Genomic DNA, 66872 nt, shown 5'->3' with positions numbered 1-66872 from the left:
AAAACAGAATAGAAAATAGAGTATATCACAAGCAAACAGGGTAAATATTACTGAAGTAAAAAATGTTTGAGAAACAATACTGTAACCAGGGTTTCTCACATTTAGTACTGTTGACATTTTGCTTGGATAATTCTTTACTGTGGAGAGCTGTCCTCCTCTTTATAGGAAGTGTAGCAGTGACTCTACGCATTAGATGCCAGAAGCACATCCCACCTGTATTATGACAACTCAGAATACCTCCAGACCTTAACAAATGTTCTCAGTTGAGAACTATTGCTCTAACCCATCATGCTTAATGTCACAAGAAAGCTTTTTCACAAGCTGTTCCCCCTTTACTGAAAGGTGCTGCCCCTTTACTGAGAGGTGCTCCTTGGGGTGCCTGGGTGGCTCAGCCGGTCTGACTTCAGCTCATGTCATGACCTCACCGTTTGTGAGTTCAAGCCCTGAATTGGGCTCTGCACTTGGGATTCTTCTTGGGATTCTCTCTCTCTCTCTCTCTCTCTCTCTCTCTCTCTCTCTCTCTTTCCTTCTCTCTCACTCTGTCCCTCTCCCCTCTCAAAATAAATCAACTTTTTAAAAAATTGAAAAGAAAAGAAAGGTGCTCCTCTCCTTTTTCCTCCCCTTCCCCTCCCCCTTCTCCACTCCCCTACTTCCTCTCCTCTCTCCTCCTGGTAACTCTCAGCTCAATTGCACCCTCTTGGGAAAGTCTTTCCTGAGTCACCTGGGTAGGTCTCATCCTTCTATTACATGTTCTCATTAAATCATGTGCTATATTTCAAGCACTTATCAATTTATACTTTTCTATTTACTTCTGTGATTATTTGATTAATATCTGCCTCACTTGTAAGGCTGTTAGTTCCATGAAGTCAAGTATCATGTCTGATTCTACCATAATACAACATTAAATATTTATTCAGTATTTGCTATGTATTGGTTCTGTACAAGGTGCTGGGTGCACCCTGGGCAGCGAAAAAGGCAAAATCCCTGCCCTCGAGAGCTTGACAGTCTTGTTGGGGAGACCTAAACTACAGAAACACTCCAACCCTTTTTTTTTTTTTTTTTTAGTTTCAAGTTTTTTTTTTTTTAAATTCCAGTTAGTTAACATATAGTGTAATACTAGTTTCAGGAGTAGGATTTAGTGATTCATCACTTACATATAACACCACCAACATTGTGCTCATCACCAACATTTAAATACAAATTTAAAATGGAAATTGCTAAAATATAGATGTATTTTGTGTTGGGAAGCTTGAGTTGTCAGGAAAAGGAAGCGCTGAGGATGTGAGTGTGAATTGGAAGTTCCAGAAGGACACAGCTATGGGACAGCAGGGAAAGAACATTCCACGAACGGGGCGCCTGGGTGGCTCAGTCGGTTGAGCGTCCGACTTCGACTCAAGTCACGATCTTGCGGTCCGTGAGCTCGAGCCCCGCGTCAGGCTCTGGGCTGATGGCTGGGAGCCTGGAGCCTGTTTCCGATTCTGTGTCTCCCTCTCTCTCTGCCCCTCCCCCATTCATGCTCTGTCTTTCTCTGTCTCAAAAATAAATAAAAGTTAAAAAAATAAAATAAATAAATAAAAAGAACATTCCACAAACAAGTATCATTTACTTAAAGGTCTTATAGCCTATTCCTACTGTGTTTTTAAAAGTCACTCTACTGTGAAGAGAATGTATCAGAGGAAATTAAAGGGACAAAAAAGGGGATGTCACTTAGGAAGTCATTCAGTGCAGGTAGGAGACCACTGATGTCGTGGACTAGGGTTGTAGCAGAAATGAAGCATATAAAATATAAGTACTTATGAGTACCTAGCACTCCAGTTGTCAGATTTGACATACTGGGCACTTAGTAAATATTTGCTGATTTAATATCTATTGAGTGAATTCATTCAACATTTACTAACAAATACATCAAAGCTTTACGAAATTAACACAACTGTCATTTTTGTCATCGTATCTGCCTATTAAAGTTCAGTTCAAATTCTGTATTGTCTGTAAATGATTTCCCTATATTCTCAAATTAATTTCTGTTTTCACAGCTATATTCTTATGGAAAATTCATTCTAGCTCCATTGAGCATTTGTCATTGTTTGCCTTAGAAAAGATATTTATGTGTTCATTTACCCACCTATGTTATGGGTGCAGTGAATGCTGATAATTATTTTTTTATCATTTTAATTCTGATAAATAGATATACATAGAAGATATTGAATAATGTTGGTTGAATGGAGTGAGCCCCATGAAAATATTACTTGGGAAAAATTGAGTCTTTTAAGCTTTTGCTTTGATAACTCTTTCAGTCAGAAATTATCTCCCAATGGACAGGAAATTATTTACACTTTTTATTTGAAGTTAAATTTATTCTGAAAAAGTAGTGTTTTAAAACATGTCTCAATCACAGACATCCCAAAAGCAGGTTTCATTAATACAAACAGTTTTTGATGGTTTGTTTTGCCATGGGACCTTAGGGAACACACATATTTTCATTTCACTGTGATGATTAGCTAGGAACGGAATTGCTAGGTCATAGGGTAAGGTATGTTTAGCTCTGTAAGAGTTAAACTACTTAGTCTTTTCCCAAAGATATTTACCATCTTATATTCTCATCAACCATGTATGAAAGTTCCTGTTTCTCTTCTTCCTTGTCATCTTTCAATATGCCAATCATTTTTAATTTCAGCCACTTTACTGGGTATAAACGGTATCTCATTTAAGTTTTAATTTGAAGTTTCCTAATGACGAATGATGTTGAATACTTTGTTATATTGTTCCTGGGCATTCATTTATCTTCCTCTTTGATGTGTCCGTTTGGGCCCTTTGCCAAATTAAAAAAAATATTTTCCAGTTTTATTGAGATATAGTTGACATATAATATTGTCTAAGTTTAAAGTATACAGTGTGATGATTTGATACATATATATGTTGCACAATGATTACCACAATAAGGTTAGCTCACACATCCATCATCTCACACAATTATACTTCTGTTGCTCTGGTGGTGGGGACAATATTTAAGATCCAAAGTTTACCGTATTGTTCACTATAGTCACCATGCTATCCATTAGATCTCCAGAACTTACTCATCTTATAACTGAAAGTTTGTATCCTCAGACCAACATCTCCGCATTTCTTTATGCTCCCCAGGCCCTAGTAACCACAAATATAGTCTCTATTTCTATGACTTTGGCTCTTTTAGATTCCACACATAGATGATATCATACAGTATTTGTCTTTCTCTTTCTGATTTTTCAATTAGCATAATGCCTTCAAAGTTCATCCATATTTTGCAAATGGCAGGATTTCCTTCCTTCTATGGCTGAATATTATTCTATTTTGTATGTATTCCACAAATTCTTTATTCATTCATCCATCAGTGGACACTTCTGTTGTTTCAATGTCTTGTCTATTATAAATAATGCTGCAATAAACACAGAAGTGCAGGTATCTCTTAAGGTAGTGATTTCATTTCCTTTAGATACAAATTCAAAGGTATGACTGCTGGATCATAGGGAGTTCTAATTATTTGAGGAACTTCCATACTGTTTTCCACAGTGGGGTACCAATTCACATTCCCACCAGTAGTGCACAAGGGCTCCTTTTTCTCACATTCCTCGCTAACACTTACCTCTTGTCTTTTTTCATAATAGCCATTCTAACAAGTGAAGTGATACGAACCCTGTAGTTTTGATGTGCATTTTCCTGATGATTAGCAATATTGATCACCTTTTCATGTACTTTTTGACAATTTGTACGTTTTCTTTAAAATGATGTCAATATAAGATCTTTGCCTGTTTTAAAAACCAGTTTCTTTTTTAAATCAGATTTTGTTCTATTGAATTATATCAATTGTACGGTGTTAGGTTGTACTAATATCTTAGTATCATTTATTTTTCCATGCAGAAGCTTTGTAGTTTGAGGTGGTCCCATTTGTATATTTTCACTTTTGTGGTTTTGGTGTCATAGCCATGAAATCATTGCCACAACCATTGTAAAGGTGTTTTTCCCCCCTATATTTCCTTTTAGGTATTTTATGGTTTCAAGTATTATATTTAAGTCCTTAATCTATTTAGAGTTAGTTTTTGTGGGTGGTTTAAGATAGGAGTCCAATTTCATTCTTTTCCATGTGGATATCCCTTCATCAACTATTTTAAAAATTGTGTTGTGTGCCTTTTTATTATTGAATTGTAGATATTCTTCATATTACAGACATATGTGTTTGCTAAATATATAAGTTATAACTATGTTCCCCCAGGACGTGATTTGCCTCTTTATTTTCTTAATGGTAATTTTTAATAAAAAGAAGTTTTTAGTTTTGATAAAGCCCAATTTCACAGGTTTTTTCTTTTATAGTTAATGTCTTCTGTGACCTGGCTAAGAAATCTTTGCTGACTCCAATTCATAAAGATATTATTCTGTTTACTTCCAGAAGCTTTATGATTCTAGCTTTTATATTTAAGTCTATGATTTACCTGAAATTATTTTCTGTATGTGATGTATTGTAGGGATATCAGTTGATTTTTTCTTTATAGACACCCAAATTTCCCTAAAATTTTTGCTGAAAAGACTTTTTCCCTATTTAATTGCTGTGATGTTTTTGTAAAATGTTAATTGACTATATATAGATGAGTGAATTTCTGGACTCCAGATTCTATTATTTTGATCTATTTGCCTATTCTTAAGTCAGTGCCACATTGACCTGATTACTGTGGCTTTATGTTAGGTGTTCAAGTCAAGTAAGTGTAATTCACTTAATTTTGTTCTTCTTTTAAAAAAAAATAATGTTTGTTTATTTTTGAGAGAAAGAGAGAGAAAAACAGAGACAGAGACAGAGTGTGCGCAGGGGAGGGGCAGAAAGAGAGGGAGACAGAGAATCTGAAGCAGGCTCTAGACTCTGAGCTACCAGCCCAGAGCCCAATGTAGGGCTCGAACTCATGAACCACAAGGTCATGACCTGAGCTGAAGTCAGACGCTTAACTGACTGAACCGCCCAGGTGCCCCATCTTTGTTCTTCTTTTTAAAAATTGCTTTGGCACTGGGTGTTGTATGGAAACCAATTTGACAATAAATTTCATATTAAAAAAAGAAAAGATAGGAGGGCAATGCTGCCTCATCCTGGCAGACGTGGGAAGTGCACCCACTGCTCCACATTCGAGGAAGATGAGAAGGCCCCGGGAGAGCCACTCAGGTCCAACAAGCCTTCAGGGAAGTCACAGCACCAAGTCATGAGTACTGAGTTCACCGACATTGATGGAGTCAAGGAAATAGAAGACTCCGTCACACCACCACCAAAGCTTCCGCCTTCAGGACTTTATAATCTAACGGAGTAGGAGGGAGGATCGAGACTGGTAGTTTTGGGCCCTCACCATGCATCAGAATCACTGGGCTCCCCTGCCAGAGATGCTGATTCCATTACTGTGGATGAGACTCAGCCATTAGTACTTGTTTAAAGATTCTGGGTGTTTCTAATGCGAAGCCAGGCCTCAGATCCATTGAACCAGACAAATGCAACCAGAATAAGAGAACATGATACTCACGCCTAAGAAAGTGTCACTGCATGGCTGCCGCAAGATGCTAGACTGGTCAGGGCGGCTGGAACAGCTGGGGTTTACATTCCAGGAGAGCTTTTGTGAGGCCAGGGGGCAAAACCTGGTTAGAGGAGCTCTGAGGGTGTCCAGAAGGGGCAAATGAGTCGTGTGCCGGGGAAAGAAGAGACACAGCTGGGAGTCAAAGCGCAGTGCTGGTGGTTACCCTGAGACCTCTCATTTGCAGTTGTTACAAGCTGACTAAAAAGATGACTATGACAGAGAAAGACAAATACCATATGATTTCACTCATATGTGGAATTTAGCAAACACAACAGATGAACATAGAGGAAGGGAAGGAAAAATAAGATAGAAAGCAGAGAGGGAGGCAAACCATAAGAGACTCTTAAATACAGAGAACAGCTGAGGGTGGCTGGAGAGGGGATTGGTTGGGGTGGAATAAATGGGTGATGGGCAATAAGGAGGGCAGTGTTGGCATGAGCGCTGGGTGTTGTATGTAAGTGATGAATCATTAAATTCTACTCCTGAAACCTCTACACTGTATGTTAAGTGACTTGTATTTAAATAAAATTTTAAAAGTAAAATAAATAAATAAATAAATAAATAAATAAATAAAATAAAAATAAAAATTGCTTTGGCTATTCTAGGTCATTTGCATTTTTGTGCACATTTTAGAATTTGCTGGGCAATAGCTAAAACACATTCTTGCAAGGATTTTGAATGAGATTGTGTTAAATCTTTAGATTAATTCAGGGAGAATAAACATCTTAATGATATTGAGTCTTCCAATCCCTGAGCATGATGTATCTTATCATTTATTTAGGTCTGCTTTAATTTTTTTCAGCAATGCTAGTTTTCATTGAATCAGTCTCATATATTTTTAAGTTTATGACTAAGCATTTTTATAGTATTGTTCATAAAATTTCCTGGGTTTTTTTTTTTTTTGAAGTTTTTATTTTAATTCCAGTTAGTTAACATACAAGATTATATTAGATTCAGGTGTGCAATATAGTGATTTAACAATTCTGTACATCACCCAGCACTCATCACAAGTTCATCCCTTAATCCCCATCATCTATTTAACCCATCGCCCCACCTGCCTCCCCTCTGGTAACCATTAGTTTGTTCTCTAAAGTTAAGAGTCTGTTTCTAGGTTTGGATCTCATTTTTCCCCCTTTGCTCATTTGTTTTGTTTCTTAAATTACACATATAAGAGAGGTGTCATATGGTTTTTGTCTTTCTTTGACTTATTTTGCTTACCATTGTACTCTCTAGCTATATCCATGTTGTCACAAATGGCAAGATTTCATTCTTTTTATTTTTTTTATGGCTGAATAATATTCCATTGTGTGTGTATGTATATATACACACACACACATATGTGTGGGTATATATATACATATATATGTATATATATATACATATATATGTATATATATGTGTGTGTATATATATATACATATATATACATATATATGTGTGTGTATATATATATACATATATATATATATATATATATATATATATATATGTATATATATAACCTCTTCTTTATCCATTCATCAATCGATAGACACTTGGGCTATTTCCAAATCTTGGTTATTGTAAATAATGCTGCTATAAACATAGGGGTGGATGTATCCCTTTGAATTAGTGGTTTTTTTTATTTTGGGGGTTAATACCCAGTAGTGCGATTGCTGGATCGTAGGGTAGTTCTATTTTTAACTTTTTGAGGAAACTCCATACTGTTTTCCACAGTTCCTGTACCAATTTGCATTTCACCAACAGTGCAAGAGAGTTGCTTTTCTCCATATCCTTGCCACATCTGCTGTTTCTTGTGTGGTTGATTGTAGCCATTCTGATAGGTATGAGGTGATAGCTCATTGTAGTTTTGATTAGCATTCCCCTGATGGTAAGTGATGTTGAACATCTTTTCATGTGTTTGTTGGTCATCTGCATGTCTTGTTTGGATAAATGTCTGTTCATTTCTTCTGCCCATTTTTAATTAAATTACTGGTTTTTTGAGTGTTGAGTTGTTTATATATTTTGGATACTAACACTTCATCAGATATGTCATTTGCAATATCTTCTCCCATTCAGGAAGTTACCTTTTAGTTTTATTGATTGTTTCCTTTGCTGTGCAGAAGCTTTTTATTTTGATGTAGTCCCAATAGTTTATTTTTGCTTTTGTTTCCCTTGCCTCAGGAGACATGTCTAGAAAAAAGTTGCTACAGCCAATATCAAAGAAGTTAGTGCCTGTGCTCTCTTCCAGGATTTTCATGGTTTTTGGTCTCAGAATTTAGGTCTTTCATCCATTTTGAATTTGTTTTTGTGTATGGTGTAAGAAAATAGCCCCGTTTCTTTCTTTTGCATGTTGCTGTCCAGTTTTCCCAACACCATTTGTTGAAGAGACCGTCTTTTTCCAATTGGATATTCTTTCCTGCTTTGTCAAAAATTAATTGACTATATAATTGACTATATAAATTGACTATATAAATTAATTGACTATGAAATGACTATAAAATTCATTTCTGAATTTTTTATTCTATTCCATTGATACATGTGTCTATTTATGTGCCATTTCCATGCTGTTTTTATAATCACAGCTTTGTAATATAACTTGAAATCTGGAATTGTGGTGCTTCTGGCTTTGCTTTTCTCATTCAAGATTGCTTTGGTTATTATTTTTTCTGTGTGATTCAATACAAATTTAAAAATTGTTCTAGTTCTGTGAAAAATGTTGTGGGTAATTTGATAAGAATTGTATTAAATGTGTAGATCACTTTAGGTAGTATAGACATTTTAATAACATTTTTTCTTCCAATCCATGAGCATGGAATGTCTTTCCATTTCTTTGTATTGTTTTGAATTTCTTTCATTAGTATGTTATAATTTTCAGAGTATAGGTCTTTCGCTTCTTTGGTTAGGTTTGCTCCTAGGTATCTTATTATTTTTGTGAAATTGTAAATAGGATGGTTTTAATTTCTCTTCTTGCTGTTTCATTATTGCTGTATAGAAATGCAACATATTTATGTACATTGATTTTGCATCCTGCGCCTTTACTGAATTTGTTTATCAGTTATAGCAGGTTTTTTGGTGGAGTGTTCCAGGTTTTCTACACATAGTATTATGTCAACTGCAAATAGTGAAAGTTTTGCTTCTTCCTTACTGATTGGGATGCCTTTTATTTCTTTTTGTTGTCTCATTGCATAGGACTTCCAATATCATGTTAACAAAAGTGGTGAGAGAATGGGGACATACTTGTCTTAATCTCGACCTTAAGGGAAAGCTCTCAGTTTTCCCCCAGTTGAGGATGATATTAGCTCTGAAGTTTTTACTCAAAGCTAGCCTGTTGAGAGTTTTTTTCATGAATGGATGTTTCTTAGTATCTTTTTTAAAATTTATCTCTAAGATATGTAGTGATGTTCTTTCTTTCATTCCTCATATGATAATTCATATGATAATTTATGTTTTCATTTTCTCTCTCCCCTAATCATTCTAATTAGAGGTTAATTAGTTACGTGAATCTTTGTGCAGAATCAACTTTTGTGTTCATTGATTGTTGTCTGTTTATTTTTAATTTCATTTATCTATGCAAGTTCTTTAGTATTTCCATTATTGTTCTTACTTTGAGTTTAATTTTGGAAAAGCCTTATTTAAATTTTTTTCTCTCACCCGTCCCCCATTATATGAGAGCCTGTTTGAAGACAAGGGCAATATCTAATGCCTAACATATAAAACCTCCAATATCTGTTAAATCAAATTTGTGGGAAGCAGAAATGAAAAGGTTCCAGTTCTCTGGCATGTCACTTGGCTAACAGTTGTATTAGTTATCTTTTGTGAATGATAAATTATCACAAAGGTTCTTATCTGACAGACAAGGGGGAAAATATAAAATAATGATTAAAAATAAAAATCCATTCTAAAATGCTAAAGGAGGGATCCCTGAGTGGCTTAGTTGATTAAGCATCTGAATCTTCATTTCGGCTCAGGTCATGATCACACTGTTCATGAGTTCGGGCCCCACACTGGGCTCTGCACTGACAGCATGGAATCTGCTTGGGATTCTCTCTCTCTCTCTCTCTCTCTCTCTCCCTTCACCCTCCCACTAGCACTCCTTCTCTCTCTCAAAATAAATAAACTTTAAAAAAATAAAATGCTAAAGGAATGTAGAAAGAGAAGAGATATGAACTGGAGTAGATTAAATGCAAGTGTGGATTTTAGATAAAGACCTTCTCTGAGCTTAGTTCCTCACCTGAAAATATGGTAACACTACCACTGAAGAGTTTGCATGAAATAATGAAATAACAAATGTAAAACACCCGTAACAATGTCTAGCATATATTAGTGGTTCAATAAATGGCATTAAAACTTTTTTAATGTTTATTTCTTTTTGAGAGAGAGAGAGAGAGTATGAACAAGGGAGGGACGGAGAGGGAGACAGAGGATCCAGAGTGGGCTCTGTCCTGACAGCAGACAGCCTCACATGGAACTCGAACCCACAAACCATGAGATCATGACCTGAACCGAAGTCCGATGCTTAACCAACTGAGCCACCCAGGTGCACTTAAATTGCATTTCTAAGAGTGTTAATATCCTTATTTGTAAAATATGCTCTCAGAGGAGGGTTGTTGAATGTATGAAAAGAGATACATAAATAATGTGCTTACCACAGGGCTAAGCTATATCTTTTAATACAGACCCAGAATATAAACTTGAAGTGTCTGTAGAACCTATAAATCATGTTATGGTTATGGAAGATGGAAAGAAATCTATAGACAACTCAATGGAGTTCTTTTAATTTTTGCTTAAAATCTACATCTTGCTTCTCTAATGGACGACTTTTTTTTCCCAAAAAGCCTAGCTGTGAGCCAGTGTTATATTAAAAGAAAATGGAAAAGAAAGACAAGATGGAACACATGAAACAGCTTTTACCCATCATATTCAGCAAGGTGAAAGCTAGTGATTAGAGAGATCTCTGGAATTTTAAATTCTTTGATCTCGGTGAGCACCAAAAGAGGGGATCAGATAGTTTAAGTCTCTTAGGAATTTTGTATATTAAATCAACAAATGGTTCCCTAACATAATTAATATTTGTAAAGCACTCACATTTCCATTACATCGAGGGTTAGAGTTCATCATGATTTTCTTAGATTGTGATGCCTATCCATAACCATGATTATTACCAAAGAAAGATCTCATATTCAAAAGAAACATCCTCATACTTTTCATTTCTGGTCACACATTATTGGCCAGAAAAGTCATGTCTGTGGGTCAATCAAATGAGCAGCAGTGATATCTACTACAAATTGAAAAATCAATTTTGAATAGAATAAAAAAATAAGTATTAATTATATGGTTCCCTCGTGCTCTTTACATAAGGGCCATAAAAGAAATTTCAACTTTAGATTGTAGGTTAGTTAATATAAATTCATTCAATACTTATATTTTCCTAACTATATGACAGTGCTTCAAAGTGTTTCGTACATATTTACTCATTTATTCCGCAACATAATCTAAGGAGGTTGATATTATGACCCCTACTCTACAGAGAGGGAAGTTAAGTTATGGAGAGGTCATTAAGCTGTTTGCCTAATGTCACACAACTGCAATCACACCCAGACAATCATCCCTAGAATCCATACACAGCTTCTCAGAGCAGGCCTTTAACAACTATTTTAAAAAAAAATTTATGGCAATATACTTATTTGCATAGTTCAGTAAGAATTTGTTCTCTATGCAGTAGGCACAATGGAAACATTGGTTATATTCCCAAGGGCTTTGACTGGAATTTAGTATTTCCTCAGATCCTGCACCTGGTAGGAAGTGACCTTCTTTACTCACCTGGTAAGAATCCTGGGAGTGTTGTAAGCGAGGTATCAGGCTGATATTTCCAGGGGACTTTATTGGCCACATAAAGTCAATTTTAGTATTTTAAGCTGTCTGGTCACATCTGAGTCTATGCATGTGTCTCTCAAATAGAACAACTATTTTTTTAAAAAACTGTATGTCAGGCTTTGAGCTGGGTATTCCACAATTGTCTTCAATTCTCATGAGATGTATGTGTCAGAAAGTAGCCATTAGGTAGGAAGGTCACTGCTGGACTTGAAAAAATTCTTTACAACGGAGCAAAATGTTTCAATGCTGCACACATTAAAAGCATTCTATTCATTTCATATTTTTTGCCGCATTTCTACACAGAATCCTCACATGTAAGTAACTTCTGTTGCTCGGTGTTTGACCTTTGTCCAATAAAGTTTGAGTCAAAACCTCAAGAAGGTATTATTTTCCTCCTTTGAGAAGAGGGAAATGTTAAATTTGCATGGCTGCATGGGACAAAAAGAATGAAAATATACAAATCATTAATATGTATTTAATTCTCATAGCTTATTTTTTCTATCTTTTGTACCTTCATACTAATAGTAAATGAGAATTAATTAGTTAGAAAGACAAAATGGGAAATCATAAGTAATTTCTTATCCTCTGAAAATATTTTAACTTCCCCAATTGTGTTTTTTCAAGAACCAAATTCTACATCAGATGCCATCTGCTTACTGGATGATTTGATCATCTATGTTAGGAGATGGCAAGTATAGCTTATGACTGGATTCTGACTTGCTATCTATTTTTATAAATAAAGTTTTATTGGAGCACAGTCACACCGCTTCATCTATGTATTGTCTATGTTGTTTTGGCCTTACAATGGCAGAGTTCAGTTACTGTGACAAAGATGGTTTGGCCTAGAAATCCGAAATTATTTACTATGTGACCCTTTGCAGGAAAAACTTTTTATTTTTTTTCCCAACCTCTGGTCTATGAAGACAGTACCAGTTGCTGAGCTGCTGATAAGAAGCAAGGTATTTTGAATGTTCTTTATCCTATTGTCAATATTTCATCTTACCTTGCAAATTATTAGTTATATTTGCTCAGAGAAGGACCAACTAAAAATAGAGTGAACAGAGCTCCTAGTCCCAGGAGGTGAGCAAAGCCCACATCCATGATATAATTGGCCATCAAATGACGACCATCAATATAAACCTTACTATTAATCATTTCTGTTTTATGGTGCTATGTCAGACACCAGTCCTATTTCTACTTATTCTTGCTTTATAGTAGTTCCCAATTTAAGATATAAAATGTTGAGACAGAACTCTATCCTATAATCTAATGAAATTAGTACTTAAACTGCTACTAACAAAAGAAGAAATCAGAATTCCTTTGCAGCTAGACATTTTGTTATCCTACTTGCCCTGAAAATTTTGATGGAAGTTACAAATAGTAAAACTTTAAGAAAGAGAATTGTAATTAAACTTGCTTACCAGGAAGTTGTGTCAAAGAGTTTGCTTTAAAAGACATCCTCTTTAGGGACACCTGGGTGGCTCAGTCCCTTAAGTAACTGACTCTTAATTTTGGCTCAGGTTATGATTTCATGAGATCAAGTTCCCCATCCATCTCTGTGCTGACACCATGGAGCCTGCTTGGGATTCTGTCTCTGTCTCTCTCTGCCCCTCCCTTGCTCATCTACACTCTCAATTGCCTCTCTCTCACTCTCTCTCTTTCTCACAAATAAATAAGTAAACATTAAAAATAATAAATAAAAGGCATCCTGTTTATTTTTGGGTGAAGGAAAGGGGTGAATAATTTTAGACATTCTTTTCTTAATAGCAAAAACCAAGCCTAATTAAGGAGACAAAACATTGGTTTGTAGAAGCAAACAGAATTAATGCCTAATGTTATCTTATTTTTTTTTTACTCCGAGTTCAACATACCAGCTGGCTTGAACTGTGGGTGACATACATAATTAAAACTGAAAAAAAAAAAAGACTGGAGGATCTTACTTATCTGGCTTTCTATTCCTTTTTATGTTGCCCAAATCACAACCCTGCCATCATCTCTGCATAATAAATCAAGCAGAAATTCCTGCTGATATGATGAATATTTTATTTTTTTAGTTTTGACCATTGCTTTATCTTCTGCAAGTATAATGGTAAATTAATGAAGTAAGTCCCTAAAAATAGTACATCCTATTAAATAATTAGATCATGATGAAGAGAAGAAAATTCAGTATCTAAAGTTGATGTACTTTCATTTTAGGTATTTCGACTGAACTGATCAATATCCAATTAAGTCAATAATGTCAAACAACTAGATTTTTTTTCTAATTTTTTATTATGAAAAATTTCAAACAGGCAGAAAAACTAAAAAACTAAATTCCATCATCAAGATTCAGCAATAGGTAATGGCCATATTTGCAGTTGTCTGCTTCTAGTATTTCTAAATCTAGAATAGTCTCCTAGCAATTAATTTATTTAGGTATTTAAATTACATTGACTTTTTAAAAAGACCAAGTCAGTTTTTTTACAGAATGTCCCACATTTTGAATATATCAGTTTGTTTCCTTGGTGTTTTTGTTTGTCTGTTTGTGTTTATTTTTGTTTTTGTTTTCAGAGAGAGAAAGAGAGCACATGAGAGAATCTTAAGTAGGCCCCACACCCAGCTTATAAGATTGTGACCTGAGTTCATATCAAGAGTTGGATGCTTCACCAACTGAGCCACCCAGACACCCTACTTTTTGGTGTTTTTATTGTTTTTCTCTATCCTCTATTTCTGGAAAGCTGGAAGATGCATCTAAAGACCATACTCACAGTAAATGTTTTTGAAGACGGTATTTTACAGGTAATGGTGTGTACTTTGCATCATATCAAGAGGCACATGATGTCAGGTTATCTTAATATTGGTGATGCTAAGTTTGATCACTTAGTAGATTTAATGGCCAGTAGACCTCTGGCACACTTCTAAATTTTCCTTAGGACAACAAGGAAATTACAAGAGAAGTTAGAAAATCTTTGGGAGTAAATATAAAGAAAAAAACTCCATTTTGAAATTTGTGGGATATACTTAAAGCTTTGCTTATATTTTTCTAAGGCTTATATAAATAAAATGGAAGAGTACACAATCAATGATCTAAACTTCCATTATAAGATTCTAACAATGGAGAACAAATAAAAATTTAAGCAAGCAAATTAATAAAGATAAGAACAAACAAATAAAAAAAGAACAGAAAAAATAGAGATCAATAAAATTCAAAGCTGATTCTTTGAAATGGCAAAAAAAAAAGAAAAAAGTGATAAACTAAGGAGATGGATCATAAAAAGAGAGAGAGAATAAAAAAACAAAAATGACCACTATCAGGAATAAAATAAGAAACATCACTATTGATCTGACAGTCATTAAAATGATAATAAGGAAATATGATGAACAACTTTATTCCAATAAACTTGGGAACATAAATGAATCAGACAAATTCCTTGATGGTGTAAATTACAAAACTGACTCACAGAGAAACAAACACCTGAATAGTTCTACATTTACTAAATAAATTGAATTCATTACTTAAAAGCTCTCCCAAAAGAAAACTCCAGCCCCCGGTGACTTCCTAGGAGAATTCTATTGAATATTTAAGAAAGAAATAATAACACCAATCATACATAAATTCTTTCAGAAAATAGAGAAGGATGCAATAATTTCTCAAACACTTTATGAGTCCAGCATTAGCCTGTTACCACATTCAGACACAGACATCACAAAAAAACAAAGCTAAAGACCAATATCCTTCATAAAACTAGATGCAAATCCTTAACCAGATTAGAAAACTAAATCAAGCAATACAAAAAAATAGATAATACGTAACCACTAAGTGGTATTATCCCAAGATCATAAGGTTAGTCTAACATTCTAAACTCAATTAATGTAATTCCCCCATATAAAGAGAATAAAGGAGAAAAGCATATGATCATCTCAATAGATATAGTAAAAAAAAAAAATTTACGAAATGCATCATCCACTAATTCTTAAAAGCTTTTGGCCAAATGTGAATATTAGGGAAAGAGAAGGAAACATTCAGCTAATTTCATACGTAGTAGTGAAAGACTAAATAATCTTCTGCTCTAAGACTGGGAACAAGGCAAGAATCTCTGCCACATTTATTTTATTCTACATTATGGTGGAAGTCTTAGCCTGTGCAATAAAGCAAGGAAAATAAATACACACAGATATGCAGTACACACACACACGCAGGAAAGGAGGACATAAAACTGCTTTTATTTTGTGGATATCATCATGAAGTACATAGAAATTCCTAAGGACACTACAGAAATGAAAAAAAGCTACTTTAACTAGTGAGTGAATATAACAGTATCACATGATAACATAAGACTAGTACCACCAAAATCAGTTGTTTCTAGATACTAGTAATGAAGATATAATAGCATTAAAAACACATAAAATGTTTAGAGATAATTTTAACAACATGTACAATATCTTTACAATAGAAACTGAAAAATTGCTGAATGAAGTTAAAGAGGACATATATAATTGGGGAACCATACAAAGTTCACGAATTGGAACACTGAATATTGTTAAGGTATTGATTCTCTCTAAATTTATTTATAAATTTAACACAACCCTAATTAAAATTCCAATAGACATTTTTATTTAAAAAAAAAATTTTTTTTAACGTTTATTTATTTTTGAGACAGAGAGAGACAGAGCATGAATGGGGGAGGGTCAGAGAGAGGGAGACACAGAATTGAAACAGGCTCCGGGCTCTGAGCTGTCAGCACAGGGGCCCGATGCGGGGCTCGAACTCACAGACCGCGAGATCGTGACCTGAGCCGAAGTCGGCGCTGAACCGACTGAGCCACCCAGGCGCCCCCCAATAGACATTTTTAAAGAAATTGTTAAACTGATTATACAATTTATATGCCAATACAAAAGATATAGAATATAGAATTTTGAAAAAGAAAAATGCATTGGGAGGATTTATACAACATGACTTCAAACAGTAAACAAGGTAGTATGATATTGGCATCCATATAGACATTTAGATCAATGTTATGGAATTGGGAGTTGAGAAATAGATGTATGATTATATGGTAAATTAGTTTTTGACAAATTACCAAGATAATTTGATGACATAAAAATTGTCTTTTCAATAAATGGTGTTGGGATAACTGGTATCAATATGGGAAAAAGGGGGGCTTTGGCATTTTCCTGATACCATACACAAAATTTGATTCAAAATGGATTATGGAACTAAATACAAAGTTTTGGGTTTTTTTTAATTTATTTTGGGAGAGGGAGAGAGCATGCAGGCATGCACACACACACACACACACACACACACACACACCAAGCGGGAGAGGGGCAGAGGTCCACACTGTCAGCACAGAACCTGACAGTGGTGGACTCGATCTCACCAACTGTGAGACCATAACCTTAGCTGAAATTAAGAGTTCCGATGCTCAACTGACTGAGCCACTCAGGAGCCCCAACACAAAGGTTTTAAAACTTAAAACTTCTACAAAAAATACATACAAGAAAAATCTTTGTGGTCTTGGGTAAGGCAAAAGTAGTGTAGATAGGACATAAAATATATGAGTCACAAAAGAAAAATACATTTGTAACTAAATTTTACCAAAATTAAAAACTTTTGCTTGTCCAAAAATGCCATTAGGAAAATTAAATGGCAAGTCACAGATGGTGAGAAAATGTTTGCAAAATGTACATGTTACAAATGACTTGGATTCAGAATATACAAAGAAGTCTTACAACTCAATAGTATGAAGACAACCAAGTAAAAAACGTGCAGATGCTTTGCAGATGAACAAGTCCAGGAAAAGTTGTTCAACATCATCGGTCACTAAGGAAATGCAGATTAAAACCACTACTACACACACCCACGAGAAAAACAAAAATTAAAAACAAGTGTTGGCAAAGATGTGAAACAAATGGAAACCTCATGAACCACACGTAGGAGTGTTAAATGACAGTTAGAAGAATGGCAGTGATTCAGAAGGGGATGGCTCCATGAAAGGGGGCGGGGCGATGTGGAACCAAGCCATGGCCAATCCAGAGTTGCAAGTGCGAAAAAAACGTTGTTGTTGCTCTCCACTGAGGTTCTGAGATGATCTGTTATACAACATAACTTTACAAAGGTTGATGAATAGATTTGTATTTTGACTTACATAAGGTGCTTTATTTCTTCTTCCTTTTCTCTATGCAAAAGACTTTTTGTTGCTGAATTTATTGATATTTTCCGTTACTGCTTCATAATTTGAATCATGATTGGAAAGGCTTTCCCATTTTCCAACTGTCCTGTGACAATTTACTGTAAAAGCTAGCTTTTCCCCAGTAATTTAAAATGCCACGTTTATAAATATCCATATATACTTGCTCTATTTTTGTACTTTCCATTCACTTTCATTGTTTTGTCTGTCTATTCTTGGACATGATATCACACTGTTTAAATATAATGACTTTACAATAGTGTGATTCAATATACTTTTCATTGCTCTTCTTTTTCAACATTTTCTTGACTCTTTGCTTCTGTATTTCAAGACTCAAGTTTTCTAGCTTTACAAAAAATATTAGCATTTTTATTGTGTTCATGTTTTATATGTCATTTCCTACATTAACTCAAATAATATTGACTTGTTAGGAATTGAATCACCCAATCCAAACATATAGTGCCTTTCTATCTGTTCAAGTTTATTTTTGCACCTTGCACTAGTGTTTTATTATTTTCCATGTATAGATTTTATCTGTTATTTTATTTGTTTCCTCCTACTTTTTTTGTTGTGGGATCTTTTCTTCCACAAATTTTTCTAACTAACAATTTTTACACATAGGACATATTAATTTTACATGTTATTTCTAGATACTGACACATCATAGAATTATATTACTATTTATAATCCTATTTTCATTGATCCTTTAAAGCACACTACCATAATTCGTTTATTATATTTATTTATATATTTATATTATTTTGTATATATTTATATTATACACATTTTATTTTATATATTAATTTTATACATATTTATATTATATATTTATATATTAAGATATGTTTTTATCTTTTATAATTATTATGCTTCTAATTTTTATTAATCACATTGGATAATATTTCTAACACAAGAGTATAGAGTAATGTAGACGATAACCATCCTTCCATTATTTCTGTCTCAGTGAGAATTTATTGAGTGTTTCCTTATACATAAATGTTACATTTTGGTTTGAGGTATAGAAACATCAACACTCAGAGACAGACATGCACCTACACACAACATAATCATTTCAGGATGAATTCATTAAATCTTATTTCAGAAAGTTTATTTTAATTATTTTCTTATTTTTTTATTTTTATTTATTCTGAGAGAAAGAGAGTGAGAGCAAGCGAGAAGGGGCAGAGAGAGAGGGAGAGAGAGAATCCCAAGCAGGCTCCACACCACTAGAGTGGAGCCCAACGTGGGACTGAAACCCAGGAACTGTGAGACCATGTCTTAAGCAGAAATCAAGAGTCTGAAAGTTAACCAACTGAGCTACCAAGCACCCCAGTTTTTTTTTAATTTTAGAGAGAGAGAGCACACAAGCAAGGAAGAGCAGCAGACAGAGAGAGAGAGAATCTCAAGAGCCTGACATGGGGCTTAATTCCACAACACTGGGAACATGATGTTAGCCAAAATTAAGAGCCAGATGCTCAGTTGAATGAGTCACCTAGGCACCCCTGTTTCTTGTTTTGTTTTGTTTTGTTTTTAAGTTAGAATTGATGTTGAATTTTCACATACCTCTTAAGCATCTAGGGAGATGTATGATAATTTTTCCTTAAATGTATTAATGTATTTAATGACAATTAAGGCTTTTTATAATGTTGTACGATTTTTGCATCATTATAATAAACCCCACTTGGTCAGGATACATTATATTTTAATGTACTGTTTTATTTCATTTGCCAATATTTTATTTTAGATTTTTGCATTATCTGTAGTTTTCATTGTTTGAGTTTTCAGCTTTAGGTTCAACGTTGTATTCACCTCCTAAAAATACTTTGAGTATTTTCCTCCTTTGGCATCCCCTATATGAGGTTGTTAATTGCTTGCCTGCCTTACTGGTATGTTTTTTTGGGAGAGTATGTACAGAGAAATTAGAATTTGCTAATGGCCATTATATAATGGAAACCTGGAATATTTATCTTATCATGCAACCAGTGCATACTTACTGAGGAAATCTTACAAAGTACAAATGAGCAAATATATATATATGCTATATATATATATATATATATATATATATAGCATATATATAACAATTAGCGTTGTTATTTTAGTATATATATATATATATATACTAAATATATATATATACTAAATATATATATATAGTATATATAGTATATATAGTATAGCATTAGCTATATATATATATTGAATATTGTTATATTGTTATATACAATATTGTTATATTGTTATATTGTTAAAATTGTTATTTTAGTATATATATATATATATACACACTATATATATATAGTGTGTATATATATAGTGTGTATATATATATACTATATATATATAGTGTGTATATATATATATACACTATATATATATATACTATATATATATTGTGTATATATATATATATATATATACACACTATATATATATATACTATATATATATATAGTGTGTATATATACTATATATATAGTGTATATATATACTATATATATATACTAAAATAACAATGCTAATTGAAGCACCAGTCTTTTACTACTTTGAACAATCTTTTCACCAGATGATTTAAAAAATTTAATAGTGACCAAAATTAGAAAAAAAGAAAAAGATCTTATATATCTTTTCATTCAGTAAGATGTTGGTCTGAGAACCTTAGCTTTCAAGTTGTTACTACATTTTATTTCATTTGTATTGAAAATATTTGAAGTACTTGATATACATAACTATTCTGATAAGCTAATGACTCTATAATGTTGAAAGAGTAAAAGGTTGCTCTTTAAAAATAGTAAATATCTCATTTTAATATAAAGAGGTAGGATCATAATTTAATTCTAGTTTATAAACAACCAAAAATTGACTAATATGAAGTCTACCATTTTGAGGGCAGAATAAAATTTGAGTACTTATTTTAATCTCTCACTTAAAAAGCTTATTTGTGCACTTACTGAACTTATACCCTAGGTAATAATGTTTCAGAGTCTTCCTTGTGATTAGATCTGACTGCCAAATTCAGGTACTCTTACATGGATACTTGATATATATATATATTTTTAAGACAATAAAAAGTATAGAAGAAAAGATGTGTTTTCTGTTTGTTTGCTGTTTAATTTTCCTCTATTTCTCCTTTTTAAACATTTCCTGGGTTACTAGAACACTTTTTAAGGATTCCTTATTTTTATTTACAGTATTTTATTTTTAACGGTGGTTGTCCCGGGTATAACATTATGCATATGCGAGTTACCACAGTCTGATGTTATCAACATTCTACCCCTTTGAGTGAAGTTTAAAACTTTACTTCCATTTATGTCCTTTTACCATCTCCACTTTTTTCTTTATCACTTTTTTTTTAAGTATAGTTGACACACAATGTTACATTAGTTTCAAGTGTACAACTTAGTGATTTGGTAAGTTTTTACATTATGCTGCGCTCACCACAAGTGTAGCTACCATCTGTCACCATACATCACTGTTACAATATCCTTAACTGTATTCCTTATGCTGCGCTTTTTATTCCCATGATTTATTCCTTCCATAACTGGAAGCCTGTATCTTCCACTCCCCTTCACCCACTTTGCCCAATCCTCCAACCCCCTCTTCTCTGGCAACCATCAGTTTGTTCTCTGTATATATAGTTCTGGTTCTGTCTTTTGTTTGTTTATTCCTTTTTTAGATTCCATTTATGAGTGGAATCATATGTGTTTGTCTTTCTGCATTCTGACTTATTTCGCTTAGCATAATGCCTGCTGGGTCCATACATGTTGTCTCAAATGGCACTATTTCCCTCCTCACCTTTTAAACACAATTGTCCTTAGTATTTACTCCACATACTTTAAGTACCACATTACATAGTGTTATAATTTTTGCTTTAATCATCAAAAATGATAAAAGAATCTCATGAGAAATAGGATTGCCTATTGTGTTTACCCATTTTTACCCCTTCTGATGTTACTGCCTTCTAAAGTTCAAAGCCTTCAGTTATCATTTCTTCTCTGTTTAGAAGACATTCCATAGTCACTCTTCAACAGATTTGCTAACAATAAATTGTCTCAGTTTTCCTTCTTTTCAGAATGTTTTTATTCCCCCTTCATCTTTGAAGGATATTTTCATCAAATTGGAATCCACCAATGAATTATTTTTTTCCAGTACTTGAAAAATGTTGTGTCACTTTCTTCTGGCCTCTGTGGTTTTAGATGAGAAATGGGCTTTTCATTTGATTTGGTGTTTTCCCATAAGTAATAACATGCCATTTCTGTCTGGCTGCCTTGAGGACTTTTTCTTTGTCTTTAGTTTTCAGAGATCTAGTTACAATGTATCTTGGCTTGGATTTCTTTGTTTTTTTTGTTGTTGTTCATTTGTTTGTTTTTTTTTTTGTTTTGTTTTGTTTTGTTTTCTATCTGAGTTTTGCTAGGCTTCTTGAATCTGTACATTTCTGTGGGTTATGGTCCCACAGGTCCCCAAGACTGTTTTCAGTCTACTTGCTCACTGTTCATGTTGGATAAATCCTATTGGTTTGTTTTCAGGTTCACTGATTCTATTCTCTGTCATTCCCATTCAACTACTAAGTACATTCAGTAAGTTGTCCAGTTTCACTCATTGTATTTTTCAGTTCTATAATTTCCATTTGGTTCTTTTAAAAAGTAGTTTCTATTTTTTTGCTGAGATTTTCTATTTTTGTTTGTTTGTTTGTGTCAAGAGAAGTTGTAACTATTCATTGAAACATTTTTATGATGGTTGTTTTACAGTATTTGTCACATTGTCCCAATATCTGATTCATCTTGGTGCTGGTGTCTGTTTGTTGCTTTTCTAATTCATGTCATAATTTTCCTGGTTCTGGATCCGATGCATAATTGAAAAAAAAATTTAATGTTTATTTATTTTTGAGAGAGAGAGAGAGACAGAGCGCAAGCAGTAAGAGAGACACAGAAGCAGACTCCAGGCTCTGAGCTGCCACCACAGAGCCTGACGTGGGGCTTGAACCCACAAACAGTGAGCTCCTGATCTGAGCCAAAGTCAGATGCTTAACTAACTGAGCCATCCAGGTGCCTCATGCATAATTTTTGATTCTAGTCTAGACATTTTGGAAATTATATTAGGGGACTCAGGCTCCTATTTAATCATCTTTTTGTGTGTGTGCAAGCCATGCCTCTATTAAACTGCACCTAAAGATCTGGGTGGTTGTGTTTGTTCAGCTTCTTGAAGGACCTGGTCCACTTCACCTTGGCAACAGTGGCATGACTCACACTGCTCTGTTGCCTGCAGGCACTACACCAGTTGGAAACTCAGCTCCACACTGGATTCCTCTGACACCAGAGGCATTCCAATTTTTCCTGCAATGTACTACTGCCTCTTCCGCCTCTTTGATGCCAGGTGTTAGGGGTGCTCAGCTCCATGTTTGGCCCTGCTTATACCAGGGGCGGGGACCTGTGGAGTTAGCGGACTGTCAGTTGCCCTGCCTTATATTACTTCACTCCACCACCCCAGTGCTAAGTGGGTGTGGAGGTTCAGCTCCCCACTTATTCTTGTTGCCTCCAGGGCTGGGGTGAAAGTTGAGCACTTATCAGCTCCAACTAGTACCCATTGTTTAGTGTTTCCTGATAATAGGTGGATGTGGGTGCTCAGCTTCCCTAAGACCCCACCACCCCAGTGGGGAAATTGGAGCACTGCCCACTTCCACTGGGCAGGAGATCAAAGGTCAGCTCCCTTCTCTCTGTACATCAATCGATGGGGGAATCCAAGTGCTATCTGATTTTGCCTGGGTAGGGACAGGGGTAGATCAAAATTCCACTCCAGGACTGAACTGCATGGGTACAAGGCAGTTGTACCCCTTGGTGTTTGACTAGAGTAAGGTGGGTATTTCCAAGGTTTTCTAACTTGAGGCCCCACATCTTCTGGTCCCTCGGCTTGGGATGAGTGCACTCTTGTTGAAGGTTTTCTTTTCTTTTTTGTGTGTTTTGCCTTGTCTTTTTTGTTTGTTTGTTTGGTTTTTGGTCTGTGCCTATTGGAGGCCTCTGCACTGCCCTCTCTGGGACCTGTGAGGATATGTCAGGCAATAAGGAGACTAGGAAATTCACTGGCATGTTATTCTCAGGTCTTGAGGTCTCTTTGCAACCAGACTTCCTTCCACCTTTCAGAGAATTCCTATGCTTGCTTGTTGTGTTATGTTCAGGGTTGTTTAGTTGTGAAGGGAGGGGTCTGGGAAGGATGGGCTACTCCACCTTGGCAGAACCAGACCTCCCTATCATAAAAGGATTGGAAATTTGTAAAACCACAATCAGCCCTTTATTATTTTTCATTTCAAATGTTGCACACAAATCTGGTCAGGAATTCATTTGGCTGCCCAACCCTCCTTGTCAAATCAGACCCTACAAGATCAAGGGCAGACCAGGTTTAAGTCATCATTAATCTGTTAAAAGAAAGTGAGGGGAGAAACCTCTTCCCTGAGTAACTAAAGCAGACTTTTTTTAATATGTCTTTGGATGATAAATGATAAGTGAGAATATTTGATCTAGGGACAAGTGTAATATTTCCTCTGGATTTATATCTACCATTTAGCACCACCAACTTCAGTTCATGAACACATCTAATGATAAATATCCCTTTTAGGTTAATTTTTCTATATCTAAAATAGTGGCCCAGTGGGAAGTGATGACCAATCCATTCCCCCAATGGCTTCAGGTAGGGAAATTACTGAGTTCATCATCAATCTTCCCCTTCAGTCCTCTAGGGAAGATTATCTTTGTAGAACATAGTAAAGCTAAATAAATTTAAAAGATTATCAAAGAGAGATTATAAATCTAAGCAGAAGTTCTCAATTCTGGGCACTCACTGGGGAATTAGAAAAAATAATACTAAAGGGTTTTCACTGCCCCGATCAATTAAATAAGAATATCTTGAATGGGGCCTCGTCATTAGTATTTTTTTAAAGTTGTCCAGGTGATTCTAATGTGCAGCCAAGACCAAAAATAACTCATCTAGGCAGGTGGTGTTTTCTTTGACAAGGGAATTTATCTGTTATAACAAATTGCATCCACCATACAAGATAAAAGCTCACACTGGAATAGATGTTCTGGTGATATGAGCTCCTCCCAATTTTGCGAGTGGCTTATTTTGCTACCAGAAAGTCCTTTCAAACCAGGACGAAGAATGGGCAATGCTCTAAAAATATTTTTTCCCAACAGATAAAGAATCAAATGCTATAATTCTGGAGAGATGGACACTCTGAAGTTAAGATCTCTCATACAGAAATTGTGTTCACCACCATCAAGTTCAGCACATTAGATTCCTTAACTTTGGGACCCACAACATTCTGGCGTATATAACAAACTTTGCCTTTCAAGAAGTACTTGCAAGTGACCCAATGCAAGTGAGCTTGTCAGGCATAAATCATTGAAATTGTTGGATTTACTGTGCAGTGAGCATTCCCTGAACCCACTTTTCCCGATGGAGAGCTCATCTTCGACCTGGCAAATCAATCTCATTTTGTCTCTTGAGAACATTTATAAGCAAGAGTCTGCATTTTTGAAACTCCAGGGCTTCTGGGATGGTTACCTATACTGATGAGTTAGTCACGGCCAGAAAATGATGGGACTTTTACCCAGGGGAGTTGTGTTGGCTGAGGGGCATGACAGTAAGAATATGCAATTCCTCAATCTGGGAGAGGATAAGGGAAGCTGGTTACAGGCTCACAGTTTATATAATACTGTGTTGGGGCTTTCATAGCAAAAAGCAAGCCTCTGTATTGGTGAACCTTGCAAGGAGACATGATAGAAGTTTCTGGATGAGTTAACTATTGTTATTAGGGTGTAGGCATCAAAGGCTGGTTAAATCACCCTTCAAGGAATGAAACTTCTGTGGGTCATTAAATTATTCTCCCTTAGGGGCATAGACAGAGGATTGGAGAATACCAGCCATAATGTTTTCCTAAGAAAGGTAAGCCTGTTGACTGGATAAAATGGATCTCTCCTCAAGTTTTGTTAGTCTGTTTCCATGAGCAGCCTATCATGGGCTCTGACAAATTAAGAGGGTTCCACAACTGATCTCATTTACGAAATTCTACTAGGATTTCTCTCTGTGCAAGTTCTCCTTAATTCTTTTTTTTTTTTTAATGTTTATTAATTTTTTGAGAGACAGAGAGAGAGCACGAGTGGGGGATGGGCAGAGAGAGAGAGAGGGAGACAAAGAATCTAAAGCACGCTCCAGGATCCAAGCTGTCAGCACAAATCCCGATACAGGGCTCCAACTCAGAGACCACAAGATCATGACCTGAGCCGAAGTCAGCAGCTTAACCGACTGAGCTACCCAGGTGCCCCAATTCTTAATACTGCTGATACACATGCAGCAATTGGCCCTGGTGGCCAGGTATTTTTGAGAATACCATGTTTCTCTTGATTTAGGATTTAAGATTTGAGATTTACTATTTAAATAAGTCATTTTTCTTAGCTTAAAAAATGGTGGGAAATCTCAACGGTGACACAGAATTAGCCAACCTAACTTCTAGAAACTTTACAGGTAAACTTAGCAACGAGTTGGCATCCACATATGTAATCTAGTTGCTTAAATCGAGTTGTGTGTGAAGGAGCAGGCAGAAGATTCCTTAGAAGCCACGCCATCCTTAGATTTCAGAGAAGGGCTGATAGTTCACCTAATGTTCTAGAGACAGAGTTGGTTCAGTTAAAAATTTATTAAATGTCTACTACATGATAACATATAGAGAAATGCATAAAATATGGTCTCTGTCCTTTAGAAGCTTACAACTTATCACAATCTTTTTATTTTCAGCCAAAACTGAGCACAAAAAGTGCCTCCAGTTTCAGAAAGTGTTAGACAAAAGTTTAACTTCTGTTTTAATAACTCACCAATGATTACATACCTAACTCCCTAAGGTCCTTCATTCTATCCTTAAATATAATTATTGCAGGTTGACTCACTTGTATGTCATTGTATATATTTGCTATTAAAGCTTTTCTATGTAAAGAACCCTATAAAGTTTCAAATTGTATGATGATGACTCACTAGACAAGTGCATAATTATAATTGGTGGCTCTTTAAGTCTTAGCAGGCAGCCAACAACATTTTCAATATTTATTGGCCTCATCTTACATGTCTGTGTCCAAAAGGAGTAAGAGACTCATTGCCTAAATCTATGAGGAGCTGTATAACACAAGCGGCATATAAAGCTTGTTGCATGATTACTAGATCTCCAAAAATATCAAATAAGAGTAAAATGAAAATAAAAGTTCATGATGGGTACATATAATGCTTGAAAATATTTGATTCATTTTCACTTAATGACAGTTGAAAATTTCTCTAAAATGAAGATGATTGCCTCAATGTATATTAGATGTTAAAACAAATTTAGAAGAAAGAAATTCCATTTAAATTTCATAAGCAAATAACTAGTAAAGGAATGTCAGCTGCATTACATTACTATGTCCCATATTGGCTAACTAAATTATGTGCTCATTAGTTTATTGAGTTAATAAATGAGAGGCTTAAAAATGTACACGCTCTTACAAGTGAAATATTTTCACAGAGCCAAAGGAAGCTTGACTAATTTGAGTTAGATTTAAATCCTTTGTCTTCTGTAATGATTAATACCATGAGACAATAAAAGAACAATCAGCTTCTAATTCTGACTTGGCCAGTGACTCACCAAGAGAACTTGGGAAATTCTCTTTGCCTGTGGGTCTGAATCTCCTTGTCTGTAAAAGGACAAGACAAAACTGATTCTTGGTGCTGTACCTAGTCTCGTGGTTCTGTGCTACCAGACAAAGATTCTAAGGGATCTTATATTTATAACTTAATATTATATGTGATAAAATTGCCTCGTGTTATTAAAACATAGTCTTATAAGATCAAGGTTATTTAGGGACTGAAATATATCCTAGGCTGAGAAACACTCTGGGGCTAAGGCCCATGATATAGCTGCAGTAATTAAATTGCTGAGCTCTTGGAGGAGAATGGGGCTGATGATATATTATCATGAGATATGATAATGTAAGTGAAAATGCTTTGTAAACTATTTGGGGCTATATAAATGTCAGGTATTAGGCATTATTATTTTCTCCATTTATTGAGGGACCAACTTACAGAACTTGCTTCAACAAGGGCATGTAATAAGTCAGGGATATTTTGGAAGAAAATACATTTTGTATTCTGACATTCCTTCCGTGCCTTCATCCCGCCAATATTTATGGAGCTGCTTCTGCTTCTAAAGTGCCAGTGATGGAATTAAAGAGGTGTCCAAGACTATTACTATCCTCAACAAGTTTGCAATGTAGTAAATATGTATGAAACAACATCATCTATTTTTCTTTAGTGATTTTATGTGTAGAACACATTTTTCCTGACTAGGTTTTAAGTTCTTTGAAGCCCCAAACTAGACTTCTTTTTTTCTTAATTTTTAAAATCTATATCCAAGTTAGTTAGCATATTGTGCAATAATGATTTTAGGAGTAGAACCCAGTGATTCATCCCCTACATATAACACCCAGTGCTCATCCCAACAAGTGTCCTCCTTAATGCCTCTTGCCCATTTAGCCCATCCCCCCCACCCACAACCCCTCCAGCAACTCTCAGCTTGTTCGCTGTATTTAAGAGTCTCTTATGTTTTGTCCCTCTCCTTGTTTTTATATTATTTTTGATTCCCTTCCCTTATGTTCATCTGTTTTATCTTAAATTCTATATGAGTGAGTTCATATGATATTTGTCTTTCTCTCACTGACTTATTTCACTTAGCATAATACACTCAAATTCCATCCACATTATTGCAAATGGCAAGATTTCATTCTTTTTGATTGCTGAGTAATACTCTATTGTATATACATACCACATCTTCTTTATCCATTCATCTGTCAGTGGATATTTGGGCTCCTTCCATACTTTGGCTATTATTGATAGTTTTGCTATAAACATTGAGGTGTATGTACCCCTTTGAAACAGCACACCTGTATCCTTTGGATAAATACCTAATAGTGCAATTTCTCAGTCAGAAGGTAGTTCTATTTTTAATTTTTTGAGGAACCTCCATACTGTTTTCCAGAGTGGCTGCACCAGTTTGCATTCCCACCAGCAGTGCAAATGGGTTCCTCTTTCTCCACATCCTCGCCAACATCTGTCCTTACCTGAGTTGTCAATTTTAGCCATTCTGACTGGTGTGAGGTAGAATCTCATTGTGATTTTAATTTGTATTTCTCTGATGAGTAACGTTGAGCATTTTTTCATGTGTCTGTTAGCCATCTGGATGTCTTCTTTGGAATAGTGTCTGTTCATGTCTTTTGCCCATTTCTTCACTGGATTATTTTTGGGGGTGTTGAGTTTGATAAATTCTTTATAGATTTTGGATACTAGCCCTTTATCTGTATGTCACTTGCAAATATTTTCTCCCATTTAGTTGGTTGCCTTTTAGTTTTGCTGATTGCTTCCTTCACCATGCACAAACTTTTTATCTTGATGATACCCCAAGAGTTTGTTTTTGCTTTTGTTTCCTTTACCTTCAGAGACATGTTGAGTAAGAAGTTGCTGCAGCTGAGGTCAAAGAGGTTTTTACCTGCTTTCTCCTCTAAGATTTTGATGGCTACTTGTCTTACATTTAGGTCTTTCATCCATTTTGAGTTTATATTTGTGTATGGCATAAGAAAGTGGTCCAGGTTCATTCTTTTGCATGTCACTGTCCAGTTTTCCCAACACCATTTGCTGAAGAGACTGTCTTTATTCCACTGGATATTCTGCCCTGCTTTGTCAAAGATTAGTTGTGGGCCATACGTTTGTGGCCATATGTTTGTGCATCCATTTCTGGGTTCTCTATTCTGTTCCATTGATCTAAGTGTCTGTTGTTGTGACAATACCATACTGTCTTGATTACAGCTTTGTAATACATCTTGAAGTCCGCAATTGTGATGCCTTCAGCCTTGGTTTTCTTTTTCATGATTGCTTTGGCTATTCAAGGGCTTTTCCGGTTCCATACAAATTTTAGGATTGTTTGTTCTAGCTGGTGTTATTTTGATAGGGATTTCACTGAATATATAGATTGCTTTCAGTAGTATTGACATTTTAACGTTTGTTCTTCCAATCCATGAACATAGAATATTTTTCCATTTTTTTGTGTGTGTCTTCTTCAATTTCTTTCATAAGCCTTCTATAGTTTTCAGTGTATAGATTTTTCACCTCTTTGGTTAAGTTTATTCGTAGGTATTTTATGTGTTTTGGTGCAATTGTAAATGGGATTGATTCCTTGACTTCTCTTCCTGTTAATTCATTATTGGTGTACAGAAACGCAACCAATTTCTGAAAATTGATTTTATATCCTGCAACTTTGCTGAATTTATGGATCAGTTCTAGCAGTTCTTTGGTGGAATCTTTTGGGTTTTCCACATAGAGTATCATGTTGTCTGAGAAGAGTGAACGTTTGACTTCCTCCCTGCCGACATGGATGCATTTCATTTCTTTGTGTTGTCTGATTGCTGAGCCTAGGACTTCCATCACTATGTTGAGTAACAGTGATGAGAGTCAACATCCTTGTGTTCCTGACCTTAGGGGGAAAGATCTGTTTTCAATTTCCCCATTGAGGATGATATTAGCAGTGGGTCTTTCATATAATGGCTTTTATGATTTTGAGGTATAATCCTTCTATCCCAACTTTCTTGAGGTTTTTTATCAAGAAACGATGCTGTATTTTGTCAAATGCTTTCTCTGCTTCTATTGAGAGGATCATGTAACCACACATCTTTTCTTTTATTAATGTGCTGTATCACATTGATTGATTTGTGGATATTTAACCAGTCCTACATCCCAAGTATAAATCCCACTTGATCGTGGTGAATAATTCTTTTAATGTATTGTTGGATCCTATTGGTTAGTATCTTGTTGAGAATTTTTGAATCCATGTTCGTCAGGAAAATTGGTCTGTAGTTCTCCTTTTCAGTGTAATCTTTGTCTAGTTTTGGAATCAAGGCAATTCTGGCAACTTTTATTTCTTTTGTCCTCCTTCACTATGTTCAATGGACTATTTGATCCTAAAACTATTCTTTGATGGAAAAACTAAAAACAACCTCTGTGATAGGATTTAGACCCTCTAAAGGACAAAACAAATGTATATTATTACCATTAATTTATGTTTGAAACGTTCTCTAGTACAACTCAAAAAGACATCTAGACAATTAGGATTCCACAGTTTTAGAAATAATACTGGATCAATAATAGCTTAAAATAGTAATGCAAAAATAACAACCAACTTTATGGAGGACTAATAATGTGCCAGACATGGTTATGTGTTTATATTCATTATCTTATTTACTTTTCACAATAATCCTATTAAGTTGGAACTTACTATCATTCCTATTATATAGATGAACAGACTAAAGTTTGGAGATAACCAAAATCACACAGATAGTGAGTAGCAGAACCAGAAAATGAATCCATGTGGTATAGCTGACAACACCTGAAAGGGGAAACCATAGCTGGGAGCTTAATCTATCTGATTTACTGCATTAAAATTATCTAGAATTTTAGATCATTCTAGACCAGTGCTTTTTTACGGAGGACAATTCTACCACCTAGGAAATATTTGACAACATCTGGAAACACCTGTGGATGTCACAACTGCAGGAGTTCTATAGAGGCCAGAGACACTGCTTAATATCCTCTACTATAAAGAGCCCCCCACAACAAAGAATGATCCAGTCCAGGGGCACCTGGGTGGTTCATTGGGTTAAACGTCCACCTTCAGCTCAGGTCATGATCTCACGGTTCATGGGTTCGAGCCTCACACCAGGCTCTGTGCTGACAGCTCAGAGCCTGGAGCCTGCTTCAGATTCTGTGTCTCCCTCTCTTTCTCTGCCCCTCCCCCACTCATGCTCTGTCATTCTCTCTCAAAACTAAATAAACATTAAAAAAAAAAGAATGCTCCAGTACAAAAAATTCTGATCTATACCTGTCTTTATTATTATTATTATTAAGGTATTATTAACATACAACATTATATTAGTTTCAGGTGTACAACATAATAATTTGATATTTGTGTACGCTGTGAAATGATCACCATACTAAATCTGGTTACCATAGTTACCATCCACAGTGACTTCCTTCTAATGGCTCAGACAGTCATGAACAAACATGATCTGAAAGGCCAACACAAGAGTTCAAGTAAATGTGAGGATGCAGTTCATGATCTCAGAGTTTTAAGGGATGGCAATACAGTGTGGGGTAATTTTTTCCCAGAAGGTAAGAACAGAATTCTTATTTGAAATTTATTACTTTTTGGTTGAATTTGGAATTTGTAAAGGTTTGGTTTAAAGTTCATTTCCTCCCCGTGACAACCTTCGACACTTCTTGTTAATTTAGAACAATGTCCTGTAGTTTTTTTTTTTAATATAAAATATAGCTGAAGTCTTTCCTACATTTGAGACTCTTTCCATCTAACAGTTATATGGCTTTATCTATGAGTGGCTAAGATAAATAGCTATAGCAATTTCATGGTACTTAAAGTCACATTTCTTGATAATCTCTGGATTTTCAGGGACCATTAGAGATCCCTGTGTGAATCTTGGAATAATGAAAAGTACATTCAAGCAAATACTTTAGGTACTCTGCCATTGCTGCATTGATTTAGAAACACATTTTTAAGTCAATTTTTTTTTTTGCAATTTTAACATGTAATAAAATGAGCCTTAACAAAAATGTCCTTTGCAATCTAAAGGCTTAGGTTGAGAACAGCAGGCCAAATTGAGAATTAATTACCATTTTGAAGTCACAGTACTATATTTCTTAATCCTAAATTGTACTTCAAATAAGGATTGGTTTTTACACCATAGGAAAACAACTTTTCCCTCTTCTCATGCTTTTTGAGATGAGAAAATATGGATGGTGTACATTTAGAGGATAAGATTCAATAATACAATCATTAAATGTTTTTGATGAAGCCATAATAATATCCTACTACAGAATCCATGTTCTCTAAGTCATCTTTAATACTTTGAGAAAACAATTATTACTGAATAAGAAAGATAGAAAACCAACCAATACTGAACACATTAGTAAAATTTATGTATTCACAAAACTGATAATACACATTTATTTCCAAAAATCCTTAAAGCACAGGTAATAATGGAGCCAGTCAGCAATTTGCCACTTGCAATTAATCACTCTCTTCATATTCACAACATTCAATTTTTCTTGCTATTTGAGAGAGTAATGATTAATTGATAAAAGTTTAACAAGTGCACTAATAGCAGGTGCTCTTAATTGCAAAGTCGTCGCAATGATTCTTCCCAAACCTACTTTATGCTAATTTGTACAGCATTAGTCATAACACTTTATAATTTTACTTTTAAAACAACTTTTCTTTTAGTCACCCTAATTTAATTAAGAATTTTAACTAGTTACATGTATCAAGAACACCAATGAATTTTAAATTTGTGAGTTTGATTACCATAAGAGATTAACAAGAAGCCTCATAAAAATGCACGGCTGCCAATTAGAAGCATCAACACTGTGTAAATTAGAATTTGTTAATTGCTTTAGCAAATGTAAATTCCATTTTTTGAAATTTTATGAACTGAAAAATTGATTATATTTTTGTGAGCCTTCAGAAATATCTTATTAGTGATGATATTTGTTTCAGTAGTTCCCAAGATTATACTTTTATTTTAGTCACAAATATTTCTATTCCATTTATTTCACAAATATCTGAAGATAGCATTCATTTTTCATCCACACGTGTTTGCCCCTTACCATCCACACTATTAAATGAATACTTAAGTACACATTTTTCTTTCATCTGTCTTTCCTCTCAGCAAGACAGATAAAATATGCATTCTAGGAAAGGTTTGTTATTTTGTACTTTCAATATTAAAGTGCATGTAATTAATTTAGTTTCCTTAAACACTATGTGTTTATGACAAAACCTACAGATGCTTTTACAAAGATGAATATTGAAACAGCATTTCAGGTATGCAGATTAATACCGTTTGCCTCTAGGAAATAAACTCAGCAATTTTGCATTTTAGCATTATATGAGAAGCAAAAGCTATATTTCAGTATGCATTGTGGAATGGGGAGGTCTCAGCAACGTAAGATCAAAATCTGTTTTCGGCAACATCTGAGCACTGACTTCCAACTTGCTCCCGTGCTCAGCTGCTGTCTAGAAACTGAGGGCTGTATTTAGGACAGGCCTAAAATATTCTTATGGCTGAGTTGACATAGTGTAAGTGAGGAGCTGGGGAAATAAGGCATTGGATTAGATTTTTCTGTGAACCGAGTAGGTAACGTGACTTATTTGATAGTAGCCGTTGACACCCTCCCTCTCCCTCCTAACTTTTCGGGCCCCTCCCAGAACTGTTTTGGAAAATCACAATGCCTGATCATCTCTCCTAAAGGCTCCAAATTGACCAGATAATTATTTGGCCGTCCAAAACCTCTTGCATTAATGCATTATCCAAAATTAGTGTAATTAGATTACTCTAGCCATGATTAGCTCCCAAGGGGATAAGGCACAGGTTAAGACCACAGGGGAAAGGGATCCTGAACTTAGTGCCTTCCCCTTTGATCAGTGGGGGTAGGAAGGGACTTGACATTTACAGAGAACATGCTTCATGTGTATAGCTCCATATCTTGTCATCCTTAAGCAGGAACTGAGACCCAGACAACTAGACATGGGAATAAGTCGCAGCAGGAAAGCTGCGGGCCTGGGAGGGGCTGCTGCAGGAACTCAGGGTTAAAAGAGATGTAGTCTCTAGAATCAGGTGGCTTGTGAGGTAGCAGAGCAGCCCCTGACTACCAAGGAATCAGCCTGATCCCTTCCTCTTTGTTACACTCACCCCTCCCCAACACGCTTTTCCTGTTACACTAGTTTAAAAGAAGAAAAATTGGAAACAACCTCAATTTCCAAAAAAACAAAGACTGTTTAATAAATTCAGGTGTTAGTGGCATATTATGCAGCTATTAAGATAATAATGAAGATGTATATGTAAGAACTGACATGGAAATATGTTCACAATTTATTAATTCATTGGTTCACCAAGTATGTGGCATACCTATTGTACATCAGGTTTAGAGCTGAGTGCTTCAGTGGTGAACGAAAGAGATCTGTCCTCAGGCAGCCTGCTTTCTAGTGAGAGATTCAGAAAATCAAAAAGTAACTAAACAAATATATCATGTAGCCTCAGGTGTGATAATTGCTAGGAAGAAGTATAAAGCAAGGGAAGGAAAAGGGTGGGTGGCAATGACATCTGACTGGATAAAGGGTTAAGACTGTGGACTAAGAACATTCCCAGGAGACAGAAAGTCAGTGTAAAAGCTCTGAATTGGAAGTCTGAAGGCCAGACCCATGGGTGGAAAGATCAAGGCTGAAAAGGAAGAAAAATAAGAGGTGGGTCAGAGAATGGAGAGAAAAAACTGCACTGATGGCTATAAACCGGAGGTGCCCTAGTGCCTTCACTGAGCTATCCTTCCCAAGGATGGTTCCCTGAAGGACACATCCTCCTGGAGCTTCCCAGAATGGTGTGCTCTACATATGCTAATACCCAGGGTGTCAAACGCATTGTTTCACATCCAATGGAGAGCATACAAGTCTGCCGGCACCTAAAAATGTTTAATTAAAAATAATACACTATGCGGGGCTAGTCAGTCACTTATGTGGGCTCTGTGTCGCCTTTGGGGCTTGAAGTTTTTAACTTCTGTTTTAAATCCAGTCCGTGAGCGTTCCAGGACCGGTCATGGTGGGGAAATTGGGAAAACATACATTGTTGTTCACAAGAAACTCCCTGAGGGGGAGACTTTCTCTGGGGACACATCAGTGTTCCAATTCATCACCCTTTTCCCTCTTTGTTAGGGGTACCCTAGGCACAGAAGCCCTCTAAGTTTTACCACTTTGAACCACCTCCCATCACGTGGTATTGGTAACCTTTAAGGTCTGCTCCTCATCTGTATAGGGATTCTAATCCTTGATTCTTCAGTTGGAATATTTTTGGGAAATCCTGGGAAAAACCATTCCTCTTGAAGCCGCAACTTCTTAGGCTATTAATAAGGACAATAATATTTATTTTTCCCACAGGGTGGCAGGATGGTTGATTAATAAATGCTTAAAGGGTGTTTTGACGATTACAAGTGTCAGCTATTATTGTGATTATTGTTAGCTGATCCTACAATCCAGAATTAGAATGAGCATCAGGTTACGGCTGACCCTTTCATCTTCGGTGCATACGTTCTATCCACTGGAGGAATTAAATTTAAACCCAGCATAATTAATTAATGTTTATGAAGCATGTTGTGAGTCTCAACAGCTCAACTCTCCAAGTGCAGTTATGAGAAACACCATAGCTTTGGTTTGAACCTTGTAACGATATTACATTCTGATTGGCTTCATTTACATTACAGATTGAGTACTCAGGGTCTCATTTCTGTATTCTGTGCAGTGCCCAGTAGCCTGCAGGCATATCATAGCTCTCCAATAAAAGCAGTAATAAAGTTGTAATCTCCTTTCCTTTTCTCTTGATTTGCCTCCATATTTTAAAAAAGTAGCCTAGAGAGGAAGAAAGATGCTCTCTTTGTTTTGGCAAAAGATAATTCAAAATCTTTGCTAATGAGAATATGGAATCTTCTTTCTCCTGCTTACCAATCAGGAAAATAAAAACTATTTACTCTAGGAAGTCTGGTTGTATCACTCTTAAATCATTTCTAGTTCACTAAGTGCTTTGAATAATGGAGAAGCTAGAGGACCCCTAATTTAATTTTGTCTCCTGTGTTTCTTTCGTATCTTTGAGCTCTCTGGCATTTAGGAGAATAGGGCAGAAGAGAGAGCTAAGGATGATTTTTTTTTTAAAGAAAGCTATTAAAAGCTTTTACAAGAGACTTGAGCTTTAATAAAACCTCTCTGTATGCAGGAAGGCTAAATCTCCAGGGATTTGGAAAGAGGCAACCTCAAAGTTAAACATTTGAAGAGCAAACTAAATTCATGACGTTAACATCACTTCCTTTCTTCTCTCTCCCTTATCCTCCTTATAATAGATCCAACATTGGTTCAGCACATTCTTTCACCCCAAATCCCCAATAGATCACAGTATCAAATTCTAACAGCACATATTTGCCCAAAATTTTAGTTATAAAATATTATATTACATATGTGTTAGTTTTCTATTGCTGCCATAATAAATTACCATAAATGTAGTGACTTAAAACAGCAGCTATCTATTGTTTCACAGTTCTGTAGGTCAAAAGTACAGGCGCAGGTTGGATTAGCTGTTCTCTGATGCGGGTTTCACAAGGTTAAAACCAAGGTGTCTGTAGGGCTGTTGTCCTTCCTCAAAGCTCTGGAGATGTATTCTTCTCCAAGCTCATTCATATTGTTGGCAGAGTTCATGCCTATGTGGTTGTAGGACTGTGGTCCCCATTTCTTTATGGCTATTGGCCACGGGTTATTCTCAATTTTTACAAGCTCCCCACGTTCCTTCACTCATGGCTTCTTTTCTCCATCTGCAAAGCCAGCAATGGTGGATCAAGTCTTCTTCAAGCTTTGAAACTTTCTGATCCCTCCTTTCTGCCTACCCCTCTGCTTCTCAGTTAAGAATATTCTCCTCTTGTGGTTAGATTAGACCCAGTTGAATAATCCAAACTCTCACCATATCAAGGTCTATAACTTCCAGTATGTCTGCAAAGTCTCTTTTGCCATGTAATATAACATAGTCACAGGTTCTAGGGATTAAGGCATAGGCATTGGTGGGGGGAGTCATTTTCCTGCCTGCTAGTCTATGGAATTATCATACTAGACAAGGAGATGAAAAATTTTATGGAGGAAAAACTTCAGGATCTCAGTAGCATATGTGATTTAACTCAGGTCACAGAGCAAATAAATGGCAGAGTTCAAGGGTAATGACTAAAATCCTTGTCTTACTTGCTATTTTTATAATTTGATTTTGATAAGAACTTAAAGGGTGCTTAGTAAGTGTCAGGTTCTCTACTAAGCCTGGGAACACAGGGATGAAAGATGAAATTTCTGCATTCAGGAGGTTCACAATTTTGTGGCCTACACTGACAAATATGCAAGAAATTTTAAATACGGTTTGTGAAGGCTTGATAAAGAATCCAGAAGGAATAGAATTTCAGGGAGGGAATGAGTGGGCATTAGGAAAGACTTCCCAAATGAGGTGATCTTTGAAAAGGCTCTTCAAGAACAAATAGGAGATCATCAGATATCCAGGGTATAGTGGGCATAGCACGTGCAAAGTCTTGGTGGCATGAAAGTATAGGATTCCTTCAAGAACCGGAAAATGGGATAAAGGGTACAGGTGGAGAAGAATTAACAGAGAAGCCGTTAAGAGTTGGTACAGCTAATAGTGTAAAGCTTTTTAAACATATATACTCACTCCTCCCTGCGCTGATTAGGGTCAGTTGTAGTATTTGAGCCAGGTGTGACATTATCCAATGAACATTCTAGAAAAGTACAAAATGAGGAGATTCAACTAAATGAGGGCTGAGCTTATGAATAACAATGACTATCATATTCAAGGCACTTGCTAGGGTTACAAAAATACAAATTATATGCTTTGGCTTTACAGATTATTTCGCCTTATGTCAGAACTCTTTTGGCTGCAAGAAGCAGAAAGCCAGTTCAAACTAACTTCGGCCAAGGAAGCAGAATTATTGATTCATATGACTGCAAATCATGAGGATATATGACTTCAAGCAGAGCTGGATCCAGGAGCTCAAATGATGTCATCGAGGGTCTCACTTCATCTCTGACTTCTGACCTCCTCTTTTGCAATCATTTCAGAGAGCTTTCCTTCTTGTTGCACCAAAAATGGCCAGCAGCAATTTTAGATTTACATTGACTTTACAGCTAACAATCCTAGAAAAAAGGGCATTTCCTTTCTCCTAGCATCCAGATGTTTCTGAAAAACAACTCTGATTGGCCTGGTTTACACATGCCCATCCATGGACCAATCACTCTGTTCACAGAGATGGAGTATTCTAAATAGCTTCCCTGACTTATACACCCACCTCTGTAAGGGAAACGTGGAGCCAACCTCATGCGATGGAATTGGAGTATTTTTTTTAATAGAGTAATGACAGACACTGAAAAAGAGAGTGAGAGGTGAATATTCTGGGTCTCCACTACACCAGTGCATACACATCGCCCGTGGGTTTTGTTAAAATGCAGATTGTGATTCGATAATGCTAGGGTGAAATTCTGCATTTTTAACAAGCTCCCAGGTGATGCTAATGCTGCCGATCCACGCACCAGGTTTGGAGTAGCGAGACACTGCTACCTATGGAGGGAACCAAGCAGAGCTTGCAGAAAGATAACCATAATAATAAAAAATGCAAATGGAAATTCGAGATGATGACAGAAGAGATGTGAAAAGAGGCAGTATTAAACAAACTGTAAAGGCGATAGTCACTATAGGAATTCAGAGAAGAGAGAATGTCCCGAAGCTAGGTCACCGGTACTCAAACTGTGGTCTGCAGTTTGACTCGGAACTTTTTCAAGAGGTCCGTGAGGTCAAAACTGTTTCAATAATAATGCTAAGATGGTATTTGACTCCCCCCACCCTCGACCCTCCCCCGGTCTACATGTAGTGATGGTGCAAAAGCAACGATCAAACAGCTGGCACCTTAGCATGCGTCAGGGCAGGGGCATCAAAGGGTACGGTGGCTGTAGAGGTCATATGCACCATGACCAGCCTTCACCGGGGAAAAAGAAAGGCAGAGAAAATGCCAGCTTTACTTAAGAATGCCCTTGATGAAGCGACAGAAATTATTAGTTTTATTAAATCCGAACTCTGGATTTTATTAAATCTTTTTAATATTCTATGTGGTGAAGAGGGAAGTGTGTGTGAAACATTTCTGCTGCATCCCAGAGCATAATGGTTGTCAGGAAGGAAACCCCTTGTGTGATTGTTACAAACTGAACTGACAAACTGTAATTATTCTGACTTGAGTATTTGAACATTTTCTTACGAATAAACAGGTGAGCCTCCTACTTCCAGGAAAACAAATGACAGCATTCATTCTTAATGATAAAATTGGCGCTCTCAAGATAAAATTAGAATTTCAGAAAATGTTTATCTGTTACCATGAGCTTCAAAGTATTTCAATTCTGAAAGGCTTTTCTGGTAAGATTGATGGTATATGAATTAATAACTGTGTTTTTTGACATTGCTGTGTCATCATTTGGATTGTTTACATAATTCAGCGAGTCAAATTTTCCAAATGACGATGCATAATGTTACAAAATTATGCATGGGTAAAAAAAAAACATTGAAAGTACAAGACAGATATATAGATATAATTACAATGAGTGCAAAAAACTCACTGATATTGTTTCCGATTCCATATTGCAACTAACCTTTAAGAAACTACCACTTTCCAGGTTTGAGTATATTATCAAAAAAGAATATACAAAATTGTCTAAGAAGGCTGTTAAAACACTCTTCCTTTCCAAAATATCTGTGGGGGCCAGATTATCTTCACATACTTCAGCCAAAACATGTATTGTAGCAGATAAATGCAGTAGGTGATAGGAGAACTCAGCCATATTGTCTGAAATCAGACATTAGAGGGATTTGCAAATAATGCCATGCTTGTCACTAATGGTTTTACTTATTCATTTTTGACTTTGGCAAATGTAGTTATTTTTTCATAAAAAGGTGTCATTTATTTTAGCATCCATTTGTTTTAATGTTATTTTTAATGGCATGAACAGAAATATTTACATTTTTCTCTTTTTAAATGTTCCAATTCTATAAATAATTGTTTATATAATCCACATAAACAAAAGCTCTTTGGGGTTCTTCATAGTTTTTCAGAATGTAAAGTGGTTCTGAGACCAAAAAGTTTAAGAACTACCAGACAAAGCTTATCAGAAAAGCTTGAAGTTGGCTAGGTTTTTACTGCTATTTAATCATGGAGTATATTATAATAGAGCAAACACATGGCTTCTTACTCTTAGCATAATCTTGTGTTTTTAATGGGGTCTAGTTAATCTTTTGAGTATGATATCTAGAATAGAACCTATGCCTTTAGAATCTTTCAGACAAAAACAAAAACAATTCATCATCCCCTAACAAATACCAAAAATACCTAGAGTTGGTCTTATTTAAATGCTCCTGAATAGAATAGGGCTAAATATTTCCCCGTTTATTTAAAATATGATTTTTCAAAATAAAATTTAGAGACCAAGTCTCTCCCATTTCTGAAATACATACTATTTGGGCAGAGTTTCCTTTTGTTCTAGTTTTTTATTGCTTTTTGGGATGTCAAACATAGTTAAATAGTTGTTTGGAGTTAGAAGTTCTATTTGTTGGCACTTGGCTTTCTCTTCTAATGCTACTACAGGTTGGATCACTGGAGAGTTGGTTGATAGATATATTCAAACCAAGGTTACCACCTCAGTCTGAGGTGATGAAGCTCCTTATATGCATAGCTATAGCCCTTCTACCTAAAAATAAAACGTTAGAAAATTCAAACTTCCCCACAACTGGATTTGTACCACTGATTTATATTCCAAGTGTTTTTCTAGGTGCCTTACAAATATTGACACCTTTAAATCTCATAACAATCTTCTGAAGGACCGATGAAATTGAAGATCATGGTTCAAAGTCACATAGCTACTGAGTGGTAGGGAGCCTGGGGCCACCTGGCTGAAGAGATTTTTAAATGTTTATTTATTTTGAGCAAGAGAGAGCATGAGCAGAGAGAGAGGGACAGTGAGAATCCCCAACAGTCTCCATGCTATCAGCGTAAAGCCTGATGTGGGGCTCAAACCCACACACCATGAGATCATGACCCGAGCCAAAATCAAGAGTTGGACGTAACTGACTGAGCCATCCAGGTGCCCCAAATTGGGGATAAATTTTAAAATAACTTTTCTAATCAAGGGTTCCTTAATTTTTGTGGGAATAATTTTAATTAGGATTTGTTTGTGATTTGGACACATACCCTATACTTATAAGAATTCCAAGAAGAGATTCAGGAGAGGCTGAAGCTACAGGAAATAGAAGTTAAAATGATGTAGAGTTGGCAGAAATCTGTCATGTTCCTCAAAGTCTGCCAACAAAATTACCACCAAAGGCAGAAATATGCAAACCTGGTTCTCTGTTACTAGTGACAAATGACTTTAACTTTTGTACTTTATCTTGTAAATGCTCTTGAATTTTGCATAATATAATACTTTGCTTTAGTATAGTAATCATTTTTTTAAAAAGACTTCTCATTGAATAAAAGTGATTCTCCAAGAAAATCCAGTGCTACAGTTCTTTGTGTCTTGAAGAGGTCCCTACTACACAGTCCCAATCTTAGAAAAGCCTTGCTCTGTAGAATACTTTTGGAAGACCATGGAGGATTATCTCTTTTTGGTATCTCCTCTTCGTGCACTATTGCTCAGGGACCCTATACTAGCACTAATACGTTGCATAGCTCCAAATAAATTGATAGCAAGAGGGAACCAGGAGGCAACTCCATAAGCCAGTTAGGTTTGGCAAAGGCCCCTTTCACTGCTTCTTTTATTTATTTTTTTAATTTTTAATGTTTATTTATTTATTTATTTTGAGAGAGAGAGAGGAATAGAGAGAAAGCAGTGGAAGAGCAAAGAGAGAGGGAGACAGGATCCCAAGCAGGCTCCGTGCTGACAGATGCGGGGCTGGAACCCATGAACTGTGAGATAATAACCTGAGAAGAAATCAAGAGTCCCACAGATGCTTAACTGACTGAGCCACCCAGGCACCCCTCTCCTTTTAACTCACACCCATGGTTATAGAGTCAAATGTCTAAAGGGACTAGGCAGGCAGCAAGAAGGAGTGAAAGAAGCAAGGTATGAGTGGTATAGGAGATGGTGGGGACTTGGGCACACTGCACATGGACTATATTTTTTTTTTGTTTACTTATTTTTGAAAGAGAGAGAGCACAAGCAGAGAGGGGCAGAGAGAGAGAGGGAGACAGGATCTGAAGCAGGTTCTGTGCTGACAGCAGAGAGCCCGATGTAGGGCTCAAACTCACAAACCATGAGATCATGACCTATGTCAAAGTCAGATGCTGAACCGACTGAGCCACGCAGGCACCCCATGCACATGGACTATTGAATGTGAACTGCACTATATACCCTCCGCTCAGGAAGACTGGGTGCCAGGTTTCTCTGGTATTCTGATTATTTTTTTTAACTAGAGGAATAAGGGATTTCTATTATTATATAAAATATTTTTCTTAATTTTGGTAAACAATTCAATTTTATAAAATACATGACCAGCCAAAAGAGTTTCAGACCTCTGGCCTCTGATGTACATTCCTCCAGAAAATGAAGGAACATTTATGTTGTCGAGTTATGCCTTTGGTTGGTAGATGGATACTCTGGCTATGTGTGTCAGGAAAGGTGTGAGAAGAGAAACTTCTGTCCTCTGATCATAAAGTTTTTGTTTCTGTCTACTTACAAGTCCCAAGAGGGAGAATGAAGATGACTCTCCTTAAACAGGATAATATCATCTTTATGGTGTTGCCATCTGGGGAATACACGTTTCTTTTGTTCTCTCTTTAGTGTAAAAGGGGAACAACTATTTCCCATTCTCTGAAAATTCTTTTTGTATTTTGACATAGTTATGAAGGCTGTCCCTGCTCACATTCTTGCTCTCCTCAGACAAAATAGCCCCAAATCCTCTAATATTTCCTCAAGGATTTTTCTTTTTACATTTTAATTATCTTCATTATAGACCTCTGGACTCTCTCCAAGTTTCTTGTATCTTGCTTATAATGTGGTCACACTGGAACAACTTGTTCTCATAAAAGCTCAGCCAACGCTAAATACAGATAGAAGATTATTTGCAATTACTCATGTCATGTCTTTGTGTTATTTTCAAGCAGGATTGTATTTCTGACTGATACCTTAAAACTTGTAATCAATCTTGCTACAAGCTTCATATAATTTCTGCTATTTTTGTGCATAGCCAGGCCTTTTGTATTCTTATGCCATAATTTGTGACATTCACTTCATTATAATTCACCCTGTGCAATTTCCTTTATGTTTATTTTTTTTTCTCTGTATCTGGAATGCCAGAACTTTCATGCCAATATCTAAATAATGCCCAATACACAATAGGTGCTTAAGATAAATTTGCTGAGTGAAATAACTCAAATATGATTTAGGGAATATGTCCCACAAAAAAATTTTATTGAATCAAGTAGAAGCTCCTGGTATATTTTTCCAAAATACTAAAGCTTTAAATTCTATTTAGAGAAAGATTTGTGTCTAAGTCTTGGCTTTTGCTTCTTATTAGCTGTTTGATTTGAATAAGTTATTTAAATTCCTAAGCCTTTGTTTCTAAGTTATTGTAACATTTATATGAGATATTGCATGTAAAATGCTTGGATGCATTCTTGGTACATAATGAATCCCCCTCTCCCACCCCCCACCAACCCAAGATGCTAGGTTAAGAAGAAAAATGTAACAACCAAAACAAGGAGCACAATACCTGAATAAAAGAAGGGGGAGTTATTTTTTATCTCAATTCTCTTCTGAAAAGTCTAATGCTGGAAATTATTTCTGGGCCCTAAAAATTCGTGGTCATGGTATCCCCTCTTGATACTTCACTTTCTCATCTTTCTGCTTGAAGTAAATGCATGGCGTAAATGTTTAGTCCCAGTAAAATACTCCCTACACAATGTTAGCATTTAAAATCATCAGTATCATTAGTTTCATCTTTTTCCTATATCTTCATGAGATCAAAATCTAAATGGAAAATAGAGCCCATTGGTGCAAAAAATAAATGTACAACTGCTATTGAAATGCTTTAAGGAAGGAACACCTGGGTGACTCAGTCAGCTAAGACTCTGACTTAACCTACTGAGCCACTGAGGGGCCCCTCTCCTTTTAATTTACACCCATGGTTATACAGTCAAACTTCTAAAGGGACTAGATCATAGTCTCACAGTTCATGGGTTCGAGACCCACGTTGGGCTCTGTGCTGACAGCTCGGAGCCTGGAGTCTGCTTCAGATTCTGTGTCTCCCCCTCTCTCTCCCCCTTCCCCGCTCACACACTCTTTCTCAAAAATAAACAAAAATTTTAAAAAACGCTTTAAGGAAGAATATCTGCACATACAAAGAAGGATGGTCCCTTTTCAAGGAAAGAAGCAGGCTTTATCCAGACTGTGCTAAGGAGGAGGTGCTGGGCAAGTGTTTCCTGAGTGATGGTGGCAGTGATGGCGGTAGTGATGGAGGCATGCGCACCATCTCATGTCACAGAGAAAAGGGCTTGGCCACCACAGAAACAACAGAGTATTAGGTATTCCAGTGAGTATCAGGCTGTGGCGAAGCCTTAGGAATGACAGGAAAAGTAAAAGGAAATGACAGTTAGGAAGTGATTCACAGCAACATGAAAATAACAAACTGGCAGACTTCACGGATGCTAAAATTCACAATTCTAAAATGGTCACCAATTTAACTCCTGAAGTGTGTGTCTCAGCAGAAATCGCAGAGTAAAGTGAAGATTTACAGTTTCTTTAGCAGGAGGTGAGTTGCTCAGGAGCAAAACTTTTATAAGGCTTATTAATTGTCATCAAATGATAGTATTTAGGGATGGCGTCTGTTAGCACCAGTTACTATAAGGTGATAACTCACATAAAGTTTATATTAGGCTTAGGATTCATTAGAATAATTTTTGAAATCCAGATGACCCTGCAGCAATTTTCATTTTCAGCCACGATAGTAGATCATTTCCTACTCAGAACTACCTCAAAATGATAATGTGTCCCAAGGACACACTGAACTTCATTTCCATACCTTTCCAGTTTTACCTTTTCTGGGAAAAGGTCACTGACAATGAGATAAATACAATCAGAAGGCTTTATAGTCATCACTATTCTGTTAGACTTATTGATTAGAATAAGTCAATTAAATAATTAAAAATTATTGGATTCAATTTTTTCATATTGAGAAACACAGCACACTTGAATTTATAATATACTTGTGCCAATTTGTTGTGTGTATTGGCTTGGGATGAATAAATATGAAGGTTCCTGGAAAAATAGTGAAACTGACAGGTCTAGGAATGAAGTGATAGAATTTTGTATTGGTTTTAGCATTTGTTAGGCAAAAGCTCTGAGCCTCATTCTTCCCTTCAGTGAAATGGGAATGATTTCACAGTGATGTCACAGTGTTGTTTATTAGGATGATGATGATAAAGAAGGTCACAAAAATCCACAGGGCTGAATGGACACACATAAAGTTCTACCGCTATTGCCATAGCCACTAATTCTACCTCTGCTACTACGCCTGCTGTTACCACAGCCAGCACCTCCACTAACAGCACTACTCTTCTGTTGGGTTTGCTTCAGGCAGCTACTTCTCATCCTGGGTTTGAATAGGATTAAAATACAGATAAACAGTGGGGCCTGGGTGGCTCAGTGGGTTAAGTGGCTGACTTCAGCTCAGGTCATGATCTCTCAGTCCATGAGTTTGAGCCTGCGTCGGGCTCTGTGCTGATAGCTCGGAGCCTGGAGCCAGCTTCTGTTTCTGCGTCTCCCTCTCTCTCTGCCCCTCCCCTATTCGCACTGTCTCTCTCTACCTTTCAAAAATGAATAAATATTAAAAAAAATTTAAATACAGGTAAACCATATCTATACATTCTTCCAGCTTCCGACTCCTATATCATTAAAAATAATGAAAGATTATAGGAAACATAGTAATATGCTTTTATATGTGTATTTTTAATAAAACTGATGCATTTCATTATTTAAATTGTCGAAAAATAATACAGAACTGTAATGTATGAAGTATGTGAACAAAGGGGAGAATGACGGTCAGTCTTCTATTATTCCCCCACCCCATCTCACCCCCGGCCCATGCATTCTCCAAAGATTACAGGGTCTGAATTTTCTCAGTCTCCTGCTCTCAAGGTTAGACGTTTTAGGAATAGAATAAATACATTTTGAATGTAAACTGTTTGATGCTATGCAAGTTTATATATAAATAAGTTAGCAGGTAAAGACCTTCAAATATTTTGCCGTCCAGTGCAGAGACAAAACTAACCTGGAATCATGCCATTGAACAGATTTGGAGTGTGTGTTAGACACAGAGCAGAGGACTGGCTACACTGACAAGTATGAATTCTCGGCTCTCCTTTTTGCTGGCTGTTGCTCTCTTCCATCTACATTGACTGTTATATTAGCCCTCGTTTTATTTTTAACAGATTTTCAGATTATCTTACAGTGACTTTAACCTTTCTAATTTATTTCTTCTGGAATGTGTTTGTTATTCCATATATAACAACATATTGTTGTTATTACAACAATCCAATGGATCTGAATCCTGCTGTAGTGTTCCTGCAGGGAATTCCATCCATCTTAAATGGAATGGCTGGAGATCTGAGAGGCTAGATAAGGCAGACAGGGATGTAAATTGGGCCTTCCAAAGATTGTCCAAGATTAAAATCAAGTGGCTGCATTGTGGTAAAATCTGGTTGTTGATACTGGTAGGACTAAGGCTACGTATATGTATAGCCTGCATAGGCAGGAGTCATAAAAGGGTAATGCATCAAGAAGACATAAAAAATATATTTTCATTTCAAATGACAGCTTAAGCATTTCTCCATGTAAATTTAAATGACTATGATAATCATAGATGTACCATTTACCTTGTATTGTTGTGCCTTGTATTGTTTCCAATGTTGTATTACAAATAATGGCTACAGAGGGTGCAAAAAGGCATCTTAATATTTGTGTTATTTCATGAGAATAGAGTCCCTGGGGTAAAAGTTCAAGTCAAAGAATATGAAAATTGTAATGACACATATACAGTAGTGTCTAACTGCCAGACTCACAACAATTTAACTTACTACATTGATGCTTGAGATGGCCCATCTCATTCCTTCCTCCACCTCCCTTCTTACTCTTCAATCTCAGTTTGATAAATATCTAAAATGTATAAAGAACTCATGCAAATCAACAGCAAAGAATCCAAACAATGTGATTAAAAAAATGGGCAGAGGAACTGAATAGACATTTTCCAAAGAAGACACAAATGGCAGGTAAATGAAATGAGGTTCAATATCACTAACCATCAGGGAAATTCAAATCAAAACCACAATAATATATCAAGCCACACCTGTTAGAATGATTATCAAAAGGACAAGAGATTACAAGTGTTGGTTGAGATGTGATGGAAATGTAAATTGGTACAGTCACTATGGAAAACCAGATGATCCAGTAATCCAACTTCTTGGGCATATATTCAAAGGAAATGAAAACAGGGTATCAAAAAAGATATCTGGACTCCCATGTTCATTACAAACTTATTCAAAATAGCTAAGATATGGAAATGACACAAGCGTTTGTCAGTGGATGGATAGATAAAATTTGTGGTGTATCTATACAATAGAATAAAATTCAGACATGAGAAAGAACATCCTACCATTTGCCACAACATGGATAGAGTTTGAAGCATTATATTAAGTGAAATAAGTCAGAGAAAGACTGATACTGTATGACATCACTTATATGTAGATTCTAAAAATGCCGTAGAAACAGAGACTAGAATGGTGGTTACCAGGGGCTGGAGGATTGGGGAAAAGTGGAGATGTTGGGCAGAAGATACAAACTCCAGTTCTAAGGTGAGTAAGTTCTGGGGATCTCATGTAAGGCATGGTTAAGAAAGTTAATAGTACTGTACTATGTACTTGAAAGTGGTTAAAAGATTAGATCTTAAATGTTCTCATTACAAAAAAGGAATGGCAATTATGTAATGTGATGCAGGTGTTAGCTAACCCTATGGTGGTAATCATTTTGAAACGTGTATCAATAACCTTAATACCTTAAACTTACACAATATTATATGTCAATTATATCTCAATAAAGCTAGGAAAAGTATTTCTATCCTTTTGTGAATTGTTGATTAGTGTGGAAAATATCCAAACCTTAATAATTTGACTCAATCCACTCAATAATTATCTCAATCCACTATCAGACTTGTAGTAATATTGCTTTCAGTTTTATACTTTGCTTTTTAATATGAATTATGTTATCTTTAATTTATAGAATAAAAATTATTTTATGAAGTCAAATTAATGACCATTTCCTTTATTTCCTTTAAATAAGGCAATTAATCACAGGTAATAATGCAAGGTCCTTTAAATAACTTGAAGCTACCATTACCATCATCATGACCACCGCCACCATTTTAGTTTGGAGAGTACAGAGTGGAAAGTGAAACTCTACCTCAATCCTTCTCCCTCATCCAAACCCAAAGCAGAGGTAATAGCCAGCAGTTTTATGTAGATCCTTCAAAGCTCTTCTTTTACATAAATTTAAATCTCTGTTGTTCTCAGCCTTCTCATCCTTTTGGTCATTGAGCTCAGTAGAGGCAACTTTAAAAATACATTTGGAATTCTCTATTTTTTGTTTCCTTTCATTTTGTTTTCTAGTCTCGCAAATTCCACTCTGTCTTCCCAACAACCCATTGTATTCACAGTGGTCCAAAATGATCATTTTAAGTTGTACTTTCCTTTAAAACCATTGAGTGGCTTTCCATTACAATTAGGTATAAATAAGCATCTTTTGCTAGCTTATTAACGCAGGGTTTGGCTATTGTCTGTCTCTGCAGCCTCCTTCATTGACTCTTGTGCTAACCAACACTATTTTTATTTTTCAGACCCTTGAAGCTCTTTTCCAACTCAGAACACACATTGTTCCCTCTCCTTAAGGTTTTTTCCTTCCCCACTTCCCTTGCCTAGCTAACTCCTCATCTTTCATGTTAAATATCACTTCTTCTGATGTGTCTTCCCTCAGTTTCCCCAATATACATAGTATTTCTCTTTTGGCACTTATAATTTTTCACTGTAATATTGATATAAATTGTTAATAACCACTTGTGTAATTATTTACTTAATATTTATCTCCCTCAGGGGTGCCTGAGTGACTCAGTGGGTTAAATGTCTCACTCTTGATTTCTGCCCAGGTCATGATCCCAGGGTAGTGGGATCAAGCCCTGCCTCGTAGGGCTCTGTGCTGAGTGTGGAACTTACTTAAGATTCTCTCTCCCTCTCCCTTTGCTCCTCCTCCATTTGCATGCATGCATGTGCACACACTCTGTCTCTCAAAAAAAAAAAAAAGTGTCTCCCCCAATAGACCATAAGTTCCATGAGAGAACGTGTCTGTCTTACTCACTTATTGAGAGGGGAATATTATCTAGGAGAGAACACCAGGGAGACTTCTAAAATGCTGAAAGCATTTCATATTTTGATTTGGGTGGTGGTTATGTGATTGCACATGCTTATTTTTACATGTGCACAAGTGAATAAATTTGTAAAAACTCTTAAGTTTTATAAAGTTTCTCATGTATATATGTTATTCCTAATATTTATATTTTTCTTCCATTTAAAAGTTTAATAAATTAAATCAAAGATATGCACTTTGAAAGTTTCTCATAGTACATATCAGATTGTCCTTCAAAAGCTGCAGCAATTTACATTTCCACTAACAGTATATGAGGGCACTCTTTTATCCCCATGTCCTCATCAATGCTTTTTCCATCAATATGACAAGTCAAAGACAATATCTCACGGATGTTCAAATTTGTTTCCTTCATTATTGGCGAAATTGAGCTAACCCATCTGGGATTTATTTAAATACATAAGAATTAATTTTTTTTTCCTATCCAGTGTTTCCAGCACCATTTAGTGAATAGTCATTCTTCTCCTCTTTAAATGTTATGCCATTAATATTTATCATATTTTTGTGATGTCAATGACCTTGATAATATAATAAATTCTTGTGTACCGGAGGATCTGTTTCTGAAATATCTGTTCTCTCTATTCATTTGTCTCCATATTGTTGCACCAGCACCATGCTGATTAAATTAACATAACTTTTTAAAAACCTCATTAATCTTCTTTTTCAAATGTAAAAAGAATCCAGATACTTCAAATGATATCTAAAATGGTTTTATCGGAGGGCGTCTGGGTGGCTCAGTCAGATGGCTCAAGTTATGGTCCCAGGGTCGTGGGATTGAGCCCTGCTTCAGATTCTGCACTGAGCCATGGAGCCTGCAGGGGAATCTCTCTCTATTCCTCTGCCCCTCTCCCCTTGCTTGCGCTCTCTCTATTTCTCTCTCAAAAAATAATATTAAATTAAAAAATCAGAAATCAGTTTTAAAAAATACCAAGGTTTTGTTCTGCAATTCACCTTGAGTGGGGTTCCTCAGGGAAACAGACATCAAGATGGAGCTTTGCGTGCACCTAGTTTAATTGGGAGTGCTCTGGGAATAATGCGTGGGAGAGACTGGGTGAGGGGTGCAATGGAGAAGCTGAGCTGCCACGAAGTTCCAACACAGGCTTCAGTTGATCCCTGAGGGAGCTAAGTGCTGAGATGATACTGCCAAACTGACCAGGATTGAAACAAAAGTGCTATATGAACCAGTAAATGGTTACAGGCTGCCTCCAAGGAAGAAGTATAGTGGTCAAGGCCAAGGATAGTTCCTGGAAAAGAACTCAGCTAGGAGCTGACAGTACCACAGTACAGGCTGTGTACCACAGCATCCACTACACAATTTTTATAATACCACTTCCTCTTTCAGGAAAGTGATTAGCTTTTCCTTGTATTCAATTATTTTATATTTTAAATAATGCACCCAGGCTAAAAATACAAAAACAAACAACTGGAAAAACACAGTCACTTTTCTGTGCAGTAACTGGTAGTCAAAAAATAAACTCAGTAGCCTGAAATAATGAGTCAAATCAACAAGTGAACTTAAACAGTGGCCATCTCTTACCCAACATTAGCTAGAAGAATACTGTGGTTCTTACAACAAAGCACAACAAAACAAAAGCTAATCCTTCCCTTTGCTTCACTTTGGTTTTTCCAAACTCTTCATCCTCCTTGAGCTCCAAGTCAACTTCAAGACCTTCTCTCATTCTTCCTGCTCACATTCTGCATCTTTTGACGCAGCTGACCACCAACACCTGGCATTTGTCCGTCCAGTTGTCTACTGAGCACCTCTTTCATGTCCGTGTATCTTTTGTCCCCAAACCTCATCCCTCCCTGAGTCTCTTGCCATCTCCAACTCTGGTCTCATAACCATCTTTCAGTTTGTGGTCAGGACCTAGCACGTCTACGTGTTAGGTAAGTCTGAACCTGCCTCTTCTTTTTATTCTCAATGCTATGGACAGAGTTCACATCAACACCATTTGTTACGTGGACTGGTGTTGTAGACTTCTAACTGAATTCTGAGTTTCCAATCATTCCTATTTATAACCAATTATGTTACTAACAAACAGTCATCACCACCTGTGCTCAAACACTTTGAAGACGTATCTATCCCTCATAGAATGAAAGTTAAGTGTATTTAACATGAAATGCAATGCTCTGTGTACTTTCGGCCTCACCTGACGTTTTGTTCTATAGCTTTGTTGGGCCACTTGCATTCTCCTTCTTGTTTGTACTGCTTCCCTATGTTTCCTTTCTCTATCTATAAATGTAATTCTTTTCCTGTCCCCCCTAAAGACACTGTATTTATCTTCATGATTCAGCTCAAATGCTACCTCAGTGAAGTATTCTTGAATTTCTATGGCAGAAATTAATTGTGCATCCTTTTATTTCCCATAGTGCTTTGTTTTATACCACTCTTACAACATGTATCTTGTTCTTACATATTTAGATGTTAGTGTGTTCCCCTGACTGGATTGGGTTTTAGAAGGCAGAAGCTGCTTATGTTGTTCTTCTTTGTATTCTTCACAAAGCCTAGCTAATACGAGTCTTCACTGAGCAAAATGTATGGTTGTGGAATATAATTCTGGCATTTAAAAAAATAAGGAGACAATTCTCTCATTCACTTGATTCACAATTGGCCAGTATGGTACTCGCCAATATGGTAGCTACTAGCAGCATGTAGCTATTTAAATTTAAGTGGATTCAAGTGAAATGAAATGAAAAATTCGATTCCTCACTCACATTAGTCACATTTTACAACCTTTATAGCCACATGTGACTAAGGGCTACCATACTGGACCACACAGATATGGAATATTTCTACCATCACAGAAAGTTCTGTTGGGCAGTATAGTACTCTACCACATTTGCACCAGAATGCTTTCAGCTACAAGTCATACAATACCCAACTTGTCTTAATTTGGGTACCTCAAAAATAGACCCTGAGACAAGGTCTTATGCACATAAAATTTATTTAAAAGGTGATCCCAGGGGCACCTGGGTGGCTCAGTCGGCTAAGCGTCCGACTTCGGCTCAGGTCACGATCTCACTGTCCGTGGGTTCGAGCCCCGCGTCAGGCTCTGTGCTGACGGCTCAGAGCCTGCAGCCTATTTCAGATTCTGTGTCTCCCTCTCTCTGACCCTCCCCCGTTCATGCTCTGTCTCTCTCTGTCTCAAAAATAAATAAACGTTAAAAAAAAAATTTTAAAAAAAATAAAAAAATAAAAGATGATCCCAAGGTCAAGGAAAGCAATTTGAGGGGAGAAAAAGTGAGCAAAAGAATGGAAATAAGCCAGCAAAGATTGTGTTACTAAGTGGGTTTCTACTTTGGACTATTGGGACTCTGCTGGACTCCTCTGAGAAATGGTGTAGAATGCATTTCAGAAATGCCCCACCAGACTGTGGAGTGGCTTGATCCCCAACTCCATTAAATCCCATTCTCTGTTGATTGAGGGGGTTAGAAAGCAGCGGCTAAAACTTATCCTCTCCCATCTCATCATTGCACCTTCAGGAAGAGAAGAGGTGTAGGAATTTGAGATAGAAAAACATCAGAGTGTTGACAACTAGCTGTTATAGCAACAGATCATTTCAGGTGGGCAGAAGGGATGGGTTGGGGAATCAACAGATTCTGCTACACATTTAAATGGAGCTTAAGCAATGACTACAATTGATTATCCTGCATAAGAATGTCTGGAAAAGGGAAAAATGAATGTTTGTGAATTCAGTGGTTTCATGGATAAGGAGCTATGGGTTGGTGGCCTTACAATAACCTTGATTTTTCTCCTGCCATCATCTCTAGTTCTCTGTAGCAGGTTCAAACTTCACAACTTCAGAAACAAGCTTCCCACAGACAGGATAGGGGTTAAACCTGGACTTGGGAGTTTTCTAAAAGCTTTTTTAATGTTTTTTTACTTTTGAGAGAAGAGAGAAACAGAGGTGCGAATGTGGGAGGGGCAGAGAGAGAGGGAAACACAGAATCCAAAGCAGGCTCCAGGCTCTGAGCTGGAGCACAGAGCACAGAGCACAGAGCACGACACAAGGCTTGAACTCACAGACTGCAAGATCTTGACCTGAGTCGAAGTCAGAAGCTTAACCAACTGAGTCACCCAGGTGCTCCTAGGGTCTTTTTTTTTTTTTAATTTTTTTTAATGTTTATTTTTGAGAGAGACAGAGTGTGAGTGGGGCAGGGGCAGAGAAAGAGGGAGACATAGAATCCAAAGCAGTCTCCAGGCTCTGAGCCATCAGCACGAAGCCTGATGCGGGGCTCGAACCCACAAACTGTGAGATCATTACCTGAGCCGAAGTTGGAAGCTCAATGGACTGAGCCACCCAGGCGCCCCTCCTAGGGTCTTTTCTAAGGAGTAAGAACTTTTTAAAAAGCCCCCCTAACGACTTCCTTTTATATCTCAGTGGCCAAGTCTCCATCACATGACTGTGAAGAAGGCAGGGTAATAAAATTGCCATGATTGGCTTAAACTTGTTAATATTCACCCTTTGGTTTTGGGGGTAAGGCTGAGGGAGGCTGCCTTTCTTGAGCACACCACCCTCCTACACCAGAACCAAACAGGCTTCTGTTGGCAAAGAGAAGGGTCAACAGGAGTGGGAATGTGTACCTAGGCAAGAGTCTGTCAATGATATAGGCTCCAAATTTTGAGGATATTAACAAAGTCAAGGGAATCTAGCAGAAAATGACCAGGATTTCCAGGGCCTGGAAACTATATCATATTTGAGTAAATAATGGAACCAGACACAATCCAGAGCTCTAATGTCATTACATAACTGAACCAATCCTTGAATTTTCCTCTCTAATAGATAGAATATAAAGCTTAAAGGATATCATGATAGCTATCATTTAATATTTGAAGAAATAACATTAGATAGAGGATTAAATTTAATTGTGATGCATGAGGGGACAGAGTTAAGACCAGTGTAGAAATTAGATTTTTTTTCATATATTGGACAGACAGTTCCCTTTAAACAATTCATAAAATAACATGATTAAGGACAGTAATATCCTCACCAATGAAAACTCAAGCAAAAGCAGAATCATACTAACAATTCACATTCCAGGGCACCTGGGTGTCTCAGATGGTTCAGCATGTGACTCTTGATTTCGGCTCAGGTCACGATCCCAGGGTTGTGGAATGGAGCCCCATGTCAGTCTCTGTACTGAGCATGGAGCCTGCTTAAAATTCTCTCTCTCTCTCTCTCTCTCTCTCTCTCTCTCTATCTCTCTCTCCCCCCACTCTGCCTCTCTTCCCATTCATGCTGTCTCTCTTTCAAATAAAGAACAATTTATATTCCAATAGTGCTATATGTATAAAAAGTATAAATTTAATTTATACTCTCATATATTTATATTTATAATTTCAAAGTATAATTACATTTAACTAGCCTCAAATCCTATAAGGTGGTAATGCATAGAGATACTATTATTTCTGTTGTCCTTACTTAGAGAATAAAACTCCACAGGCTTAATGTTGCTCAAGATCAGGGAGCTAATAAATGGCATGGCTGTGATGCACACCCAAATTTCCTGATTCAAAACCATTGGCAATTCCTAAAACCTTATAACTATTAGGTTTGGTTCTACTGCCTTATTTCTTACTATTGGCAATCTGTTCCCAGGAATGCCCATCACTGTCCTCTCTCCTCTAGATAACTTAAACTTAGATTTCTTGTCCCTGCTGCTGTCTTTCTATATCTTGTAGATTCTGCCCGTATCCCCTTTAGCTGGCGATGTTTTATTTGGTATTAGTCACTATGTAGATTTTTGCCGTTTCCAGTATGCTATTGGGTCCAGTTTGTGAATAAACAAAAATAGACCTAGAGAAAGTCAATCCTGTTTCTCTCCTTGATCAATCTGAATTTTCTTTCTTTCGTGGAGTGTTCTGGTGTATTTCATGACTCAGTGGAACACAATAAACTCTGTCATTTCCTTTGTATTAGGTATTAAGGATTAGAACTATTGTTTCAATTACCCCCTCTTCTGCTTTTAACTTCCTTACTGGGGAAAATCCAGTGACTTCTCTATAGCCAGCACTCAATGAATGCTCAGTGAATTCTCAAAATAAATTATGGAATTCTAACCTGAGTTGTGAGAGCTTTTGATCTACTTCTGGATGTTGCTTTTTGGTTCTGTTTTTTACATTAGCACAAATGTACTGTTTCTCTAGTTCTTGTGTTGAAAATTTTAACAACCACCAGGTCTCCCAGCTCTGTAGGATTCGAAGCAACTATCTCCAGTTACCAAAAATTAAAAGTTAAAAAAGAAATTTTAAAAAGAAAAATATTTTGTATCTCAAATATGCTTGATGCAGGATTTTTCTTCAATTCCTCATGTGGACCAATTTTTAGCCAGTAAGAATGGTTGTTGATATTGTTCTGGTGACTTCAGTTTGTGTTATTTGGGAGCTACTCCAAAGAATGCCTAAGAATTCTTAACTCCAGAAAAATAACAAAATAATGTCAAAAGATACAGATTAGGTAAATGACTTTACAATTACTGTCAGGATGGTTGTTTGTTTCATAATGTTCAGTTCGATCCACTATTTCCTACTAATTAGTGCTTTATTTTGCATTAGCAGTAACAATAATAATAATAAACAACAATATTGAATAGTTATTAAGAGTTTACTATATCCGACACTGGATTCTGAGCATTTTATAAATTTTATGCAACAACTTTGTCAACAGAGTACTATTGTTATTCTCATTTTACATATTTAAAAACTGAGACAGAGGAAGGTTAAGGAAATTATCCTAAGTCACACAGTTATAAAGCAGCAAAGCCAAGATTGCCAGCCAGCCAATCTAACTAAAGAACCCAAGTGCTTAATCCCTATGTTTTCATTATTATTATTACTATTATTATCATCGTCATCATCATTAATTGTGCTCACGAAGTTGAAATTTTTAGAGGGCTGGCAGGAAAGCATAAAAAAACCCCTCATTTCTTATAATGCATTAATGTATTTCTTCATTCCCTTCAAACAAACTCTTGGTGTTTTAACTTGCATGTTTAAGTATTGTCCAACTTTATTTCATTTCTATAAATTTCTACTCCTTGCTATCTACCTATAGAATATATGTGTGTGCGTGAGTGTGTATATATATATATATATATATATATATATATATATATATATATTCTGTATATATATAATGTATAATGACTATAGAATATATATATATTCTGTATATGTATAATGTATAATTAATATATATAATTTACATATGTATACATATGTTTCATATTGTTATATTAGCTATATGATATTATATATACATATATATTATATATACATATAATAAATTGTTAGGGTAGGTATTTCTGAGTAAATTCTCTGTTCAGACTTTAAAATCTTTGAGTCTAGAGACTGTGCCTTGTGAATTTTCTGAAGGGCTGACTTGACCTGTCTTTGAAGGAAGTGCAAACTAAGAAGTAAAAGCAACTGTGAGGAACAAAACTAACCAGAACAGTGAGGAGAAGGATTCTTAAGGACAATAAAAGACATGTGAATAAAGGAGATAAGAGGTTTAAATCACAAGCCCTGAAGGAGAAAAGCAATTGAAGTAGTATAAATATAGAGGGAGTAAAAAATTAGGAATGTTTAGATGCTAATCTATAGGGCCAGAAATTCCAGATTAATTTTTATAAATTAGAGGAAAAAATTCAATTTCTACAAAGAGATACAGATCTATACAGGAAAGAAATTGAGATTATTACTCCAGAGTCTCTGAACAATGAAGGAATAAAAGGAGCAAAAAGTCAAGGAGATGGATACAGAAAAAGTGTGGCAAAGCAATGAAAGAAAAACTAGAAAGAAAAATATTGAGGGAGCAATAGTCACAGAGAAATTCCTATGGTTTTTAATGACACAGATACATAAAATGTGAGAGAAAGGCGGCAGAGTTGAGTCATTCCTACAGCTGGCTGCTGAAGTAAGGCTGCAATGTTTCTTTATTATGACAATTGATCGGCCAGATAAATTATGATTCAGTAAGTTACAGGTGTGGGAAATGGAGTGGAAACGTACAAGGGACTCAGCAAACTGTAAAACTGCAGTGGCTTTATCAGTGGACTCCTGTTGAGTCCATCTAGTTGATGAACATCTCTATCAGCCAGCAAATATAAATGACTTATGGGAATAATATTTCAAGGCATAATGACACAGCTATATCTAGTATTCTTCTAAGATCTGGGTTATTAAATATTAAATATCAAAGCTGTAAATTATAGTAGCAGCTTTATATAACTAAATTAAATTCAAACAAAACCTAATTTCCTTAATCATTGGCTGTAATCCTCCAGGAACATATGCTATTAACTCAACTACAAATGGCACAGAAATTGTATGACTTCAGTTAAGTTATTTGATATCAAATTCTAATCCAGGGCAGACTTCTCTGTAAATCTCCTACAGGGATTTTAATACTTCTACAATCATATTGGCTTTTTTTACAGAGTAACTAATCTTTTCATACTCTTATTTCTCACTCCTTTATCCAATTTCTTTTTCTTTTTTTTTTCTCTCAGAGCACATTCTAGGTCAATTTTTTTAAAACAAACGTCTTGTGGAATTAAAAGAATAATATTGAAAATTATCACCAGAACTATCATAACCTTAGATCCTGCACAGAGAACTAATTAAACTTAACTGGGAGTATTTACAGATCCAATTAACTGTCTGTGGCCATGTATGTCAGTGTAAACCCAAAATAGTAAACAAATGATCGGTATAAGTTGCCTCATTGTCCCCATGGCCAAATGTTTATTATGGAGTTTGTTCAGTGAGGAAGTGCATTGTGTCTATTGTAATTATGAACAAATGGTTTAAGTGAATTTATTTTGTGCTCTTCTTGGACAAATGTTAGCCATCTTTTTGAATAGTCCATTATGGGCATAGACTAAATAAATATATGATTAAGAATCTAAAATTGCTTCAAGTAAAAGAGTTTGAAGGGGAGAGAAGAATCAGTTCATATTATGGGGATTTACACAGCAGTAAGGAGATGAGAGCCTTGGCCAAAGTGGATGCCTGGGAAATTTGGGCTTCTGTTCATAAGCAAGGTAAACAGTGATGTGAGGCATGGAGAAATTAGTCTTGACAGACACTAAGAAGGAGGATGGTAATTAGTTTAGGCTTTAATCCGAGATGTCAGGCTTCTTGAACGTGAGGATGGGGCAGTCCAAGACTGCCTTGAATTCAGCAAGATGGTAATTCAAGACAGTGGGCAGTTCTGTGAGAGGGGAGGCTTGCTTTCCCCAAGACTAAAAGGTCATACCTATCCCCTTCTGCATCTGTATGCTGAAGATTCTTAAATGTCATTTTCCCTAGCCCAAACTTTCCCAGCCTTAGGGTTTCTCCAGACTCATTTTTGCTTGCCTATTTATATCTTCACTTGGATGTCTTATAGGAAAATCAACAAGAACATGGATCCTATCACACTCAGGGTCTCATCATGAAGCAGATGGAACCCTCAAAAGGTTAACTGAGACAAGCCTAATGAGAAACAGTTTACAAAGGTGTTGGTAAAAATAAGAGTCAATACAAGGTGCTAAAGCACCCGGGGATTGGTAACATTGGGAAGCTGTTATCTCCTTCAAGCTTACATGTAGGAACAAGGACAAGAAGCCCAGACAAAGCTTTGAGCCATGAAACAAAGTCCATCAGATTGAAGCAGCAATCCCAGAAAGAGTCACTGGTAGAAATGGGGTGACACTGGAAGGAATCAGAGGGAATAAATTCTTTTAAAATAAAATAAATTTTATTTTCTCCTGCCTCTTGCTGTTACCTCACATATATGCATCTGTGATATCTATCATCTATCTTTCTATCTATCTATCTATCATCTATCTATATAGATTTATGTAGAGAAAGAAATTCTTCATTCATATATGTACATCTCTATATATGTCCATGTAAGTCCACTTTGTTCTGTATTTAAAGTATACACAAGCATCAGTATTTTTACTGGTTACTATAAACAACTGGGTTGGGGACTGGTTTTGAGCTCTTGCTTCTCCTAGGGTCCCTCCACTGCCTAACTACAAGCGTTCCCAAAGGCTAAATCCTCAACCCTCTACTCTTTCTCCTTACCTCCTATTCCCAGAATTCAACTATTGTCTTTATACTACTGTGGGTTCTGGCGTCAAGGCACAAGTTTTAGTTCACAGGGATAGTATTTGATTAGGAGTGCAGAATTTAAAATTTTTTTAACGTTTATTTATTTTTGAGACAGAGAGAGACAGAGCATGAATGGGGGAGGGGCAGAGAGAGAAGGAGACACAGAACCGGAAACAGGCTCCAGGCTCTGAGCCATCAGCCCAGAGCCCGACACCGGGCTCGAACTCACGGTCCGTGAGACTGTGACCTGAGCTGAAGTCGGACGCTTAACCAACTGAGCCACCCAGGCGCCCCAGGAGTGCAGAATTTAAAACAAGGTCCTCTTTTGCTATGAAAAAGTGTAGAATTAAAAATTAAATAGACTCACTTTTGCCCTTTCTTGACTAAAACTGAAACAACCCAAACGAAAAAAAAAAAGGATAAAGGGAGCAGGTGGTCCATCAAAGAAGTAGTAAAGGGTCTAATATATATTCTTAAACTAACCTTGGTTTGCTCTATAATCTTTTTTTAAGTTTATTTATTTTTGACAGAGAGAGAGAGAGACAAAGCATGAGTGGGGGAGGGGCAGAGAGAGGGAGACACAGAATCCGAAGCAGGCTCCAGGCTTTGAGCTGTCAGCACAGAGCCCAAGGTGGAGCTCAAACTCATGGACTACAAGATCATGACCTGAGCCGAAGTCAGACACTCAACTGACTGAGCCACCCAGGCGCCCTATATAATCTTAAACAAGTTTTGATCAAATGTGTTTTAAGATGTAAGAAACTCAAATGTTGCCTGGACTTGTGGCTTTTGTAGCTCTCCAGTTTGCAGATAAAGTCACCAAAAGTCTTCCCTCAAGTCCCTGAGGGCAGGTGGATGCCCTGCATATCATTTGTACTTTATTGAGTGTCAGTGTCCTTTCGACAGACTGGGGCTCCTGCTCTGGCTACTCATGTGGTGGTGTTGATTACCTGCTGATATCCTCATCTGGAGCATCATCAGGTGCACACAGCCTTTGGAGCTCCATCGCCACTTGCCTTTGGCTCTTTGGTTTTCTTCCAAAAGATAGTAGGAGAATGCCTTTCCCTTCTCACACCTATGCTTCCAGGTGATGTGCCATGGTGGAGTGACCTGTTTCCTTAGTGATGGCTGGTTGTGGTACTCACCCAAAGCATGCAGGTGACTCAGGGCGGGAGTTACAGAACCACCTTGTAGAGCACACAGGACTGTTCTTCCCTCACCTGCTCAGACTGTTCATCTGAGTTTGACTCACAGAGCCAGAAACCTTCATCAGTTTTGGCGAATGATTTCTCTCAGGGCCCTCCTTGTAGTAGCTCTCCTACCATGTGTGTCTCATTTTACACTCACCTCCCATCAAACTACATCCCTGCTGTGGATGGAATTCAAGTTTCTGAGACTTATGGGTCCCACAGAAGCCTGGGGCATGACTAGGTTTACTAGTGGGGAATGTGCAGTGTGAGAGTAGGGTACTAAGGGAAGAATAAACAGTCTCTTTTTCTCCAAAGGCAGGAGAACAAGTTTCCTTGGGTCCAATTGGAGTGAGACTGGGAGCTGGGAGTAGAGGCAAAAGGATACAGAGGGAGTTTGAAATGTGGAGGAAAGGGACCTGTCATCTACCTCTGATGCTAACATGCCCAAGCCTCAACTCTGGCCTCCAAATTTCTTGATAGGTTTATATGGTCAGCCATACCAAGATCTTCTTTTATCACAATCTATGTTTAGCTAATTCCACTAAGGATATCTTCATATGTGAGTAAATTTTCAACTCTTAGTAGTTTTAGAAAATGATAAAAAAATTGTCTTAAATGTCCTTGATTCAAAATTGGATTGGATTGGATCATAGGCTATTTTTGAAGTTTCTTGAACTTCTTGTAAAGAGTACCACTGTCTGTTAACCTGCTCCCTACTGTTTCCATTCATCATTCATCACTCATTTTACCACCACAACCTTGAGAATTTGTTGTCGTCATTGTTGTAGAAGTTGACAGAAGTTAGTAACTTAGCCGTAGCTGTGTTGATATATGATTTTTCCTAAGGGTCTATGGGAAACATAGGCAGCATTGGTGTAATTCTTAGATCTTGGGCTTGTTAAAAAATTCCAATTTTTCCCCCTATATTGAGGGTTTGAAAAGATGAAACACTAAGAATTACAGTCAATTTCATACTCAATACTCAATTGAAGAATATTATGGGCTGAAAAATTCTGTACCAGAGGCTTCAAAGAAAAAAAAAGTGGGTCATTTTAAAGACATAAAGCTTACCTATTCCATTAGGTAATTTGTCAAGTCCAAATAGCTGCAGCCATTGCTATGAAGTCTCCACAATTTTCTGAAGAGAGTTACTCTTCAAACCACAACTGCTGTTCAATAAAAAGAAAAGATTCTGTAGCCATGGAATTTGTGCAATATTTCTGCTTTATCAACTTTTGATACAGAAAGAGGGGGAAAAAAACCTTTAGTTTCCCCAAGGAAAGTCTGTACCAATCTATTAAATGAATCTAACATTGTACCTATTGGAGAGTTCAGAAATTGTTTCACAGAAAAATTGTATTGCTTTTATTTACAGTTTCATAGGCCATCTCCAAAATCTATGAATGCAGCACAGTGAAAATTTGAAACACCTAGTGTTGTTATAGACCAGCCTTTGTTTGGCTTTTCCTTAAGACATACTGCATAAAGGTGTTATATTAACATTGAAAGTATTTCAAGAGCTCTCTCTTCAACTTTGTCAAAAAATAGTCCAAAGAATTAAAACCACCTCCATACAAACATGGGCCTTGCAACAAATTAGAAGTTGGCTCTGTAACTATAATTTAAGTAAATTTTAAATTACACACACACACACACACACACACACACACACACACATGCTGTCTTTGATGGCAAATTCCTCAGACCTAAATCACACTTTTTATAACCCAGCTGGTGGCATGAAGTCGAGATGTCAAGGTGATCAAACTAGGGCATCTGTTACTCCTGGTGATGGCCAAAGATGATAAGTGCATCATTCCCACAGCCAGAGAGGAATAACCTCCAATTAAGCCTATTCACATAGCTGGGCTCTCTGCTTGACCCTCCAAATAAGCCCTTTAAAATCAGTTTTTTTTTACCATGACAGCTTAAAGATTCAGAAGAAGGGGACACCTGGGTGGCTCAGTAGGTTAAGCATCCAACTCTTCATTTTGGTTCAGGTCATGATCCCACGGTTTTGTGGGTTTGAGCCCAGCATTGAGCTCTGTGCTAGCAGTGCATAGTCTCTTTTGGGTTCTCTCACCCTCTCTCTGCCCCTCCCCCACCTAATAAATAAATAAAATTAGAAAAAAAAGATTCAGAGGAAGAAATACTCTATCCCCACCCTGGAACCTAAGGCACTCACTAGAACAGTACCTGAGGATGGGGATAAAGTGTGTCTTTCCCCATTTTATCTACCAGGCTCAACATATGGTACACACCCCATAATATTGACTGACTCTTCTCTTTCATAGTCATCCTCCTACTATTAGAAATTTTGTTGAAGAAACATGGGAAGATTTAGAAATTTATAATTTGCAATCCAGCCCTCAAAATACCAGGAAAGTATGTCTTCAGATACCCTTTATAAAAAAAAGCCTCATTTAGGGTTTGTGCCCAGACTGGAAGTTTAATGGAATGGTTTAAGACATACAGACAATAATTGGACTGATATACTTCAAATAAATTCCCTCTTCTGTGAGAGTAACAAATATCTCAGGTTAGGCTTGATCACTGTAGTAGTCAGCTCAGGCTGCTGTGAAAGATAACGCACACTGGGGTCTTAGACAACAGAGTTTTACTTTCTCACAGTTCTGGAGGCTGAAAATCCAAGAACAAAGTGTCTCCAGGGTTGATTTCTGATGGGACCTCTCTTCCTGGCTTGCAAATGCCACCTTCTTGCTGTGTCCTTACATGGTCTTTCCTCTGTGCATGTACAGATTGAGAGAGAGAGAGAAAGAGAGAGAGAGATCTGGTGTCTCTTCTTCTTACAAGGATACCAGTCCTAACGGATTAGAGTCTCACCATTATGACCTCATTTAACTCTAATTCCCTCCTTAAAAGTCTTCTCTAAGTACAGTGACATTGGGGATTAGGGTTTCAATACAGGAATTTTGAGGGAATTCAGTCTATAACATCTAACTTCCCAAGTACTTAAGTTATGAGATATCAAAGAGAAGAGTAAATATCACTCAAGGGCTTTGTTTCCTCTTCTGGGAAAAGGGTTAGAGTATTTTGGGTTGTACCCAGGATAGTTATATTGTGTTAGGTAGAAGAACGATCTTGCTATTTGCCTTATTTTAAGATTAAGTATGGTTTAAGGAGAAATGTCAGGGTGACAAGTTGACAAGGGTGGACTGGTGGTGACTAATTAAAAAAAAATTCTTAAGATTTATTTATTTCTGAGACAGAGAGAGACTGAGCATGAGTGGGAGAGGGGCAGAGAGAGAGGGAGACACAGAATCAGAAGCAGGCTCCAGGCTCTGAGCTGTCAGCACAGAGCCCGACGCAGGGCTCGAACTCACAGACCACGAGATCATGACCTGAGCTGAAGTTGGACGCTCAACCGACTGAGCCACCCAGGCGCCCCTGGTGGTGACTAATTTTATGTGTCCACTTGAATGGGCCCAGATTTTTTGTCAAATCAAACATTATTCTGGGTTTTTCTGTAAGGGTGTTTTTAAATGAGATTAACATTTAAGTTGATAGATGGAGTAAAGCAGATTGCTCTCCATAATGTGGGTGAGCCTTATCGAACCAGTTGAAGGTCTGCATAGAACAAAAGGCTGGACCTCCCTCAAGTAGGAGTGAATTCTCCTGTCTCATGGCCTTCAAACTGGGACATCTGTTCTTCCTGGTTCTTTAGCCTGCCATTCTTTAGATTCCAACTGGGACACAAACTGTGCAGATTTTAATCTTGCCAGCCTCCATCATCACACAAATCAGCAGTTTATAATAAATCTCTTTATGTATTTTTTTTCTGGAGAAGTTGACTGATACAATAATCCCTACCTTTCAAAGGTCAGCTATCTCCAACTTATTGTCATTTAATCGTGTATGCACACATTTATTGTAAATGTCTCCTATGTAGTCAGGGTTACAGTTTGTTGTTGCACAATTTAGGAATCAGAAAATCATAGCCATAGTTCTTACAGTTTTCTGACTCCTAATTTGAGTCGGAAATTTGAGTGATTACAAAATATTCAAATGATGACAAAATATTTCCTAAATTCTCTAATTTACTGGCTGCATGACCTAGCATGAATTGCTTATTTTTTTCTGAAGTTCAGTTCCTCATTTGGAAATGGGGATAAAAATACATCCCAGTTTTATCTCATGAAATCACTTTAGAGTCTCATGTGAAAATTCTTCTGAAGACACAAAGCATCATCATATGATTGGATGTATAAATATTACTGCATAATACACATGTTCATTTGTTACTGTACGCTGATCTTAAATTTAAAATTCCCAACTTTAGGAAACAGATCTTATTATGAAAAACTCTTTTGGTTAAACCAGGGATCATATGCTGCTACCCTCCATGCCTACTCTTTGGCAAACATATCAAACCTACCAACAAGGCACTTTCCCACAGAGCTTGTGAAGAACTTTGGGATTCTTCTAATGTCTCCTACTCCTGGCAGACACTATCAGTGGACCTGAGTAGGCACACAAGTTGATACCTTGCTGTCATCTCTGAATTAGTTACAAATCCAGCAATTCTGCAGCCCAGCCTGCTCTGTCAAAGGAATGTGTAGATTACTGTTAATTTATGTAATGCAATATGGATCTGTGGATGAGATGGAGAATATATATCCAATCTCAGTGACTGCATTTAGCAATAAGAATCATAACTTCTTCATCTGCTTTGCAGCAAGCACAACCCCCACCATCTTTAACCTTTGTGGTCAGAAATGCAGACAGGTCAGCTGTCATCTGCAAATTTCATTGCAAATGGGAGTTGTCTTTGTAGAAGAGAGTTGTTTGAAAGGGAACAAGAAATTGGATTGTGTGCCAAGAGAAGAAAATAAGCTAAATTATCCACATTCCTCACCACCTTTTTCTCACCCTCCTTCCCCATTATAGGTACAACTAGTCCTTCTGGGGATGTTTTCTCAATTCTTCTTCAGATTTCATAGAAGAAACCTGAGGTCTGTGATTAAAGTAAGCAGAAGGTTTTATGTTTCTTTTGTCACTGAGTCGTAGAGAAGAAACAAAACAAAACATGTTCAGCTCAATCTCAACCGAACCAATCACATAGCTTTATTAAACATAGCATCAACAGAAAGAAAATATGAAGTCCTTGCCCAGGAAGGATGGATGCCAAGAACAGAGTAATTTTCTGGCTTTGTCCTTGATATCTATAAATTTTATTCTTTGTGCAAGTCACTACGTTCCTATATAGCTGTTGATATTAAACATTGGGGGAAACTTACAAATGGACAGTGAAATGCATTAGGGATTACCAGATGTTAGCTAGCCACACTCCATGAGAACCCTATTCACATCTGTTTTTGACCTCCAAAGTACATAAAGCACTTTCTTTTCTCTTCTATTATTCGATCTCCTTATTTTTGTGGCCAAATATATATTGGATGCAAAAACTTTTTCAGACCAAAACTTGGCATGTGAACTCTTGATTTGGCTGCAGTTGGGTTACCACCAATTTGCAAAATAAAGTATGAATAATAATCCAAGCTGTAAGAGTGCAAAGTAAAATAAATCTTTACTTTACCATCTTATCAGAGAATATAAATCAATCTGGCACATACGTCAACCTTAATTTCTGTGTAAAGGTTCCAGATGTAGTTATGATTCTATTTTATAAATATAACCAACATGTTATATATAATGAGAATTAAAGACCCCATGGATCTCATGAATGGCCCTTTCCTTATAAACACAATCTAAACCCAGAGCCATGGAATTCTATTGAGCTCACTT

The 66872-nt window shown here is 36.6% G+C and overlaps 1 long non-coding RNA gene across 1 annotated transcript; it reads right to left on the bottom strand.

Moving 5' to 3' along the window:
- Positions 1-34633: 34633 nt before the first annotated feature.
- LOC122202093 lies at positions 34634-63863 on the bottom strand. Its single transcript, XR_006194458.1, has 4 exons — positions 63736-63863; positions 62178-62275; positions 37969-38035; positions 34634-34715 (listed from the first exon to the last, which is right to left on the bottom strand). It is a non-coding gene; the product is annotated as an uncharacterized LOC122202093 (long non-coding RNA).
- Positions 63864-66872: the final 3009 nt, after the last annotated feature.

Source organism: Panthera leo, chromosome D2 (assembly GCF_018350215.1).
Source record: "Panthera leo isolate Ple1 chromosome D2, P.leo_Ple1_pat1.1, whole genome shotgun sequence".
NCBI lineage: Eukaryota > Metazoa > Chordata > Mammalia > Carnivora > Felidae > Panthera > Panthera leo.
This window is presented reverse-complemented; position numbering and strand designations above follow the sequence as displayed.